The following is a 71120-nucleotide window of genomic DNA, read 5'->3' as shown; positions in this document are numbered from 1 at the left end:
GTCCTGATGCTGCTCTGCCCAGAGCGTTTCCCCTTGGCTTGACAGGCGGGTGCTGATGTCAGTGTGCCCAGAGCTGGCTGTGAGATCCCAGGGGCTGTCTCACCCCACCTTACGGCTCTCTCTGGCCAAGAAGTTACCAGGCCAGCCCCTCAGCTGGTGGAAACCTGCATCTCTATTGCCTTCAATGGCGCTATGCCTATGGGACTGCGGCCCCCAGTTGTGCCTGTATGACTGGGGGTGAGTGAGCAATACCCCCTGCAGGGCAGACATCTCTGTCACAGTGAGCACTCACCCAGCTGGGTGGGCACGACCGTCACAGCGTCTCCTCCCCACATCCTCTCTTGCAGGAGTCCAGCAAACTCCGGGTGCTCTCCATCACCCTCTTTAAACACCTGCTGGAGCTTGTAAGGGGGCCCAGCAGGAGGAAGATGAAGGAGCACGTCCTCCGCAGCCTGGTCCCTCTGCTCCTCCTCCTGCACGATGAGCGTCCCAATGTGTCCCAGGTGAGGCCACGAGCTGGAGCCTGCAGCTGAGATTGTTACAGAGTGACCAGGAATTTGTTGGGGGGGCCAACATGTGACACTCCCCTTTAAAAGGTCTGGCCGGCAGAGGGCAGGTGCTCAGTGCTGTGACAATCACGTGCTCAAAACCACTTGAACGTTGAGTCCAGTAGCGTCATGACCATGGCGCCCCACCCAACTGCTGAGTCTTCCCTGCCTCCTCTGAACCTAACACTCCCCCCCTGCAGCCAGGCTGAGAGAATGGGTGGGCGGAGGGGTCAGCTCACCACTCCTACAGCCACTGGCCTCCGCACATTCCCCTGGCTGTGCTGGTGGGAAGAGCACAACCCTGGCCATGGTCCCTACCAGGAGCAGAGCTACCCAGCCTCCGGATGGTGCCCAAGACCCAATGTGCCCTTGGCCAAGCAGCCCGGACAGCTCTTACTAGCCATGACATGCCCAAGCCCCCCCTCCGCCCCGCCCCAGGTGCCTGTGCACACGCTCGCTCTCATGGCCCCCATCACTTGGGAGCCAAATGCCCCCGGCAGTAATGAATTCACCCTCCTACCCCCCATGAGGTGGGGAACTAAGGCACAGCGTGAGGCCTAGTGCCTCAAAAGTATTGAATGCCCATGGGCATTAGGCACCTAAATCCCTTTGTAGCCCTGGGCCGAAGCAACTTGCCTGAGTTCCTGCAGGAAGAGCTGGGAATTGAGTCAGGTCTCCAGCCATTGCCTTAGCCAAACCTCCGCCCTTCCGCGAGCAGCCGCGGGCCGGGAACCGTTCAGCACACACGGCCTCCAGTAACTATGTTAGTGGCTTCCAGCTGGGCTGTCCCTAGCCATTTGGGTGCCTTATCCAGCCCCCCCACAGTGGGGCTGTGTGGGGTCCCAGGCCTCCCCCTCCTCCCCACCAGGGTCTGGGAGGTAGGAGCTGTGTGGGGCCACTTTTGGGGGGCCCACAGGCCCAGAGTGGCCTGGGGGATTAGCGGAGAGCTGGGAGTAGCCCGCTCTGCTTCCCTCGCCCCGGCTCCAGCCGTGTGGCTCGAAGGAGGGGGTTTGGGGAAAGGGATCCCTCCCACACACACACTCACTGACAGCAGCGGGAAGCGGAGCAGCCTGGCCCCAGCCCGCTCTACTCTGCCAGCTCCCAGCCGTGGCACTCCGCTTCCCACCGCCGGTGAGTGCGGGGGGCAATCCTTTTGGAGGAGAGCGGGCTGGGACCGGGTTGCTCCACTTCCTGCCACTGCCAGTGAGTGTGGGGTCGCTGGGGGAAGAGGCTTGCGGAGAAGAGGTGGAATGGGGGCGGGCTGGGGATGGAGCAGGGGGGAAGGGGAAGAGGCAGGGCGGAGGGAATTGTCTGGGCCCCCCCCAGGGACGGCCCTGCCCTTTGTAGTGGGTGCAGCCTGCGGCGGGGCTGGCTGAGGTATAGGGCGGGTCACTGGGGCTGGGGCTGCTGCATGTGCAGCATGCAGCCGCCTAGTGGCACCATGAAATTTGGGGCAATTTGGAGCCCCAAATTTCATGGTGCCCTACGCAGGCGTGTATGCCGAGGGACGGCCCTGGCTTCCAGCTCCTGTAACCATTGTCCCTCTTGTTTTGCAGGTGTGTTGGGATACCCTCAGGAGTGCGGTGGAATTTCTAAGGTGGAGCCAGCTCAGTGCTCTCGTCCAGAAAAAGGAGCTTTGGCGAGGCTGTGACTGCCTGGTGAGTGAGCCCTCCATTGCCTGGCTCCATTCCCACACCGAGCCCCAGCCCCGGGACCACACCTGGCCCTGGCTGTAGTCCCTCTGCGTGATCCCCCCGGCACAGGAAGGAGGGCTGAAAGCAGGAAACTCCACAGATCTGGAACCTGGCCTGCAGGATGGAAAGGCCTTTAATAACCTTGTGCTCCCTTGTTCTGGCTCCTAGGTGGCGTGCTACAAGGGGAGGGCAGAAACCTTCCTCTGCCAGGCCATGGCCTTTGTGGAAAACCCGCAGGCTCCCATTAGAGAAGCGGCCATCAGGTTTCTAGGTAACCACAGAGCAGAGAGGTCCCTTAAGCAGGGGGCTGGATCCAGTCCCAGGCTCTCCTCAGTCCCTGCCGGCAGCGAGAAGTAACCCCTGGGCTCCTGATTGCCGAATGAAGGCTCAGGGGTGTCAGAAACCCGCAGGAGCAAGCTCACCCCAAACTGCCCTGATCGGCTGATGGGCCCCCTCGAACCCCACTGCTCCCCATGCAGTCCCCATCCCCCCCACCCCCACCCCACCATGGGCTCTTGGTAGTGGAACCTCAAGGCGCTATGCTCTCCTTTGGCAACCAGCCCCACAGCCATCCCTGGGGACTCGCCCTTTCCCCTGGGGACTCAGGAGTGCGTCCTGGACAGCGAGGGGCAGGGGAAAGCCCCACTGCTTGGAGGGTGACAGACGCTTTGATACCCTCGCTGGGGACGCAGGGATGTGACGAGCTGTTTGTGTGTGTAGGGCTCACTGCCCGGCAGCTGGACCAGCAGAGCCAGGAGAATTTGGATGCCATCTGCAAGGGTGAGTGGTATCTGCTTTGAGCACTGAGCACTAGAGGGACGAATGGCCCAGGGCTGCGAGCTGGGTTCAATCTCCAACGCCAGCAATATGATCTTGGGCGAGAGCCACAAAGGGTGGCAAACTGTAGATCCCCAAACCCCTGATCAGCTTCCCCCTCACCCTGTGGTGTCTGCTGGTTGGCATGTGCCCAGGCACTTAGCCCTGACCTCAGAGCTGTGGCCTGGCAAATCCCCAAACTGGGCCTGAGCTGGCTGGCCTTCGCAGACGATTGTCCCCTCCCCGCCCCCGCAACACAGCAAAGTTGGGGTCCTGCCTCCCCCCCTTGCACTCACTAGCCCAGGGTTTGTTGCAGTCACCTCCAAGTGGGGTGCCTGGTGTCAAGCCACTGCTCCAAAGGAGACTGAGGTGACGTCCGGTCATCTACCTCCCTGCTGCGTGCCCGGAACCCTGGGCCAGTGCAGGGCAGGGCAGCGTCTCCTCCACATTTGTTGGGGAGAAGGGGGATGGGGGGGTGACATAGCTCAGGCTCCTCACTCCCAGAGCAGGTTCATAGCTGGGCCCCAACCAGAGCTAGAGAATGGCTGAGCTCCCTCCTCGGCATTTGCTGGAGGGCAGCAGGGCACCGGAAGTTAGGCGTAGCCTAACAATGCCCAAGCCCCCTTTGTGAATCTCCCCCTCTCTGGGCTTGAGTGCCCATCTGTGCACTGGGGGAAAGGGGGACCGTAAATACAGGCAGGGATGAGGCCATCAGATACTGCAGGGACGGGGCAGTCCTAGAAATAGTGAGTGAATGGGTTTCAGAGTAACAGCCGTGTTAGTCTGTATTCGCAAAAAGAAAAGGAGTACTTGTGGCACCTTAGAGACTAACCAATTTATTTGAGCATAAGCTTTCGTGAGCTACAGCTCACTTCATCGGATGCATACTGTGGAAACTGCAGAAGACATTATATACACAGAGACCATGAAATAATACTTCCTCCCACCCCACTCTCCTGCTGGTAATAGCTTATCTAAAGTGATCACTCTCCTTACAATGTGTATGATAATAAAGTTGGGCCATTTCCAGCACAAATCCAGGTTTTCTCACCCTCCGCCCCCCGACACACAAACTCACTCTCCTGCTGGTAATAGCCCATCCAAAGTGACCACTCTCTTTACAATGTGTATGATAATCAAGTTGGGCCATTTCCAGCACAAATCCAGGTTTTCTCACCCCCCACCCCACCTCCAAAAACCACACACACACAAACTCACTCTCCTGCTGGTAATAGCTTATCCAAAGTGACCACTTTCCTTAGAATGTGTATGAAAATCAAGGTGGGCCATTTCCAGCACAAATCCAGGTTTTCTAACCCCCCCCCCCCCCCAAAAAAACCACACACACACAAACTCACTCTCCTGCTGGTAATAGCTTATCCAAAGTGACCACTCTCCCTACAATGTGCATGATAATCAAGGTGGGCCATTTCCAGCACAAATCCAGGTTTTCTCACCCCCCCACCCCCATACATACACAAACTCACTCTCCTGCTGGTAATAGCTCATCCAAACTGACCACTCTCCTTACAATGTGTATGATTATCAAGGTGGGCCATTTCCAGCATTAATCCAAAATTAAGCAGAACGTCTGAGGGTGGGGAAGTAGGAAAAAACAAGGGGAAATAGGCTACCTTGCATAATGACTTAGCCACTCCCAGTCTCTATTTAAGCCTAAATTAATAGTATCCAATTTGCAAATGAATTCCAATTCAGCAGTTTCTCGCTGGACTCTGGATTTGAAGTTTTTTTGTTGTAAGATAGCGACCTTCATGTCTGTAATTGCGTGACCAGAGAGATTGAAGTGTTCTCCGACTGGTTTATGAATGTTATAATTCTTGACATCTGATTTGTGTCCATTTATTCTTTTACGTAGAGACTGTCCAGTTTGACCAATGTACATGGCAGAGGGGCATTGCTGGCACATGATGGCATATATCACATTGGTGGATGTGCAGGTGAATGAGCCTCTGATAGTGTGGCTGATGTTATTAGGCCCTGTGATGGTGTCCCCTGAATAGACATGTGGGCACAGTTGGCAACAGGCTTTGTTGCAAGGATAGGTTCCTGGGTTAGTGGTTCTGTTGTGTGGTATGTGGTTGTTGGTGAGTATTTGCTTCAGGTTGGGGGGCTGTCTGTAGGCAAGGACTGGCCTGTCTCCCAAGATTTGTGAGAGTGTTGGGTCATCCTTCAGGGTAGGTTGTAGATCCTTAATAATGCGTTGGAGGGGTTTTAGTTGTGGGGCTGAAGGTGACGGCTAGTGGCGTTCTGTTATTTTCTTTGTTAGGCCTGTCCTGTAGTAGGTGACTTCTGGGAACTCTTCTGGTTCTATCAATCTGTTTCTTCATTTCCGCAGGTGGGTATTGTAGTTGTAAGAATGCTTGATAGAGATCTTGTAGGTGTTTGTCTCTGTCTGAGGGGTTGGAGCAAATGCGGTTGTATCGCAGAGCTTGGCTGTAGACGATGGATCGTGTGGTGTGGTCAGGGTGAAAGCTGGAGGCATGTAGGTAGGAATAGCGGTGAGTAGGTTTCCGGTATAGGTTGGTGTTTATGTGACCATTGTTTATTAGCACGGTAGTGTCCAGGAAGTGGATCTCTTGTGTGGACTGGACCAGGCTGAGGTTGATGGTGGGATGGAAATTGTTGAAATCATGGTGGAATTCCCCAAGGGCTTCTTTTCCATGGATCCAGATGATGAAGATGTCATCAATATAGCACAAGTAGAGTAGGGGTGTTCGGGGACAAGAGCTGAGGAAGCGTTGTTCTAAATCAGCCATAAAAATGTTGGCATACTGTGGGGCCATGCGGGTACCCATAGCAGTGCCGCTGATCTGAAGGTATACATTGTCCCCAAATGTGAAATAGTTATAGGTAAGGACAAAGTCACAAAGTTCAGCCACCAGGTTAGCCGTGACATTATCGGGGATAGTGTTCTTGACGGCTTGTAGTCCATCTTTGTGTGGAATGTTGGTGTAGAGGGCTTACACATTGTAAGGAGAGTGATCACTTTAGATAAGCTATTACCAGCAGGAGAGTGGGATGGGAGGAGGTATTGTTTCATGGTCTCTGTGTATATAATGTCTTCTGCAGTTTCCACAGTATGCATCCGATGAAGTGAGCTGTAGCTCATGAAAGCTTATGCTCAAATAAATTGGTTAGTCTCTAAGGTGCCACAAGTACTCCTTTTCTTTTTGAGTGAATGGGGTTCATTGTGACTTCTTGCCTGTGTCTGGGGGCTCCCCCAGCTATGAAGGGCAGTGGGGATGTTTAGTGAGGGTTGGTGGTTGTTCCTGCTAGTCCCCTGCCTCCCGCCTCCCAGCCTGCTGCCTTCTTGTCACGGGCTGAGAGGTACAGCGCTGGCTTGCTCTGCCAGGGCTTTCCAGAGCACCATGGCTCTGACCTCCATTTCCTTCCTTTCAATCTTAGTCCTCAAAGGCTTCCAGCAGGACAGCAAGTCCTCTGTCAGTTGCCTGGCTTTGCAGACCATGCTGATCCTCAAGGCCTGCAAGAAACACCGTCCAGCCCGCGCCAGCCTACGGACACTCTTGCACAGGATGAGACTGACGCATACAAGGGAGAACCCAGACATTGAAGTTGCCCAGCTGCCCCAGTAAAAGCCAGCCTCCCTACTCTGGGGGTTTGGTGCACCAGAGCCCGCCTGGAGTAGGGTGGAACACATCATGCCGCACCATGGCTTTCTCCCCATTGGCCGCCTGCCCTGCCCAGCCACGTGAGTAGTTAACCGCTCAATAGCTTTTATCACCATGTACTTTTTGACAGGTTTCCATGCCCCGTGTAGAGTTTACATCCCGCCCTCCATCCCCGTTTCCGGTCGTGTACATTTTTGGCACCATCGGCCCTTTTGAACATTTCTTTTGTATTATTTTTCTGTGTTTGGCCAGGGGAAGGTTGCGTGCTTGTGCTACAGTCAGGCAGGCAGAGCAGCAGAAGGTCCATTTGCCTGGCCCTTGATCAGGGCGGGGCAGCAACCAAGTAGGCTGCCACTCCTGACGGTGGGGTGGCGGGGATAGGGGAACCCAGGTCCTCCCGCTCCACTGCGTCCCCGCCCAGGCCCCTAACAGCGTGCTGTGTTTTGACATATTTAGAGAAAAAGTATGAACGAGTAGAAAGAGAGGCTGTAGGGGGTTCGCGGCTCCCTCCCCATCCGTCTGGGCGGGAGACCACGCCCCTCGCTACGATACTTCTGGGGTACCTTGGTTCAGGGGAAATAGCTCAGTGTTCATGGTTCTGGCCTGCAGTCAGGCCGACCAACGGTAGAGAGTCTGTTTGCCCCGGGCCCTCATTCAGGGCAGGGCTGCTGTCGAGTAGGGGCTCTGGCCTACAGTCAGGCAGGCAGAGCAGCAGAAGGTCCATTTGCCTCGCCCTTGATCAGGGCGGGGCAGCAATCAAGTAGGGGGGCTCTGGCCTACAGTCCGGCAGAGCCGTCGCAGTCTGGGGGAGGTTAGCTCTCTGGTGGGTGAGTCAGCACAACCGTCTGGCGTCCTGATTCAGGCGGGTGCCAGACCAATCAGGCCTCCTGACAACCAAGTGGGGAGGCTGCTACTCCTGACGGTGGGTTGGCGGTGGTAGGGGAACCCAGGCCCTCTCGCTCCACTGCGTCCCAGCCCAGGGCCCTAGTAGCCGTGGAGCGGTCCGCCACTGCGTCAGTGGGGAAAATCCGACAGCAACACACTGGCCGGCTTGTAGTCAATAACACAGCTGAACCCAATTCGGCTGCCCTGGGCTCCTTGCTACACGCCCATTGCGTGTGTACATGGGTTCAGGGGTGGCAGGTTTGTAGAAATTTTGGTGGTGCCCAGAACCCGCCCCTACTTCGCCCCCCACCTGCCCAAGGCTCCGGGAGGGAGTTTGGGTGAGGAAGGACGCCTGGGGTGCAGGCCCTAGGCTTAGGCAGAGTATTGGGGTGCAGGCTGCAGGCTCTGGGAGGGAGTTTGGGGATGGGAGGGGGTGCAGAGGGAGGGGGTGCAGGGCTGAGGGGTTTGGGAGGGGCTCAGGGCAAGAGTCAGGGTGTAGGGGGTGAGGGTTCTGTTTGGGGCTGGGAGGTTTGGGGGGTTAGAGAGGCTCAAGGCTGGGGCAGAGGATTGGAATGTAGGGAGATGAGGGCTCTGTCTAGGGCTGGAGATGAGGGGTTTGTAGTGTTGGAGGGGGCTCAGGGCTGGGGCAGAGGGTTGGGTATGGGGGGATGAGGGCTCTGTCTAGGGCTGGAGATCAGGGGTTTGTGGTGTTGGAAGGGGCACAGGGCTGGGGCAGAGGGTTGGGGTGTGGGGGGATGAGGGCTCTGTCTAGGGCTGGAGATGAGGGGTTTGTAGTGTTGGAGGGGGCTCAGGGCTGGGGCAGAGGGTTGGGGTGTGGGGAGATGAGGGCTCTGTCTAGGGCTGGAGGTGAGGGGTTTGTGGTGTTGGAGGGGGCTCAGGGCTGGGGCAGAGGGTTGGGGTATGGGGGGGATGAGGGCTCTGGCTAGGACTGGGGATAAGATGTTTGGGGTGTTGGAGGGGCTCAGGGCGAGGGTTAAGGGTGTGGTGGAGAGGTGAAAGCTCTGGCTGGGGGTGTGGGCTCTGGGGTGGGGCAGGGCTGGGGATGAGTTTGGGGTGCAGGCAGGCTGCTCTGGGATAGGGGCCAGAGAGGAGGACTCCCCCCAGCCCTTTCCCTGCCGGCAACAGCGAGCTCTGGGGGAGGACAGTGAGTGGCAGCCCCACCAGCTTCTCAGTGTCCCTGGCATCTGGCAGCCCCTCTGGGTCTCTGTCAGGATAGCGCTCTCTGTTCAGTCCGTGCTTCCACAGCAGGGAAGAGACGTGCTGCTCATCTGGCAGCTCTCTCCCATCTGAGCTGGAGGCCCAGCCTTTTATAGTGCCGCTTCCTGCCCCGCCCCTCTGCTGCCATGGGTGTCCCGGTTCTGCCCACCAGGGGGTGTTCGCAGCTCCCTCCCAGGCTGCCAGGGCAGGAGACCACGCCCCCTCATGACAGAGGCCTTAAAGGAGTTTTAAAGGAAAGGAGTTTTAAAAAAAGAAAGATTGCTTAGCCTTAGAAGAAAAAAGGAAAGAAAGGTGATTTTAAATAGAAGGAAGAGGGGAAACTATAGAAAGCAACAAGAGAGAGGAGTGTGTTTTATAGATTAGTAAGAACGTGGTAAAAGGTTATTGTTGTTGGGACTAAAAAATAATAAGAGTAAAAAAATTGAAATCAATTTTAAAAAGCAAAGGCTCATTAAAGAAAAGAGGAAACTCTAAAGGAAGGTTGAGAAGGTCGGGTGAAAGAAATCACAAGGCCGAAAAATGAGCTAGAGATCCTGTGTCAGTGACACAGGGCTGTGTAAAGTACAGAAAACAGAAAGAGAGAGAAAGATCCTTTTTTGTTACTAAGCAGAACACAGAGCTGTGTAAAAGAGAGAAAGATCCTTTTTTTTTGGTTAGTGGGAGAAGGAGAATATAGAAAACAGGAAGAGATCCTTTTTGGTTAGTGAGACAAGGAAAGTATAAAGAAAAGGAGTCCTTATGGCACCTTAGAGACTAACAAATTTATCTGAGCATAAGCTTTCATGAGCATCCAATGCGTTGGTCTCTAAGGTGCCACAAGTCCTCCTTTTCTTTTTGCGAATACAGATTAACACGGCTGCTACTCTGAAACCTGTCATTATACAAGGAAAGTATAGCAAGCTGCAGGGGGGGGAGGGGGAAGGGGAAGAGAACTTACCCTTCATAGAATCATAGAATCATAGAATATCAGGGTTGGAAGGGACCTCAGGAGGTCATCTAGTCCAACCCCCTGCTCAAAGCAGGACCGATCCCTGACTAAATCATCCCAGCAGGGCTTTGTCAAGCCTGACCTTAAAAACTTCTAAGGAAGGAGATTCCACCACCTCCCTAGGTAACACATTCCAGTGTTTCACCACCCTCCTAGCGAAAAAGTTTTTCCTAATATCCAACCTAAATCTCCCCCACTGCAACTTGAGACCATTACTCCTTGTTCTGTCATCTGCTACCACTGAGAACAGTCTAGAGCCATCCTCTTTGGAACCCCCTTTCACGTAGTTGAAAGCAGCTATCAAATCCCCCTCATTCTTCTCTTCCGTAGACTAAACATCCCAAGTTCCCTCAGCCTCTCCTCAAAAGTCATGTGTTCCAGTCCCCTAATCATTTTTGTTGCCCTCCGCTGGACTCTTTCCAATTTTTCCACATCCTTCTTGTAGTGTGGGGCCCAAAACTGAACACAGTACTCCAGATGAGGCCTCACCAGTGTAGAATAGAGGGGAACGATCACGTCCCTCGATCTGCTGGCAATGCTCCTACTTATACATCCCAAAATGCCATTGGCCTTCTTGGCAACAAGGGCACACTGTTGACTCATATCCAGCTTCTCGTCCACTGTCACCCCTAGGTCCTTTTCTGCAGAACTCCTGCCGAGCCATTCGGTCTCTAATCTGTAGCTGTGCATTGGGTTCTTCCATCCTAAGTGCAGGACTCTGCACTTGTCCTTGCTGAACCTCATCAGAGTTCTTTTGGCCCAATCCTCCAATTTGTCTAGGGCCTTCTGTAGCCTATCCCTACCCTCCAGCATATCTACCTCTCCTCCCAGTTTAGTGTCATCTGCAGACTTGCTGAGGGTGCAATCCACACCATCCTCCAGATCATTTATGAAGACATTGAACAAAACCGGCCCCAGGACCGACCCTTGGGGAACTCCACTTGATACCAGCTGCCAACTAGACATGGAGCCACTGAGCACTACCCGTTGAGCCCGACAATCTAGCCAACTTTCTATCCACCTTATAGTCCATTCATCCAGCCCATACTTCTTTAACTTGCTGGCAAGAATACTGTGGGAGACAGTGTCAAAAGCTTTGCTAAAGTCAAGGAACAACACATCCACCGCTTTCCCCTTATCCACAGAGCCAGTTATCTTGTCATAGAGGGCAATTAGATTAGTCAGGCATGACTTGCCCTTGGTGAATCCATGCTGACTGTTCCTGATCACTTTCCTCTCCTCAAAGTGCTTCAGAATTGATTCCTTGAGGACCTGCTCCACGATTTTTCTAGGGACTGAGGTGAGGCTGACCGGCCTGTAGTTCCCAGGATCCTCCTTCTTCCCTTTTTTAAAGATGGGCACTACATTAGCCTTTTTCCAGTCGTCGGGGACTTCCCCCGATTGCCATGAGTTTTCAAAGATAATGGCCAATGGCTCTGCAATCACATCCACCAACTCCTTTAGGACTCTCGGATGCAACGCATCCGGCCCCATGGACTTGTGCTCGTCCAGCTTTGCTAAATAGTCCCGAACCACTTCTTTCTCCACAGAGGGCTGGTCACCTCCTCCCCATGCTGTGTTGCCCAGTGCAGTAGTCTAGGAGCTGACCTTGTTCGTGAAGACAGAGGCAAAAAAAGCATTGAGTACATTAGCTTTTTCCACATCCTCTCTCACTAGGTTGCCTCCCTCATTCAGTAAGGGGCCAACACTTTCCTTGACTTTCTTCTTGTTGCTAACATACCTGAAGAAACCCTTCTTGTTACTCTTAACATCTCTTGCTAGCTGCAACTCCAGGTGTGATTTGGCCTTCCTGATTTCACTCCTGCATGCCCGAGCAATATTTTTGTCTCCTCCCTGGTCATTTGTCCAATCTTCCACTTCTTGTAAGCTTCTTTTTTGTATTTAAGATTAGCAAGGATTTCACTGTGAAGCCAAGCTGGTCGCCTGCCATATTTACTATTCTTTCTACACATCGGGACGGTTTGTCCCTGTAGCCTCAATAAGGATTCTTTAAAATACAGCCAGCGCTCCTGGACTCCTTTCCCCCTCATGTTATTCTTCCAGGGGATCTTGCCCACCAGTTCCCTGAGGGAGTCAAAGTCTGCTTTTCTCAAGTCCAGGGTCCGTATTCTGCTGCTTTCCTTTCTTCCTTGTGTCAGGATCCTGAACTCGACCATCTCATGGTCACTGCCTCCCAGGTTCCCATCCACTTTTGCTTCCCCTACTAATTCTTCCCTTGCGGCTGCCCCCGGGGAAAAGAGGGAGCTCCCAAGGCTCACAGCCCCCAGCATGGTTATCTCTGCCTCTCGGGCGGACCAATCAGAAACTGTTCTACAGCTGCATCATAGAATGCATTTTCCTGAACCAATCCTATCAACCCAAGATTTTTAAACAAGAGCCCTCTCCCTCCCCTCCCCGCCCCTCCCCTCACTACCCACCCCCTTTAACTGCCTCATTCTTATCTAAAAAAACAGGCCCCAAGCACCTTTCCCACTAGACAGATAGATAGATAGATAGATAGATAGATAGATAGATAGATAGATAGATAATCCCATTGGCTTTAAGGCCTTTTAAATTTTATGGGACTTTTCCCACTGGGGCTGACAAACAACAAAAATAATTTTCGGGGTTTTTAGAGAGTGTTCCCTGTTTTAAAATGTCACTGTTCAATTAGGGCTTGTCTACACTGCCACTTACAGCGCTGAAACTTGCCCCGCTCAGGGGTGTGAAAAAACACCCTCCTCAGCTGGAGCCGCGAGGACACTGCCACCTTAAAGCGTTGTCGCGGCAGCGATTTCACGTGGGCAGTGTAGACACCTTCTTAAGAGTTTAAACCAGTTCGTGTTACAAAGGGGCCTCTTTATTTCACTACAGAACAAGGGAGTTCATTTCAAGGGTTACAAATGTGTTAAATAGATTGTGAATGGTAATATTGCTTTCTCTTTACCATTAACGTTCCTGTAAACAGGTGTTGATCTTACTAGTGTTCAGTAAAACTTGGCAGCCCCTTAGGTTTACATTTAGTTTTAATCCTCTGCCTTTCCTGCAAAAGAAATTTAAAAGCAGAAGGGCCTGCTTCAAATAGATCAAATTTGGCCTTTGGTTTACACTTAAAAAATCACTAGAAAAGAAAAATGTGGCGGGGGGGAAGGGGGGCGACCAATACCTTATCTCTCGTTTAAAAAAAAAAAGCTAACTGGTTCACATACGTTGCTTTTTCTCGTGTTTTGTAGAAATCCATACTTTCAAAACATGAGGTTTTTAACTGTACCCTGATTTTTAAAGCTTTCTTTACAATTTCAAGGTAACCAAAAAAAAAAAAAAACAACTTTCTCTTTTTGCATTCTTTGATATATTAAGTCCATTTAAACAGTTAAAAAAGAGCTTGTACCTGGGTCTCAGCACACGGACTGCAAACATTTAGAAACAAAGACAGTCTGATCATGCAACAAAAAATCATACTAAAATCCCTAAGTCAATAAAAACTTAATTTAACTTTAACAAATTACTTTTGTAAACTGCCTGTGGTTTTAACCCCGAGGTGCTTCTTTATTTCACACTCTTAATAAGTTCAAAGGGTGTCTTTTGAAAAGGAATCTGCTGTGGGTTCTTGTTTGTTTTAAATTCATACATGTTCTGGCCATCTTTACAGTGAAACAACTTTGGTCACAGGACATGCGAGCTAAACAGGGGAAGGGAGTTATTTTTAAATCCTGCTTCATGCAGATTTTCTATGACAGGCCTAAAGCAAACTTGTGTGTCCTGGTTTACATTTCAGAAAAACATGAGAAAAGGAGAACGTATGTGTGTGTATGTTGGGAACAGAACAAGCCCCTTATCTCTGTCAGAACTTTTTCACATCAGCTGCTTTTTCTTCTTTTTTGTCTGAATCCAAACCTTAAAAACATGAGGGTTTTAACTGCACCCTGATTTTTAAAGCTTTCTTTACAATTTAAAGGTAAAGCTGTTTTGGTTTGGGTCTCTTTTTGTATTCTTTTATATAGTAAGTTTATTTAAACAGTTAAGAAAAAGATTTTGTAAATGGTAATATAGCCATTCCCATTTCTGTAACCAGGAGGCTTTGAAATCTACATTTCCTTTAATTAACTTTACGGCCCTGGCTTTTGCTTAATGGTAACTAGACATCTTTGGAAAACAAACTGGCTAATTCAAAAATGCCCCTGTTAAACTTATTACTAAAATGCTTTTTGTCTTCTTAGAAACACAAAGTACAAATGAAAAAGCCTTTTTGCTTTTATAAAGCATTACTTTTAATACAGCCTCTAGACCCAAAACAAACACAGAAGCATGTATCTATGTCTCAGCCCTTGGGCTGCAAACATTTAAGAACAAAAGCAGTCTGATAATGCAACAAAAATCTAAAATGTTTAATAAGCTTAATATAACTTTCATCATGTGTTAAAACTGTTACTGCATTTTTAAAAGGTGCATTTTTATTCCATTCCAAAACACAGCCTTGTTTTTTTCCGGTAAACAGGAGGTTTAAAGTCATGGCACTGTTTCCTTAGGTCCTGTCTACGCTGGCAAGTTGCAGCGCGGTAAAGCAGCTTTCTGCGCTGCAACTGGTGAGGTGTACGCACGGCCACGCCACTCAGGGCGCGGAAACAGGGCAGTTGCAGCGCTTTAAAAAAAGCACTGCACAGTTTAAAAAACTTTCTGCGCCGGGGCTACAGGCTGCGGTGCCAGTGTAGACACCGAGGTCGATTACGGCGCTGCGATTGGCCTCCGGGAGGTGTCCCACAATGCCTGCTCTCGCCTCTCTGGTCATCGGTTTGCACTCTACTGCCCGGCCCTCAGGTGACCATCCATCATCCCCACTCCATAAACTCCTTTGCCATTTTGAAAGTCCCCTTCCTGTTTGCTCGGTGATGAGTGCAGCGCATCTTTCCAGGTGGCCAGGCCTGCTCCACGCACCAGGCGATCCCCCTGCTTGGAGCTATGCCGAGCTGCTGGACCTCATCAGCATTTGGGGAGAGGAGGCTGTACAGTCCCAGCTGCACTCCGGACGTAGCAATTATGATACCTACTGTGACGTTATTGACTTGAACTGGGACCATATAGATCATTGTTGCAACCAAGGTCCTGTAGTGGCACCAAATCTTGTATAAAGGGGGGTCCAATAAGGTGTCTAAGGCAAGGTTGTGGTTTGCTGGTTATGATTATGCTCTCTATATGTTTGTGTCATTTTTGTATTTTAAGTTATAAGTATTGACTCGATACTGTCTGTGGTTCAAACTTGTACTATGCTTCTGGGTGACACCCCAGACAAGTTCAAAAGGAGGACTTGTGGCCCTTAAAGACTAACAAATTTATTTGAGCATAAGCTTTCGTGAGCTACAGCTCACTTCATCGGATGCAATGCCTAGCCTGCTTGATAACCGATTAAGGACCATCAGCTACACAATTGACCCATTGAGAGAAGGCAGACAAGCCTTGGGACTCAGCACGGTGTGCAGGGACCTGCCTATGGACAGAACTCGGAGGTTTTTCCAGGCCACGTGATGGACAGCTTGTTTTGGGACAAAGAAAGAAAGACCACATGGCAAGAGAATATAAAAAGCTGCTGCAGCTCCTCCATCTTGTCTTCAGTCCTGCTTCATCCCTCTGGAGGGACTTTGCTACACTGAAGCTTTGAACCAAGAACTGAAAGACGCATCCCAGCTGTGGATGTTCTCCAGAGACTTAATTTGAACCTGCAGTTTATTCTGTCGCTGCCACAAGCCTGAACCAAGAACTTGGCCATGACTGTATGTCATTGATTCCATTTCACCAATTCTAGCTCTCATCTATAGCTTTTTCCTTTTATGAACAAACCTTTAGATTTTAGATTCTAAAGGATTGGCAAGAGCGTGATTTGGGACAAGATCTGATTTGTATATTGACCTGGGTCTGGGGCTTGGTCCTTTGGGATCAAGAGAGCCTTTTTTCTTTTCCTGGGGTATTGGTTTTCATAACCATTTGTCCCCATAACAATTGGTGATACTGGGAAACTGGAGTGTCTAAGGGAATTGCTTGTGTGACTTGTGGTGAGCCAGTGGGGTGAGACCAAAGTCTGCTCTGTTTGGCTGGTTTGGTTTGCCTTAGAGGTGGAAAAGCCCCAGCCTTCGGCTGTAACTGCCCTGCTTGAAGCAGTTTGTCCTGAACTGGCACTCTCAGTTGGGTCCCGCCAGAACCAGCATCATTACACCTGCGGACAGATTTCACGATGCAAGACAGAAAGGGGCAATGACCGGGACACACGGCAGTTTAGGATCAAAGTGAAGGAGCTGCGGAACACCGACCACAGGGCGCGGGAGGCAAACCGCCACTCCGGTGCTGCGCCTATGAGCTGCCGGTTCTCCAAAGAGCTGGACATGATACTCCGCGGCGAGCCCACCTCCATTGCTAACACCACTGTGGATACTTCGGTGGCTCGCATGTCAGTTGAGAGTGGACCGAGCCAGGAGGAGGAAATCTTGCACGAGGATGTGGAGGGGGACCCAGAGGCAGAAGATGACTCGGAGGTCAGAGATGCATGCGGCCAGGAGCTCTTTTCTACCCCGGATGTTGGCGAAGCGCAAAGAGGAGAGGAGGCCCCTGGTAAGTGGATTTGATTTTGGGACTCGCTGAAGTGGGTTGTTGGGGGCAGGAGGGTTGCAGAAAGCAGGCTTGTCTCCCACCGCATGCCACCCTGCCGGAAGCAGAGGGGCGGGACAGGAAGCGGAACTATAAAAGGCCGCCCCTCCAGCTGAGTTGGGAGAAAGCTGCTGGAGGAGCAGGACGTCTCTTCCCTGCTCCCCTAATGGAGAGCGCTATTCTGACAGAGAGCCAGAGGGGCTGCCGGCGCTGCCAGACGCCAGGGACTCCAAGGAGCTGGTGGGGCTGCCACTAGCCGTCTACCCCAGCGAAGAGAACAACAACCCTGGGACCCATGTACACACGGAATGGGTGTGTAGGAAGGAGCCCAGGGCAGCCGAATCGGGTTCAGCTGTATTATTAACTACAAGCCGGCCAGTGTGTTGTGATCAGATTTTCTCCGCTGACCCAGTGGCGGACCACTCCACTGCTGTTTAGGGCCCTCGGTGGGGACGCAGTGGAGCGGGAAGGCCTGGGTTCCCCTACCACCGCCACGCCACCGTCAGGAGTAGCAGCCTCCCCACCTGGTTGTCAGGAGGCCTCATTGGTCTGGCACCCGCCTGAATCAGGACGCCAGACGGTTGTGCTGACTCTCCCACCAGAGAGCTAACCTCCCCTAGACGGCGACGGCTCTGCCGGACTGTAGGCCAGAGCCCCCCTACTTGATTGCTGCCCCGCCCTGATCACGGGCCAGGCAAATGGACCTTCTGCTGCTCTGCCTGCCTGGCTGTAGGCCAGAGCCCCTACTTGACAGCAGCCCTGCCCTGAATGAGGGCCCCAGGCAAACAGACTCTCTACCATTGCTCGGCCTGACTGCAGGCCTGAACCATTAACACTGGGCTAATTTTCCTCTGAACCAAGGTACCCCGGAAGTATCGTAGCCAGGGGCGTGGTCTCTCACCCTGATGGACGGGGAGGGAGCCGCGAACCCCTTACAGCCTTTCTTACTACTTGTTCATACTTTTTCTCTAAATATGTCAAAACACAAGAACGCAACCTTCCCCCGGCCAAACTCAGAAAACAATACAAAAGAAATGTTCAAAAGGGCCGATGGCGCCAAAAGCATACACGACCGGAAACGGGGACGGAGGGCGGGACGTAAACCCTACACAGGGCGCAGAAATCTGTCAGAAAGTACACGGTGATGAAAGCTCTCGAGCAGTTAACTAGTCACGTGCAAACCCCTCTGTACATAGCAATCCCCCCTGTACATAGCAATCCTCTGTTTCATTTTGATGCTTTTTGATGTATTGTTCTGCTTTTATTTGATATATTAAATAACTGTATTTACAGTGATACATTGAGGTATAAACGATCTACACGCCTTGTCCTGTACAGAGCACACAGACGGCTCCCCTGGATCCCACAACCCACACAGGGAGAAAGCTGTCGCAAGCGTCAGCATCTCCAAAATCGTATCAGGGCAAGAAAAGGCACCTGCTATTTCCCACCCTCGTACAGTGTAGACACGGGGTGAGGACGAGACCCAGTGATCCCGGTTAGTCCTGCTCCATCTCTGCCATCTGGGTTTCCATCCACAGCTGTTCACACTCAAAACGCAGGGCGGGGTGAGGTTCGCCCGTCAGCCAGAGAACCTTAATGTAAAGCAGCGCGCTCCTGCCAGTGCCCGTGGCAGATCCCCCATTTGAAGGGTGTGATCATTTCCGCCCTGAGACGGACGAGACCTCATGTCCTGGTGTGAGGGGGCGCTGTGCTCTGTACCCCACGTATCCCCCCTCTCCCTGCCCCCCAGCCTGGTGTCAGGGGATGCTGTGCTCCGGATCCTACATGTTCCCCCAGCTTCCAGGCCCCCTGGCCGGCGTTAGGGGGCGCTGTGCTCTGTACCCTACACCCCCCATCTCTCAGCCCCCCTGCCAGGTGTTAGAGGGCGCTGTGCTCTGTATCATATGCATTTCCCAGCCCTCCTGCCCGGCCTTAGGGGGTGCTGTGCTCTGTACCCTACACATCCCCAGCCCCCAGCCTGGCGTTTGGCAGTTTCTAGTGTCTGTGAACTTACTGCATGTACCGGAGTCTATCAGCGAATGCTGGGTGCCACACGCTGTGGGTATGGACAGGGCCCGATGCTGGAACCTGACCTGAAGGTGGGATTGGCCACTGTCCTGGTGGTTAGGACACAGGCAGGTAGTAGAGGGGCTCCGTGCGGGGACCCGATTCTGCCTTTCTGTCTGGCCGATCCCTTCTAATGAGCCTGAACCTGCCCATCTCCCCAGACTCAGCATAGCACAGGACTTGGGGGGCACCTGCTGGCAAAGTGGCCTCAGTCCCCACCATACAGGCAGGGGTCATTCAGCTGGTGATAGCCCTTCTCTCAAGCCCCCAAGCACCTGTGTGTCATAGCTGCCTGCAGGAGTTCAGGGCCAACAACTGCCTGGGGGAGGGAACAGGGCCTGGCTAGGCAGGGGCTCAAACCAGGGAGTGTCAGTTTGGATCTCCAGCTAGCCGTTGGGGTGCAACACAGGGGGCGGGCGGGGAGATCAACTCCAGCCGGTTCATCATAAACCCTGTCCCTGAGGCCTCAGTAGAAATGGGGATGTTCCCCTGGCAGTATGCAGGTGCGAAGGACTTGAGAGGGTGGTGGCAGACGTGCCCTTTTGATGGTGGTCCCTGAGCATACGGGGAGAGCAGGGGGCAAACGTCTGTTGGCAAATGTTCGTTGGCAAACGTCTGCGACTCACGGGCCCTGGGTGCACACAGCCCTACAGAGGAACGTGTACAGGCCCAGCCCAGCCTGAAGAACACCAGCTCCTGTGTAAGGGAAGTCACCGTTTTTTTCACAAGAGCGGGAAACTGACGTTGGATAAGCCAGGAACTCCTGATGGGCACTTTCGTCCCTCCGGGAGACCAACCCATCTAGCACAGAGAATGGGGGGACATAAAGGCTGAGCTGAAGCTAGATTCATGCTCTCCAGGATGCTGGGGTGCCCTCATGCTTGAGCTGAAGACGGCCTGGGGGTTCCCAGCATTGCCCTCCTGCCGTTTCTCTCTGGGAGCCCTCGCCCTGCACCCTGGCCTGTGTGTTCTCAGGAGGCTGCGTGCTGCCAGGTGCACATCCCCAGTGCGGAGTCCCTGGATTAATGCCAGGGGACGGGGACTGGGACTCTGCTCCTGGCTCATTCCCAGGAAGCTGGGAGTGTGAGTGGTGGAGCTGCCGGCTCTTGGAACCTCCCTTCCCAGCACGGGGTTGTCTCTGGGGGAAGCCCACCCCAGGACCTGGCATTTGTTGGCCTCTTCCCCAGAGCGCTGGAGTCTCAGCCACTCCAGATCGGGGGGAGGGGCCAGCTGTGAATTGGGAGCCAGATCCGGGTTTAGATGTGAATCCGCCTGTGCTGCAGAGCGTTCAGATGTGGGGAGCCAGCTCCCGCCTGCGCCAGATCACAAAGTGCCACTTCAGCCAGCCGCCTGCCAGGCTCTGGCAGCGCCCCGTGTGGAGCTGCAGCTGGGCCCTCCACAGCTGGGTGCTGCTCCTCCTCCCTGCTGGCCAGCCGGCCGTAGCTCCTCAGCACCTGCCCGCTCAGCCCCACCTCAGCGCTCCTGCCTCCCCAAAGTCCTACCTGGCGCTGCGCCTGGCCCCCTGCACCTGGCCTGTCAGTGCCCAGCGGGGCCGGAGCCAAGCGCCCCCTGGAGCCATGTGTCAGGCCCTGAGTCCCTCCTGTGCCGGGCTCCCATCAATCCACAAGCCAGGAACAGGCCCGTGACTCCCGGAGCAAGTATTTCAGTCTCACAGCAGCAGCTCAGTCTGCTCAAGACGACTCCAGGGCCAGGAACTCGCTCCTGCCTGACATTGGCAACAGTCTTAGGCTGCTCCAGCCCTGCTCCTCATCCTGCTCCAGCCCTGCTCTCGCTCCAGCCTCGCTCCACCCATGCCCCGGCCTCCTGAGTCCAGCTTCAACCACGAGGCCTGACCACCTCCAGCACCTTCGCTGACACCATCACTTCCAGAGGGAATGGCACTGAGGTTGCCGGGGGAACAGGCATTCTCCGGTTGCCTGGAGCCATTGTTCCATTCCCCAGGACAGTCCGATGCCAGGACAGTCCCCCTGAGCTCTGGAGAGGACTAGAGGTGCCTTAGGACTCCTGCCGTGCAGCTGCTGGAGAGTCAGCAGGAGAAACTGGGTGAGGAATGGAGCCCCCCAGGGCAGGGGCCATTCAGGAGACCCAGCGTGGGGGGAATCAGGCCTGGGATTCTCTGCAGCGGCTGATCCCACACAGGCCTTGGAGAGAGGAGCTGTGAAACCCCCACAAAGCGCTGCCCCGGCACAGAGCTCTGTAGCACTGGGACCCCGTACGCGTGAGCCGCAATCCAGCAGGGCCTTGGGCCAGCCCCACCCTCTCCCATTGCCCCGCTCTGGGAGGCCAGGGCACAGTTCACAATTTAGCACGGACCAGCTGCAAGGATCCTGGTGGGCCCTGGTATGGTCGGAGCAGCATTTTCAATGTTCGGGAAAAGCGAGATCTGTGCAATAGGCAACGCAGCTCCATCTGGGCACCAGCCAGCTCCTGTGCCCCAGAGAGCTCCCACAGCTCCCACTGAACCAGGGACGAAGGGGGCAGGAGGTTGAACGAGAAGGTGCCATCCTGGAACCCAGGAGACCCATGTTCATTTCCCAGCTCTGCCACAGATGCTCTGTTTGGCTTTGAGCAAGTCCCTTATTCTCTCTCTGCAGCGGTTCCCTGTCTGTACAGTGGGGGTAGCAGCCAGGCCCTGCCCTGCAGGGGGCAGTTAGAATAAATGCAATTGAGGTTGGGCAGTGCTCGGATGCCAGGGGGATGAGGGCCAGGATGGTGCCTAAGACAGACCGAAAGCAAGGGGGAGCTACAGAGCCGGTGGTGAGAGGGCTTTGGCCTTTGACAATCTGCTTTGAGTGCCTGGGGTGCCAGACCCCAGACAGCCACTGGCATTGCCAGACCTCCCTGATCTACGGTGCTGCTGCTCTCCCTGCTTCTAGGAGTCACTGCCTCTCCCTGGGCTGACACCCCCGCAGCAATCATCTCCTGGGGCTGCTATGGTACTGAGCATTAGCAAGGCCTGAGACTCAGTTGGGCGTGTGGTGGGGGGGGCAGGGGGAGGCTGCTATTAAAGCAGCTTCTGCACCGTTGCAGCGGTGGGAGAGGAAGCAAAGACGGGACCGTTTTACACCCCATGGCCAAAGCACCCGGCAGCTTGGGACCGTTGGGTTCTGTCACCAGCCCTGGGAGGGGAGTAGGTGTGATGAAGCGGGACTGTTCTTAATGTTTCCTCTGAATATTGTGGGGGTGCCTCAGTTTCCCCTAGGCAGTTCTTAAGTATCTAGATGGTGGGATAAGGGTGTATGATGATTGCAGAGCCCTAGAGGGCAGGTGTGTGCAGGGGTCTCGACACAGAGAATGGCCAAAACCCTGTTTCCTGGCAACTGATGGCCTGGGCCCTTCCCCCCTGCAAGGTGAGAGCGAAAGGGTTGGAGAACAAAGGAATCCGGTGACCTCCTGGCCCAGGAAAGGGACAAAGCCCAGAGGAGGGCGGGGGCTGGAGATAGTTTCACTTTGGGGCTGGCTGGGGACCTTGAGTGAAGGGCAGACGTGGTTCTCTGGCTCACTGCCGCCCAAAATGGACCCAGCTGAGGGCTCCTGTTCTCTGCACCTACAAGCTCTGTGTTAGATCATGTTCTTGTCGTCTTATAAACCTCTGTTTTACTGGCTGGCTGAGAGTCACGTCTGACTGCGAAGTTGTGGGGCAGGACCCTCTGGCTTCCCCAGGACTCCACCTGGGTGGACTCCCCATGGGAAGCGCACAGAGGGGCAGAGGATGCTGAATGCTTCGAGGTCAGACCCAGGAAGGTGGAAGTTGTGTGAGCTGTGTGTCCTGAAGACCGGCTGCTCACAGAAAGGAGACTTCCCCAGAGTCCTGACTGGCTTCGTCTGGAGCAGTTCCAGAGCTTCGCCAGCGGGCCCCATGACAGTGGGGTCTAGTGGTTAGAACAGGAGCTGGGAGCCAGGACTCCTGGGTTCTATCCCAGCCCTGGAAAAGGGATAGGAAACCCCTACCTGGATATGTCACCATATCACAAAACCCACCACCCCTGGCTCAAATTGACCGCCCCAGTGTGGATGCTGCCTTGGATTTGCATCACCAGGGCGCCATCTCGCTATTATTTTGCACCACTTGCATTTCATAGAATCATAGAATATCAGGGTTGGAAGAGACCTCAGGAAGTCATCTAGTCCAACCCCCTGCTCAAAGCACGACCAACCTGAACTAAATCATCCCAACCAGGGCGTTGTCAAGCCAGGCCTTAAAAACTTCTAAGGATGGAGATTCCACCACCTCCCTAGGTAACCCATTCCAGTGCTTCACCAACTTCCTAGTGAAATAGTGTTTCCTAATATCCAACCTAGATCTCCCGCACTGCAACTTCAGACCATTGCTCCTTGTTCTGTCATCTGCCACCACTGAGAACAGCCAAGCTCCATCCTCTTTGGAGCCCCCCTTCAGGTAGTTGAAGGCTGCTATCAAATCCCCCCTCACTCTTCTCTTCTGCAGACTAAATAACCCCAGTTCTCTCAGCCTCTCCTCGTGCGTCGTGTGCCCCTTTTCATTTTCAATCATTTTCATTGCCCTCTGCTGGACTCTCTTCAATTTGTCCACATCCCTTCTGTAGTGGGGGGATCAAAACTGGACGCAATACTCCAGATGTGGCCTCACCAGTGCCGAATAGAGGGGAATAATCTCTTCCCTCGATCTGCTGGCAACACTCCTACTAATGCCGCCCAATATGCCTTTGGCCTTCTTGGCAACAAGGGCACTCTGCTACTCATCTCCAGCTTCTTGTCCACTGTAATCCCCAGGACCTTTTATGCAGAACTGCCGCTTAGCCAATCGGTCCCCAGCTGTAGCAGTGCCTGGGATTCTTCTGTCCTAAGTGCAGGACTCTGCACTTGTCCTTGTTGAACCTCATCAGATTTCTTTTGGCCCAATCCTCCAATTTGTCTAGGTCACTCTGGACCCTATCCCTACCCTCCAGCGTATCTACCTCTTCCCCCAGCTTAGTGTCATCTGTGAATTTGCTGAAGGTGCAGTTAATCCCATTATCCAGGTCATTGATAAAGATGTTGAACAAAACCGGCCCCAGGACCGACCCCTGGGGCACTCCGCTTGATACTGGCTTCCAACTAGACATCAAGCTGTTGATAACCCATTGAGCCCAACAATCTAGCCAGCTTTCTATCCACCTTATAGTCCATTCATCCAATCCATACTTTTTTAACTTGCCGGCAGTAATACTTTGGGAGACCGTATCAAAAGCTTTGCTAAAGTCAAGATGTATCACAACCACCACTTTCCCCATATCTACAGAGCTAGTTATCTCATCATAGAAGGCATGACTTGCCCTTGGTGAATCCACGTTGACTGTTCCTTATCACCTTCCTCTTCTCCAAGTGGTTCAAAATGGATCCCTTGTGGACCTGCTTCATGATTTTGCTGGGGACTGAAGTGAGGCTGACCAGGCTGTAATTCCCCGGGTTCTCCTTTTTCCCTTTTTCAAAGACAGGCACTATATTTGTCTTTTTCCAATCGTCCGGGACCTCCCCCGATCACCACGAGTTTTCAAAGATAATGGCCAATGGCTCTGCAATCACATCAGCCAAGTCCCTCAGCACCCTTGGATGCATTAGATCTGGACCCATGGGCTTGTGCACGTCCCGCTTTTCTAAATAGTCCTTAACCTGTTCTTTCACCACTGAGGGCTGCTCACCTCCTCCCCATACTGTGTTGCCCAGTGCCGCAGTCTGGGAGCTGACCTTGTCTGTGAAGACTGAGGCAAATAAAGCATTGAGTACTTCACCTCCTTGCACCTCATGTGTCACTAGGCTGCCTCCCACTTTCAGTAAGGGGCCCACACATTCCCTGACCTTCTTCTTGTTGCTAACATACCCGTAGAAACCCTTCTTGTTCCCCTTCACATCCCTTGCTAGCTGCAACTCCAGTTGTGCCTTGGCCTTCCTGATTACACCCCTGCATACCCAAGCAATATCTTTATACTCCTCCCTAGTCATCTGTCCAGATTTCCACTGCTTGTAAGCTTCCTTTTGGAGTTTAAGCACCAGCGCGTGGGGGCAGCCCAAGCAGAAATCCCCTCCCCCCCGACACACATGAGAGAGGTGCTGGGGGCCGTGCTGGGGGCGATGACAGTGGGGTCAGGCATCAGGGCACGTGGCTGTTGGGTGCGTTGCTGGACTCTGGAGAGACCTCCCCTTCTGCCACCAACCCGCCCCACTGGAGCCCAGCACAGCGCCCTCTGCTACCCATGTCTGCCACCATCTCTCCGCTCCACGAAGCTCCCACGACCTGCCTGGGGCAGCGACAGACCCTCTTGCTCCCCAGTTATAACACCTGGCCCTGAGCTAGCCCCTTTCTCCAGCAGATCTCAACGCCCTTCACAAAGGAAATTGGCATCACTATCCCCACTTTATAGATGGGGAAACTGAAGCACACAAGGGGGATGTGACTTAACCAAGGTCACTCCACAGGCCGGCCATGTGTGTATGCAAAAGCCTGAGGACTTTAACTGGACAGGTCTAGTTAAAACATTACAACACCCCCCCACCCCATCAATGGGGATGCCGTTATACCAGTACAAAGGTCTGCTGACTGGTAGAGGCCAAATTACTATCAGACCTCAGGCCAACTGGTGACCCAAACTCCTGAGATGCTTTGGGAATGCTGCTAAACTCTCACAGACAGTGACTGTTTGCCAGTTTGCTAAAATTTGTAGCCTTGCGCTCTGTTATTTGCGTTGCCACACAACTGTGCGAGAAATGTACTAACCACAAACAAATGGAAATGTATAAATAACATAGTGATGGTAAAAGTTTATGCTTAAGCAGCAGATGTGTGATTGTGTGCTGGGAAGTCTATGATATTTACCAGACACAAATTTTGCAGGCGACAGACTGATCCCCGTGATGTCTTTTGCCACGGCTTGCATACTGCTTGGACTACTTATAGGTAACTTAGTTCCAGCTTATCTCTTCCTCTTTCCCAGTGCAAGGCTGTATGCAAGCCGTGGCAAAAGACATCACGGGGATCAGTCTGTCGTTTACGTCAACGGCTGCAAAATTTGGTTCAGCAGACTTGGTAATGGATCTGCCTTTCTGTTTGAGCGCTGTACTAATAACTAATAAATACTGGCTGGGGCTTGGGTTCTTGAGGTCTCTTTAAGTAGGAAGTAAGATCGAGGCTGAATTGGTTATAAATCTGCTTCCCTGGGGGATCCTCCAACCCAAGTTTACCGGCTGGAACCGGACCGGGCACGGTAACAACCTCTGTGTCGGGAGTAAAGACCTAGCGGTGTGTGGAGACTCTGGCTGGGACGGTCTAGGGGCCTACAGGGGAGGGGAAAAGTTTGAAGAAGAGATGTAAGACTAGATCCAGCGAAACGTTAACTCCATCAAGAGTAAAATGCGAGCAAAGAATGGCCGAAATAGTAAAGGAGGGCTTGGATTGTTTTTAAAGCAATGTGCTGTTATGCATGGAGGATCTGGGGCCGCACAGCGTCCGGCCGGCCCGTGGGATCACACGTGTGTGCTGCTTGTCTCTGAGGCTGACCAGAGAGTGGAGGGGAAAGCGTGACCCGGGGCGGCAGCTCAGCATCGGGCGCACGAGGCTTTCAATCAGAAGCTTAAGGAAGTGACAGAAAATACTCAGAAAGGGAAGCCGCAGAATGGGGAAGTCAACGGGCGGCTGGCGAGCGCCGCAAGGAAAGGGGAAGGCGGGCGAGGGGAAGGAGCTGAGGAGATGGTGCAGACGTGGGGTTGTCAGAAACGGGCAGAGGATGGTGGAAGTGCTCATCGGCCAGCACAGGAGCAATTGGCTGCGGAGACACTGGGAGCATCGGGGAAGCCAGCTGAGTGCAAGGAGCACCCGGAGGATGTGATGGAGCAGGAGAAGCCTCATTGTTAATAAGGCAGCCGAGCCGTGTCGGAAGTTAAGAAAATGAACTGCGTGCTGGAAGGAAAAGGTTTGGGGGCACCCCGAGTAAGGAGGGGCGTGGGAGAGATCGGCCCAGGGGCTCTAGAGAGAACTGGGGCAGGAGGCTGCCAGCCGACCGGGCGGGTTTGTGAAGGCCGGGTGCTGGCGTGATGGCAGAATGCTTCTTAAATGTAACGTCAAAACGTGACATTGTGACAGGCCATAGCAGAAATGCCAGGCAGAGGAGAAACCTGTCCAGGCACTAAGTCAATGGGTTCCCCAAGGGAGTCGGACAGCACCTGGTTCCACCCACTTCTGTAGGGGGAGATGGGCCACAGACAGCAGTTTCCTCCCAGACCCTGCACAAAGCAGGTTGGACGAAGTGTGGGTATTTCCGGAGTTCATTGTATTACAAATGCAAATGGGTCTGGGGGGATGGGACGTGATTCCTCTAGGGGAGACGTGACTCCAGCAAACCCTGGGAAGGGTCAGGACCATCACAGGACACTTGTAAAACGACCGACCAGCCAAGGCGGGGATGCAAATTCCCCCCTCTGCCCCCAGCCTTTCGAAGCGATGCCCTGGGGAGCGAGACACTGGCTGCGAATGACCTGTTCCCAGATCCAGGGACCGGCCTGCGGCACTCACAGATCCCCAGGGGTCATGTTCGCAGCAGAAGCTGTGCTGAGCTTGGAAGCACTGGAAAGCCCGTGGGTGGGTTTGACGGGCTGCACCCCGGCCGGAGCCCTGGCTGGAGTCAGGGGAGGGATCCCTGGTAAGCCCATTAGCAGGCGGGTGGGTTCGCTGATTGGTTTAACATGTGTTCTCGGCAGTGCTGTCACCGTAAGCACCGAGGATTGTCCCCCCACCGGGGCTGTAATGTGTTAACTAGCCTGGGACAGTTACACTCCTACAGCATTTGTGTGTGGGGCTGGAGCCGTGGCAATGGGGAGGGGTGGGGGCCAGCAAAGGCCTCTGTGACACCGCCCCATGCCGGCGTTATTGACACGTTTCCCTGCAGCCGGCCTGATGCCCCGCAACGAAAACCTGGCCAGAGATTTTGCTCCGTGAAATGCTTTGAGATGGTGATGTCGGGAGATGGAAACCCAGCTGGGAATTTCCTGCAGGGCAGCGGCTCCCAGCACTGTTCTCCTGCCCCACATCTGGGCCCGCTACAGCCCTCACTCGACCCCCAGCTATGTCCAGGTGGGGCCCTTGGTGCCTTCCATAAGGGGAGTTACACACAGCGTCACCTAATGGCCAAAGAGTGCAATACAGGTTAGGGCCCCTCCATTCCAGTCCTTTTCCTCAGTGAGTCTTTAGCTCCATGGCAGAGGATTGAGCTTCTAGCTCTGATGGTCCCAGGTTCAAACCCGGGCCGGGCCAGCGACGACCCTGGGGGAGCTGCCAAGAGCGATGGGGAGGGGAGGGTGCGGCCGACATGCCTGTGCAGGTCTCACACTGCGCTCTGCCTGCAGCTTCCTGATTGGCCAAGACGACAGAGTCTACAAGGGCAGAGGTTGGAGCACCATGGGGGCCCATGCCAAGAACTGGAACAATAAGTCACTGGGAATCAGCTTCCTGGGCAGCTTGTCCAGTACGTGGTTCCCATCTGTACAGATTTCCCTGCTAGGCCCCCAGGGGAACTAGGAAGTTCACAGCTGCTCTTGGTTCCACCGCGGTGGGGCACTGGGCTGGGGCACAGGGTCAGGAAAGGGAGGGGGAGGGGGAGCGTGGCGAAGCAAATGTGTGTGTGGAGGCGGGGAGATGCATTACCAAATGCAGTGGGGTGGGGGAGAAAGACACTGACATGGCCAATCAAGAACGGGGCTAGAGGATGTTTATTTACTCAGGCCACATTCACATCCCCTGAGCAGCAGAGAGGGGCCAGGGGCGTGTGTGAAATTAACAGGGGGCTGCTGGTGTCCTGCAGAAACAGCCCCTGACAACACCACCCTGACCGATGCCAAGAGCCTGATTCAATGTGCTGTCTCCAGGGGCTTCCTGAGTGAAAGCTACACCCTGAAGGGGCATCGCGACGTGACTGAAGTCAACCCAATGCCCCGGGGACGCCCTCTATGAGGCCATAAGCCAGTGGCCTGAGTTTGAAGCCTGAGTCCCTGCAGCCTCGGGGCAGCCCCTGCGCCCATCGCTGACCCCGCCCGCGGCTTCTGCCTGCTTGAGCTACACCTCCGCCCCCCAGCAGGGGGCGGCCTCTCACTTCTCACCCACCTGCTGCCTCCTGAGGCCTGGAGAGCAGGGCTCTGAGAGTTGGGGTTACGCTTGTGTCTCCCCTGGGCTCTGCTGCCTCCCCCACCCCCGGGGGCTCAGATTTCTAATGGCGCCTGGGAGCCACCTGCCTCCCCCAGGCTACTTCCTTCGGCAGACGCCAGGCCTAGCCCCTCGCTCCCACCCGCAACGGGCATGTCAGCTTAGCCTGGGTCCACACACAGCCACGCCCAGGGTCTTACAGCGTCCAGGGAGGTGGGGCCAAGCCTCAGCCGAGCTCTGTGGCGACGGCCCTGCCAATCCCTGGGCAGCTCAGGAAACATCGCCTCCATTCCCGTGTGAAACGTCTGAGCAATTATCAATTCCAGAGTCAAATCCGCCTCTGCCCCCAGCCCCCCCGAGCTCTGCAGCGAAGATTTCATCTGGAATCCCCCAGAAACCGGTCGCTAGTTAACCCCCCACAAAGGGAACCCAAGTGTCCCTGAGCCCTGACACTCGGCTCTGCCTGGCCCCCGCAGGGTCTGCCTCTCAAAGCTTTCAGCGCTCGCCCCTTTCGCCCCGACAGTCCGTTCCCACGAGCCTCTCTCACCGAGGGGGGCAAAGTGTTTGGACGGGGAAGGACCCGTCGGGTGGGTCGCAGAGTCCCACAAAGGGGTTTTTAGTTCAAGTGCAATTTGCCTTTACCTCAGCGCCCCGCGGCTTAGTGCTTGCTTTGCTTGGGAGCTACTGAGCAGTGACAATAAACCAGCTTCCAGCACATGAAAAGTTGAAGCGCCGGGAATCATTTCATCTCCTGTTAAACCATAACCACCCTGCCGCTGGGCTGGGCTGGGCGAGCTCAGAGGGTGTGATTATGGTCTGTCAGATTAGCACTAAGAGGCCTCCTTGGGCTAGGTGCTATATACACAGAACATGAGACAGACAGTCCCTGCCCTAAAGAGCTCACAGTCTAATTAGACAAAGGATGGGAGGGGAAACTGAGGCACAGGGAGGGGAAAAGGGTTTTACCCAAACTCACAGGGCCAGTTAGTGGCAGAGCGTGGAACAGATCCCATGGGTGCAGTCAAGTGCTCTGCCCACTAGGATGTGCTGCCTCTCAATCCAGAGGGAGGAGGTGGAGCGAAACCAAGGGGGTGCTGGTTCCGCATGGGTCACACACAGGCAGGCCCGGCAGCCCTGAGCTGAAGGAAGGGGAGGGGAGCTGGGGTTTGCGCCTGCTGATGGGAGCTGGGGCTGCGGCTGGAGACTGGCAGGAGGGGCCGGAGCGGAGGGAACAGCCATGCCAGGAGCAGTGTCCCAGCCCCACAGTGCCCAGGGCTGCCCAGCATGTGGGAAGGGGGCAGCAGCACTGACAGGGCAGCTCTTTGTTTCGAGAGTCGCTGTGGAGCAGCCCCCGAGCGAGGCTGGGAGCCCAGCACCCCAGGGCTGGACGGGCCCCGTAAACAGGAGCAACCCCTGGTGGGCTGGCAGTTGGAGGCCGCGCTGCAGAGAGTGCAGGTCTGGCCTCCCCGCAGCCCCCGGTGTCCTGCCCCTGGCACAGTCCAGGTTCAGCCCAGTTATTTCTGCTTCTGAGCCGTGGACCCTGGGGGACGCGACCAGCTGGGATCCAGGCTCCCTGTTGGGAAAAGGCTAGTCCAGGCCCTGGCGGCTGGAGCTCTGGGGGGCGTGTAAAGCCCAGGAAGGGGCACAAGGGGCTCAAGCAAGAGGTTTCACTCCTGGGCCGGCCACAGCCCCGCTGCAGCCCTGGAATAGACTCAGCACAATCTCCCTTCCCATCCTCCCAGCATTGTAACACCTCCCCAAGACCCTGCGGGGCTGCCACAGCCCGGGCCCCCCAAGCCATCTTGCCTGGTCCCTAGGGTGTTTTGGCTGCTGGCCCCATGGAGCTCGGCCCAGGAGGGGCGAAGGATCCTGTGAGGCCCAGAGAGGGGTTGGTTCCCTCGCCAGGGGAGGCTCTGGGTAGCCACAGCCACAGGTACTCGGCCAGGAAGGCAGCCAGGATCTTGCAGAGGTTCTCCACAGTCGGGGGGTGCAGATTCTGCTCCGTGTCCTCCATCATGTGCCAGACCCACGGGAAAGGGGTGGCGATGAGGTGCAGCACCGGCACTCCTGCGGCCAGATACATGGATAGTCAGCAGGGATCCAACCCAGGATCTGCCTCACTGCAAGCCCAGCCTCTACTGCTGGAGCTACAAGAGTAATTCCACTATTGTCAGCAGTAGTAGACTATTATCCCCATGTGGCCCAGCCACTAGCGGGCGACGGGCGACATTCTAAATGCGCACACTGTCTCAGTAGATGGAGCCAGGCCCTCAGGCACGACCTGACCTTACATCTAGGAGCCGTGTGCTCCCCTGACCTAGCAACGAGCAGCTGGCCCAGGTGCATTATGGGAACCAGATTGGCCAGAGACATCAAGCGAGTCAGGGCCAAGTGGCTAGATAGCAATGATATGTTTATAAAGTCTTTCACCCCCAAGGATCTCAGAGCCTAAGTTCAAAATGCAGCCACCTCTGGGGTGAAGTGTGCCAGGCAGGCAAACATCATCTATAAAGCATTATAACTTTATATATAAATAACACCTAGCTCTTGCATAGCCCTTGTCCTCAGGGGATCCCAAAGCACTTTACAAAGGGAGTCAGAATGATTCCCCCCACTTCACAGATGAGGAAACTGAGGAAGACAGCAGCAAAGTCACCCAGCAGGGCAGTGGTAAAGCCAGGACCTGAACCCAGGTCTCAGTCCCTTGCTCCACTCATGAGGCCAGGCTTGTGTGGGAGCCTGGGGGAGTCTCACTACACTTTGTCTGCACACATTCCTCCCTGGCTCCCCCGGGGAGGCCTCTCCAGCTGTCCATCCCACACTGCTCTGCACCTGGATGAACGGTAGCATGGGGCAGGACAGGTACCTTTGCGAAGGAAGGGGACGTGGTCCTCTTCGACAGGCCCATAGGCAGGCTCCCGCTGGAAGTACGTCTGCTCCCAGGGGTGGGACTGCAGCAGGCCCAGCCGGTGCGACACAGAGAAGAGAGTGAGGAATGGACTGGTTCCTGGGACCTGCCAGGCTGGGGCACGGCAGAATGAGCCCCACAGGGGGCTACACCTGGCCGCTCACAACAGAGCTCCCTGAGGACTTGGAGACGCTGCCAGGGAGGGAGGGGAGATTTCAAACCTGACAAGTCGTGTTTGAGGGAAATAAAGTATTGGTGAAAGATGCCAAGTCAACAGCCCCGGGGACTGAATCCCCAACTCCCAGCTCTGTCTCACAGCTGAGGATAGAGCCCAGGAGTCCTGGTTCCCAGCCCCCCTGCTCTAACCACTAGACCCCACTCCCCTCCCAGAGCTGGGCCTAGAACCCAGGCACCTTTATTCATTGTCAGACAGACGCAGGACCATCAGGACTGGCGGGCGGGGGAGGAGGTAGCTGTCCCGCTACAGGTGTCTGGGGGGGCAAGCCCCCTCCCACCCCTGGAAGAAAGGAAGGTTTGGTACCGATGCCGATGAGCCGGTCGAACCAGGAGGCGGTGAAGGGGAAGTGGTTCTGGATGGTCGGGTGGCGGGCCCCCAGCAGGTCCAGCAAGACAAACAGGCTCTGCAAGGAGGCAACGAGGAGTTAAATCTATAGGGGCCCAGTCACCCCAGGAGGATCTGAGGGAGGGATTGGTACAAGATCCAGTGCAGACAGATTGAGCCCCCCGCCTACCCTGGACAGGCACCCTCACCATCTCCCTCCAGCCTGAAAGATCCCCCATGCAGAACTCCTCAGAGGGGCAGGCGGGCGGCTCTCACCATAGCCTGGAGCTGGCTGGTGCCCGGCTGGTGCTGAGCCTTGGCCATGGACAGCCCCGTACAGGGAATCCCTCTCCCTCCACTCCCGGAAGGCCTCCTCTCCATCCAGGAACAGCAGCTGCAGCATCACCTCAGAGCCCTGGGGAGAGACACGGGGATCACTCAACACCTGGCACTGCTGGACAGGTGAGGGGACTGCACCCAGGACAGCAGCAGAGCTAGGGATAGAACCCAGGAGTCCCGGCTCCCATCCCTCCCGGTTTTGCACACTGGACTCCATTCCTTTCCCCAAGACAAGAGTAGAACCCCCAACCTGGGAAGCTCTCACCTGCTCCTTGGCCTTCAGCAGCTCCACGTCCAAGGCCGTGGCCAGTTCCAGCAGGATGGCACAGGGCACGGCCGAGTCGGTGGCCCCCAGGAAGGTGCGGCCCTGTCTTTCCCAAGCTGCCACCCCACCGGGCTTGAAACATCACCAGCTCCATCCAGCCCAGGGACCACATGGACAGGTACTGGGGCTGGGATGGGGATTCTGTGGAATCTCAGATTAAAGGAGCACCTTTAGATTTGGGATGGAGGGGCTAGCTGCAGAGCAGGGAGGTCTTTCCTAAATTCCCCAGGCTTACCCTGATCTGAGGCTGTACAGAGGAGGCTCCCAGCCAGCAGCTGCCTTATCAGAACTGTGTTCATTAGATAGATAGATAGATAGATAGATAGATAGATAGATAGATAGATAGATTCAGGGTAATGTATCAGAATCTGGCCCTCACCCCATTGCACTCAGCGGGTTTCTTTCGTTTTACCCTGGGGAAGAAGAGATCAGAACCCAAGACCGCCAGTTCCAAGAACTCCACAGACCTGTGTTGTCACTGGATTTATTACCAAGGGGACATTAGACAAGGGGAGGCACCAGAATACCCCTCTGTGGGACAGAATGACAGACTGAGGGGCAGGGTTTGTGTCCTGTGTCTTTGTGCATGCAGAGCTCTGCGCAAAACCCACCATCTCTGTGAGCCCCAGGGCGGATGATGGCCCTGGGAGGAGCTGTGACCACCCTCTGAAAGAGTTGGTGCCAGGGCATAAGGGTTGCTCTGTACAAAGGAGGAGATTAAACTCCTCTGCAATACATATGTAACCCTTCTTCCAGTTCCAGCTCTGGCTTCAATATATAGGGGTTCCTCTCAAAATTATAACACAACACTGGCTTGAGCTCCCACCCAGAAATCTGGGAAAACTAAACACCAGCCCTGGGTGTTTCTAAGAAGCAATACTTCCTGTCTTGCAAGCACTGAGTCTGTGTGCGACAAAAGAAATATTTTATTAAGGGGAGAAGGAAGAATGGCATTAATTTGAGAAAACATGACAACAATGACTCAAACGTATGCAAACAACAGGTAAATCCCTGGGCCCAGGTGGAGCAGTGGCTTTGCCTCAGTTTCCCCCTTTCTGAAAGACCAGTGGACAAATGTCCCGTTAACACACCACTCCCCTTTCTGTCCAGGACACCGCACTCTTAGTTTGCTGTCCACCATAAGTGAAGTCCTAGGGTCTAGGGGTGCCGTTAGGTGCATTCAGCTCCAGCCTTAGGGGAGGAATGCAGGAAAATCAAATGATGCCTCTGCCCACTCCGGTCACTGCCCACTCTGCCACTGCACACTGCTGTCACCTTCTGAAGTTTCTGCACTGCTCCAGCCCCAAGTGTTCTCAGCTCTTAGGTTATGGCTACATTGCAAAAAATACCAGCAGCCACAAATCTCAAAGCCCAGGTCTACAGACTGGGGCTCTCATTATGGTACTAAAAATAGCCATGTAGTTGTTCCTACTGGGACTGGAGCCCAGGTTTCGGAGCCTGAGGAGGAATGTCTACACAGCCATTGTTAGGGCCGAAGCGCAAGCCTGAGTCTGTAGACAAACCTCAGTGATTTCACTGGGTAGTGCAGAGCTCCTGCTGCCGTTTCTGCACTGTCTGGACAGCAATTCTGTCCAACAATAACGAAGGCTCAGCCCTTAATCTAGCTTCTCGCAGACCAAATAATCACTGAGCAAAACCAAAATCCCCGTTGATCACTATCAAGTGTTTCTCCAAACACCAGAGGAAAAGAATCACAATTTTCCAAAACCCTAGAAGGAGGGATCACACCACCGAATTAGGTTCATCTTAAGGTGACCACATCTCTTCGGGAATATTACATACAGTGCTGCTGGCCTCTAGTCACACTGTGTATTGTGGGCCTAGCATAGTCATGGATTAGAAACACAGACATGTGCGCACAGTGACTGATTCTGCACTGCACAGAGAAAAACCGTAACCCCTATATAACTGCAAATTCAACATAAGCAACTGCTTAGGTGTAACCCTTCTGCCGGGGGGAGTCAGCAGCAACCAGGGCTGGGTTCCTTTTGACAACACAACACAGAACCAGCTCAAGTCTCCACCCAGTAATCTGAAAAAAATTACACCCCCCACTTGGTACCTCTAAGAGCCAGTCCGTCTCCTCTCACAAGCACTAAGTACATGTATAGAAGAGAAAACTTTTAATAAAAGGGGAAAGGAACCTGGCATTACTTGGGAAAACACCACAAGCATGATTTGAAAACATCTGACCATGAATAAAACACCCACCCCAGAGTACATTGGCAGCATCCGTTTCCTCAGTCTCTCACCTTGCAGTGTGACAGTCCGACAAACAAATGTCCCTTTGACACGCCAGTCCTCTCTCCCTCCACCGCACCCCACTCACAGTTGTCCTTGGTCAGTGAAAACCCAGTGTTTGGAGGTGTGTTTGCGTGAGTTAACCTCCCACCCCGGGGTGTAGGGGGGCAGCACTGAGCAGTGATTCAGCAGCCGTCGCTGTGCCGCTGTTCACTCTGCATCGCTGTCTGCCTTTGTTCACTCCACAGCCGGCCACTCCACCATCATTGACTGCACCGCCAGCCACCCCCCAGTGTTCCCTCTGCCACTCTCCGGCGCTCTGCCATCAGTCACCCTGCCACGGCCCTCTCCACTGCAACCTCTGGGATGTTTTGAAGTTCCACCACTTAACTCAGCTCTAGCAATTCCAATTCTCAGTGATTCCAGCAGTTCGCGAGGCAACCTCGTTCACCAGAGACACTGTCCCACAACGGACCTAAGGCTTCATATTTAGACTGGGCTATCAGTGATGTCAGCTCGAGTGATCCAAACCAAGAGACTCTCAACTGGGCCTTAAGAAGCTCTGTCGTTAAACAGTGCAGAGTCAAATGGCACGTAGAGCCAGATGGGCACAAATACCCCCTCACATCTCCGCTGGCCTTTGGCACCCCTACTTCCTGCTTATTGAATGCAGTTAACTTGAGAGTGACTCCCTCATTCATGGCACACCAAGGCCAGTTCTGCTCCCTTTGATTCACAAAAGGATAACCACACTTTATTACCTCTGCCTCCGCAATAACAAAGTGATTTGCAATCCAACACCAGACAAAAGGGATCATTTGGGCAAAGCAGCCCCATCATGTTGCTCACCTAGGCAGAGTGGGTGTGTCTATTCAAACATGGTCAGTTCCTGATGTCTTCTCCCCAGCTCATCACTAGGTGTTGGGAAAGCTCATTCAGAGCCTGCTTACATAAGAACCTATAACTGCAATTTCACATAAACAGATTGAACACTCTGCACAATGCGTTCAAATGCATCACACATCCAATGAGGCTAACAACATTTCCTTATCCCTGTATCCAAGGGGATGCCTAGCTAGACATGAGATAATATGATGGGTGACTTGTCCAATGAAGGGGGAGCAATAGCTGTTGATTTGGCAGAGGCAGGGGGGAACCCTTCCCCCAGGGGGAGCTGCAGAGCTTCCCAGGAGGATGCTCCTTCTCTGGGGACACACACAGAAGTCAGGCCTCAGTGACTACAGCATCGGCACTGCACCCCCCCTGGAGATTACAGTGGCCATAAATCTTGAGCTGTGGGGGGAGAGTCCCAATTGCTGAGTCATTGTTTCCACCTTGTCACTTCCCCTGGGTGCCCATTTCACCCCCTGCCCCAACAGACTCTCATTGTACTCACACAGGTAGAAACTACTCCAGTGGGCTTGAAACATCACCGACTCCAGCCAGCCCGGGGACCACACACACAGGTAAAGTTGGGCCTCAATGGGACTTTGTGGAATCACAGACTAAGGGGGTACCTTATAGATCTGGGGAGGGGAGAGGGAGGATCCCTGCCCCTGGGAGTGCCGCAGAGCAGGGAGGCCTTTCATAGGGGGATGCTTTCCTTGGCTGCTCCTGATCTGGGGATGCATAGAGGAGTCGGGACTTAGGGGCTGCCCAGCCACCTCCTACCTTGTCAGAGTTGCATTCATTAATAGATCAATAGGTAGGTAGGTAGGTAGGTAGAGAGATAGATAGATATGGGGCAATGGATCAGAACCCATCTCTGACCCCACTGCAGTCACGAGGTAACTCCAGATTTATACTGGCAGAACTGAGATCAGAATCCAGCCCAGATACTTCCAAGAACTCCACAGACCTGTGCTGTTGCTGGGTTTATAATGCAGGGAACATTAGGCAAGGGGAGGCAGCTGAATGCCCTAGGGCTGGGCACAGAGAGATCAAATGACAGACAGACAGACTGAGGAGCAAGGGTATATGTCTCCCCCATAGAAGTCCTGTGTCTTTGTGCATGCAGAGTTCTGTCCCAAACCCTCCATCTCTGTGAGCCCCAGGGAGGTAATGGCCATGGGGTGCACCGTGACCATCCAGCGTGAGTGTAGGTACCAGGGCTGAGGGTTGTTCTGTACAAAGGAGGAGACCACGCCACACTGCATCACATGGAAAGTCCTGCAGACATGACTGCGTTTCCCATCCGCAGTGTTATACAGGATGACAACAGGAGCCACACCTGACATTATGGCAGCACATCACAAGCCTTCATCTGGTCAGATCCCAGTGACCCCGTGGAGCTGGTGGTGAGAGGTGAGGGGCCTGGTTTGGAGTCCCCGCTCTCAGCCCTGTACCCAGCCCAGCCTTCACAGAGTCTATGCCCCAAGGAGATGCTCACAGCCAGGATCTGCCTGGGGCCTTACAGAGGGGATGCCCAGTGTGGGATCAGGAAATCAGTGGATTTGTCATGCAGCCAGGGGAAGCTGCAGCAGCAGCTGTTGATGTAAGGCAGAGGGAAGGGGGAACCCTGCCCCCAGGGCAAGCTGCAGAACAGTGTGGCCTTTCCCAGGGGGATGCTCCCTATCAGAGTATGCCCAGAGAAGTCAGGGCCAGCAGCTGCAGAACCAGTCCCTTCCCCAGCTGATAAAATCCACTAACCCCCTGGAGGTTAAAGTGACCATAAAGGCTGAGTCGAGGGAGGAGGGGCCCAATTGCTGAGTCGCTTTTTTTACCTCTTAGCTCCCCCTGATTGCCCATTTCACCCCTGCCCTGACAGGCTCTCATTCTAAACCTACAGGTGAAAACAACCTCACTGGGCTTGAAACATCACCGTATCCCATCAGCCCAGGGACCACACGGACAGGTACCTGAGTGGGGAAATCATGCCTCAGGAATCTACTAGAATGCTTTGAAGGGGTCCACAAGCATGTGGACAAGGGTGATCCAGTGGGTATAGTGTAATTAGATTTTGAGAAAGCCTTTCACAAGTTCCCTCACCAAAGGCTTTTAAGCAAAGTAAGTTCTCATAGGATAAGAGGGAATGTCCTCTCCTGGATCAGTAACTGGTTAAGAGATAGGAAACAAAGGGTAGGAATAAATGGTCAATTATCAGAATGGAGAGAGTAAATAGTGGTGTCTCCCAGGGATGTGTACTGGGACCAATATTATTCAATATATTCATAAATGATTTGGGAAAAGGGGTAAACAGTGAGGTGGCAAAATTTGAAGATGACACAAAACGACTCAAGATAGTTAAGTCCCAAGCGGATCATTAAGAGTCACAAAGGGATCTCACAAAACTGGGTGTGTGGGCAACAAAATGGCAGATGAAATTCCATGTTGATAAATGCAAAGTAATGCTCATTGGAAAACATAATCCAAACTATACATATAAAATGGTGGGGTCTAAATTAACTGTTATCATTCAGGAAAGAGATCGTAGAGTCATTGTGGATAGTTCTTTGAAAATATCCACTCAATGTGCAGCAGCAGTCAAAAATGTGAACAGAATTTAGGGAATCATTAAGAAAGGGATAGATAATAAGACAGAAAATATCATACTGCCCCTCTATAAATCCATGGTATGCCCACATCTTGAATACTGTGTGCAGATGTCGTTGCCCCATATCAAAAAAGATATGCTGGAATTGGAAAAGGTACAGAAAAGGGCAACAAAAATGATTGGGGGGCATGGAACAGTTCCATAAGAGGGAAGATTAATAAGACAGGGACTTTTCAGCTTGGAAAAGAGACAACTAACCGGGAGGGGGGGTGGGGGGGGATGGTAGAGGTCTGTAAAATCATGACTGGTGTGGAGAAAGTAAATAAGGCAGTGTTATTTACTCCTTCTCAAGAACCAGGGGTCACCAAATGAAATTACTAGGCAGCGGGTTTAAAACAAACAAAAGAAAGTACTTCTTCACACAACACACAGTCAACCTGTGGAACCCTTTGCCAGACGATGTTGTGAAGGCCAAGACTATAACAGGGTTCCAAAAAAACCCCTAGATAAATTGATGGAGGATAGGCCCATCCATGGCTATTAGCCAAGATGGGCAGGAATGGTGTCCCTAGCCTCTGTTTGCCAGAAGCTGGGAATGGGTGACATGGGATGGGTCACTTGTTGATTACCTGTTCTGTTCATTCCTTCTGGGGCACCTGGCATTGGCCACTGTCTGAAGACAGGTTACTGGGCTAGATGGACCTTTGGTCTTACATAGTATGGCCACTCTTATGTTCTTATGGGAAAGGGACTCTGTGGAATCACAGATTAAAGGGGCAACTCTAGATCTGAGGGAGGCAGAGGCGGGATCCCTGACCCCAGGGTTAGCTGCAGAGCAGAGAGGTCTTTCAGGTCTGTTCCTGTTCTGGGGGCGCACAGAGGAGTTGGGGCTCAGAGGCTGCCCAGCTGGCCTCTTCCATCTATCCTTTATTAAATAGCTAGATGGGTAGCTAGATCCAGGGGTAATGGATCAGAATCCGGCCCTCAACCCATTGCTGTCAGAGGGTGACTCTGGATTAACCCTGGAGGAGCTGAGTTCAGAATCCAGCCCTGATACTTCCAAGAACTCCACAGACCTGTGCTGTCCTTTCACAGCCCTCACGAGGCGCCTGGATTTCACCTGGGGCAACATCCTCCGTCTGGGTCTGGTCTCCGGGGTTCTGCTGGCCCTGGTGCTGATCATGGCCGAGGCTGGTTACTGCTGGAAGGAGACTCCAGGTGACATGACCCCCCTCTCTTATCCCTCCCTGGGGGAAGAGCCCTATCTGCTTGGAGGGCTCCACAGGGCAGAAAAGCCACTCTCCCTTCCCCCAGGAAATCCCTGCTTCAGGGAATCTCACATTTATTCCATGGTGCTCCCAACTCAACAGCTGGACCCTTGGGAGCAAACTCTTGACCCCCCGGCACCGAGCACACCAGCCCCTGTGTCACCAGCTAAGGGAGCACCTGCCAGGGCCCCAGGGGGTGGGGAAGCAGGGCCGTAGCAGAGCCCCGTGCAAGGAAGGTGCTGCCTATGTTTGTGGGAAGCCCAGGGTGGGGTGTGGGGGGCTGGGCGCTGTATAGGGCCCCTTCAATAAATAACCCCTTCCCTGCCAGATTCCCTGCTCCTCCTGCTCCCTGCTGGGGATATGACCTGAGAAGATGAGGGAAGGCCGTTAGTGCTTCCTTAGCCAGAGCATTTGCTTCCCGACCTCAGGGGATGAGCCAGATCCCTGAGTATGCCCCGGAGCCAATGTCAGACTAGGGGGGTGGAGCAGAGCGAGATTCCCTGATCATAAGAATGGCCATACTGGGTCTGTTCAGCCCAGTGTCCTGTCTGCTGGGGGGAGCGTGGGGCAGGGGATCTGGGTGCAGGGAGAAGGGGACAGGAGACACCTCGGGGACATGTTAATGCTGGGGCCATTTCTCCCCAGACTCAGGAATCGCTCTGATACCAGAAAAAAGAAAAGGAGGACTTGTGGCACCTTAGAGACTAACAAATTTATTTAAGCATAAGCATCCGATGAAGTGAGCTGTAGCTCACGAAAGCTTATGCTCAAATAAATTTGTTAGTCTCTAAGGTGCCACAAGTCCTCCTTTTCTTTTTGCGGATACCGACTGACATGGCTGCTACTCTGAAATCTGATACCAGAAGGGATCTGCTGGCCTGAGCCCGGCACCGTCCAGCCCAACATGTGGCTCTCCGTGCACATGCAGCCAATCTGTCACCTCCAGGGAAAACAGCCACCTCGGCCAATGTGTGAGCACGACCCAGCACCCACTTGGGAATGGGATGGGGCAAAGAAGAGCAGGAGACAGCCCTTCCTGGATGGGCACCGACACTGCAGAATCCCAGCTCCTGAGATAGAGTGACCGGCCCCCTGTGCATGGAGACATGAGGTCTGGCCCCTGGCACTGAAATAAAGTCATTTACTGCTCCCCCAACCCCGGGGTGTCTGTCCTGGTCTCTCTCTGGAGCTTCAGTTCTCTGTTGCCTCAGTCCCTGCAGTAGGGTCCCCCACTCTATACATCACCCGGCTCCCTCCCCCAGCTCTCACCCCCTCCCCAGTAGCTGATCCCATCTCTGTAGGATGGACTCTACTGACCTGGATCCCATCTGCCCCCTCGGACCTTCTCCCCAGCTCTCCTGGGCCCTGCTGGGTCACCAGGAGGATTTTTCTCCACCCCCCCTCCATCACCCCTCCTCACCCTGGGGGGGGGAGTGTCTCCCAGCACCCCAGTCTCTGAAGAGCCCCCAGAATCCTCCCAGAATTTCCAGAGCATTCTCTGCCCTATATATCCCCTGGGTGGCTCCTGCCCCTACCTATGGAGCTGCCCCTCAGGCCATCGGGGGCAGAATTGTTCTTCCCAACCCTGCTGAGCCATGGCAGCATGAGCTGGTGTGTGTGGGGGGTGATGCTCTGTACCTCGGGGGAACATCCTACACCCCCATGTTCATCCTTGTAAAATGACTGTGTGGTATCCAATCCAAACTTTGTCATGTCGGCTGTCTTTGGATGGAGAATCCAGTACGTCCTTTGGTCCATTGTTCCAGTGTTAATTACTCTCTCTCTTAACAAATTGTTGCTGTATTTTCAGTCTGAATTTGTTTGGCTTCAACTTCCAGCCAATGCATCTTGTTATACCTTTAAAAAGTGTTGCATTCTAATAGTTGATGTTTAACATCCTCGCTAGGTGCAACTGGAATAGAAAGTATTTCACTATTACTGTAGGATATGGGTACGTCATTCCACTTCTTCCCAAATACAGAACAGAAATATTTGTAATACTTCTCCTTTTTCTGCATCATGATTTACAGTTGCACCATCCTCATCTCCAACTGCACTAAAACTGATTGCTAGGATATTTTGTTTTCCATATGTTTCAAGAACTCCTTATTGTCCTTATCCTAAAATGCCATAGATTTTTCATTGATATTGTTAGATTTTTCTTATCAAGTGTCTACAATTCCTAACTCCTCAGTCGCACCTATTGAGATGAAGTTCCCCATTTCCTAGTTGTTTAATATTATTATTTGTTATTTCTGCTTTCACTTCCACTGGTAACCAGGATGGGGGTTTAGCTGAAGAAGCCACTTTCACAATTTGCTGAATTTTGTGTTTTGGGGGCATCTGATACATCTTAAACCACGCCCCAGCATTGGTCACATTTAGGGTTGCCAACTTTCTATTTGCAGACAACTGGACCTCCCTTCCCTGCCTCTTTCCCAAAGTCCCTGTCCCTTTCCCACCGCTTTTCACAAGACCCTGCCCCTGCCCCATCCTTTCCCTCAAGCCCCTACCCCTGTTCGCTCCTCTCCTCCCCATCCCCCCCTCGCTGCTCTCTCTCCTCCCCCTTCCTTGTAGCTGGCTCCTCTCCTCTCCACTTCCCTTCTCTACTCCCACTGGGATCCCTCTGTCACAGAGCTGCAGCCTGACATGAAGTCTCCTGCCTGCCCAGATGCAAGTAGGAGGCGGCCCCAGCTGAGCGCTCACTTCAGCTCACTTCATCGGATGTGTGAACTGTAGCTCACGATCGCTTATGCTCAAATGAATTGGCTAGTCGCTAAGGTGCCACAAGTCCTCCTTTTCTTTTTGTGAATACAGACTAACACGGCTGTTACTCTGAAACCTGAGGGGAGCTGAGATCAGAATCTAGCCCTGTTGCCTTTGCAGGCGATGAGTGACTCTGGCTTGACCCCGGGCAACCTGATCAGGGTGCAGGATATTGTTTCCATTTTGGAGTGAAGGTTCAGGTCTCAGCTCCTCTTTTCCCTGACTCAGCTCCCCATTATTAAGACAAACGTTCCCCCAGCCCTCCGGCCCCTTTGGTACTCAGCACCCAGCCTCTCACGCTGCCTGAACAGCCAACTCACCCTTGTCTCCGATCCTGCCCCACTGACACAAGTGCTGGCCTCAGACCCTCGCCCAAGCTGGCACTCATGGAGAAAAAGGGCAGTGAGCTCACGCCACATGATGGGACAGCGAGGGACCCCTCAGTGCTGCTCCAAATACCCCAGTCCCCAGCTCCATGGAGCCTGATGCCCCAGAAGCTCAAATGAGGAACTGAGCAGGGGGCGGCAGGCACAGGGAGCCTGTGATGCTCAGTGAGAGCAAACCAAGGTCCCTGCCACTCCCAACAAACCACATCCCCATCAACTGCTGCCCACGTCTCTGTGCTGCACAGGGGACACCCAGGGGAACTGGGGGGATGAGCTGTGTTAATTCCACCAACCTGACCAGACCAGAATCTGGGTGCAAGCTGTTACCCCCAACTCTGCTGGATCTGGGACTGTAGGGGTCTGGTGGTCAGAGCATGTGTTACACTGCCAGACCAGGGATGGTTTTAAAAATGGAATTTTATTAAACTTAATGTCCAACTCCCCAAACAAACGCAGGCTGCAACCCGCTGGGTCCCCCTGGAGAACGACAGAAACCCTCCTGGGGGTGCAGCTTGCATCCCCACTGTTCCTCTTTAGCCTCGCCAGCAGATCTCCAAACCCTTAAAGGGACAGGGCACAGCCTTAGAGATACACGATGCAGGTATGTAGAACTCTGACATTCCCATATCAGTGCTACACTCCTCCTGTGGAAATATAATATCCCCCAAATATTCCCATTAACAAAATATAAAACATTCCGTCCAGCCATTTGGCTTATTAGCAGACACCTATGACTTCCACAAGCTCGTGCTTTCAGTCTCAGATGAGCTTTTGTCTTGCTCCTTTTTCATCAGATCTGGAAACTTTTGCATCTCTCTTTGGTTTAATTCACATTAAGCAGGAAATGTCTGTGTCAAGGGTTGTTCCATTGCCCAACCAAATAGCCAGTTCTGAACAGTTTAAATCCCCAGAGATCCTCAAATCTTATGAAATACCAGCTCCCACATGGTAAGTGGTATAACCATGTAAGACAAAGTCATTAGACATAAAAAACATCTACTCAAGAAACATAAAACTAACTATGTAGCGCTATCGACCCCTTTTCTAGAGCAATATCCAAGCCAGAAGCCAATGTCTCTTCATTTACATTAATCTTGGAGAGAATGCAGGATAAGATACAGGAATAGGTACTAGGTACAGCATGTAAACACAAGGATAAACCCATGGTGCACTCACCAGTAGCTGGAATTAGACACTGATGAGTAGGTTCATAGGTCAGTGTCTGGGGGGCTCTTCCCTCTCTAGTCAGAGGACCTCAGGTGACAATGGGTTGTTCTCAAGATCTGTCCTCTTGTGCACTGATGGTTTCAGGGTCCATGGTCACATTTTGCCATTCATGTCTTTCATTGGCTGATGTGAATGTCACATCAGACGAGTCATCTGTCTTCAAGTTTACAAGATCAACAACACCTCCATTTCCCAGCTGTGGAAGGAATGTTTCTGCCTCTGAATTCAGAGTCACCATGCCATGGGTACCATGTTGTTTGTCTTCGCTCTCACTCTCAGAATCACTGGAGTCCAAATTCTGTCCTTATAGAGGCTTGGTCTACACTACAGCCTACTTCAGTATCACTTACATCACTCAGGGGTGTGATTAATCCACACCCTCTGAGTGACATAGTTATACCGACCTTAACCCCCTGTGTAGACAGTGCTCTCCCGCCCACATAGCTACTGCCTCTCGCAGGGGTGGACTTATTATGCTGACAGGAGAGCGCTCTCCCATCAGCATAGAGCATCTTCACCAGATGCGCTACAGTGGAGCAGCTGCATCGATGCATCTGTGCCGCTGTAGCGCTTCTAGCAGAGACTCGCCCTTAAATTTCCAGTTTTGCTTATTTACCTTGATCTCTGTGTCTTCTGCAGTGGTGCTGTGCAGCACAGTGTCATATCCAAGGGCAAGAAAACCCAGAGAAGCCAAAACTTGTGGTGACAAACTCTATCACCTCCTTCTCCACCCTCTGCCTTTACTCTGTGAACTCTCCCCTTTCCTTTCATGTTCTAACATGAATTGTATCTTCCCAACAGGATGTTAGTTTGCCTGGTCCCCTTCCTGACAAGTACTCCTGTCCCCTGGCCAGAGGGCAGCACCATACACTTTCTGGCCATAATGATTCTTACCACGAATAGCAGAGTTTTGAGAACATATTGAGGCCAGTTCATAAACGTCTTTCAATGGCTGTTTCTGTCTCTCAGCATATTCTTTATGGTTCCTAGGTGCAGATTCAGAGTTCATAGGTAGAGCAAATGCAATGACAATAGACAAATGTGATTATCTTCAAGATAATAAATAGAAGGGTGGGAACTCGTAGCATCATTTTGTGTACAGTTATAGGCATCGATGGTCTTATGGTCTTATTAAGGGAGTCCTTCCAGTCTGATTTTTGTTCTTCTGGCAAGGTTATCAATGTAGCCAGCAGAATTTGATTCAGCCTTTCTACTTGCCCATTGCCCTGTGGGTGGTATGGGGTTATGGAAGAAGTTTAAATCTTACTGTAGTACTCTACCCTTTGAGAGTACTATTTTCAAACTCTGCTCCTTATTGATGATGGATTCTTTTGGGGAAATCAAATCTTAAAACAAACTAATTGAAGATCTTGTCTGTCACTGTCTTTCCTGAGTTTTTGGTGGTAGTTTTTGGTGACTTTGACAAACCAAGTAAAGTGATCCACCGAGGCTCAGATGTATTCATATCTTTCTTTGCTTCTTCCTAGATGGAAGAAGCCTATGGTTACAAGTACAAATGCTTCTGTTGTAACTAAGGAAGTAAGGTGCCACCAGACTCCTTGTTGTTTTTGTGGATACAGACTAACACGGCTACCTCCTGGTACTTGTGGTAACTATGGTAGTTAGATGAAATCTGGTACGCTGGTGAGGTTTCTTTTGCTTGGTGCACATACAAACTCTAGTGACACAATGTTCGATGTACAACATCCTCCTGTGTTCTCTTGGTTATTTGGTTTGTGCCCCAAAAACTTATACTGAAGCATTTTAGCAATAGCTGGACCTTTCTTCTGAGTTGCCAAAATGTCTTCTCCTGGAATAAGTTTTATGGTGGATGTAATGCCCATGAAGAAGACTTCTACTGTCAAAGGATTGGTAGTAATAACTACTAACCTGGACACCTTGCCATCAGTTTGTATATCCAAGGAGTTTGACTGCTTTAACAACACCTGTGTTCGTCTCTTCTGTGCAACCTGTCACTATCAAGGGGAATTCCTGGTAAAGCATTAGATTTCCCTAGATGATATTTAACTACAGTAGAACCTCAGAGTTACGAACACCTTGGGAAAGGAGGTTGTTCGTAACTCTGAAATGTTCGTAATGCTGAACAAAATGTTATGGTTGTTCTTTCAAAAGTTTACAACTGAGCATTGACTTAATAGAGCTTTGAAACTTTACTATGCAGAAGAAAAATCCTGCTTTCCCTTTATTTTTTTTAGCAGTTTATGTTTAATATACTACTGTACTGTATTTGTTTTTTCTCTCTCTGTTGCTGCTGCCTGATTGTGTACTTCAGGTTCCAAATAAGGTGCATGGTTGGCTGGTCAGTTCATAACTCTGATGTTCATAACTCAGGTTTTCTACTGTATGAAGTTAAAGTCAGCTAAGTCTGCAACCCACAGGTGCACTATGGGGTTCAGCCTGGCAGTGGTGGAGATGTAGGTTAGCACATTATTATCTCTGTTAACTGTGAAGGATTGTGCATCGTAGATTTAGTCTACTAAATAAATAAATGGTCAGTTTTCAGAGTGGAGAGAGGTAAATAGCAAGGTCCCCAGGGATCTGTACTGGGACCGGTGCTGTTCAACATATTCATCAATGATCTGGGAAAGGGGGTACCCAATTTTGGCAGGCTCAGCTTAGTTTTTCACTCCAGCTAGCTCCTGAAGCTCAATCCTGGGCAAACTGCCCTGATTACAGTTTCCATTATCTCTGTCTCAGTGGTCCCCTTGGGAACACCATTTGCAATTTGATAAGCCAAACTGCTTTGGTTTAGCCTGTCCTTTTGCAGGGAGTTCCTAAACTGTCCTGTTATTTTAAAGTCTTTCTTTAACACTGGTTTTCTTTTCTGGGATGGGATTGACGGATCTTTTGCTCCTCTTTTGCTGTACCAATGGCTTGTAAAATCTTCTCTCTTAATGCCAGCAATGTAAGACAATCCCTGATTTTCCAGCAGGTTTGGCTCTTCACTATTGAAATGAATTCTTATATATTTGGGTAAGGTCAAAGAGCTTTTGGCTGCAGTTTCATAGAATCATAGAATCATAGAATATCAGGGTTGGAAGGGACCCCAGAAGGTCATCTAGTCCAACCCCCTGCTCGAAGCAGGACCAATTTCACTGTGATGTGTCCCAGAAATGCCCAGGGAGTCACAGACTTCTCTTAAATGCTCATCCTTTAGCTGGTATCAGAGTCCTCCTACCTCCACGACTGGTCTTTTAACTCTCTCCCAGCCATAGCGCTTCCAACCAATGAAATCTTCCCTGGCAGCTTTCTCTGGAGCAGTCTGCAGCAGTTTGGTGGGTTCATCTCTTGGAGAGGTCAGATCATTGCAATTCAGCCTCTCCTGTCTGGGCTCACCAAATCTTACACTCCCGGAGCAGGGGCGGTTTGAATAGTGGAGTCTTATTAAACTTAGTATCCACAAAACAAACAAGAGCTTCAAGCCTTTTCTGGTTCCCTTGGGAGTGCTACACTGCAGCTGAATTGAGCCGAGGCGAACGTATGGCTCCTCTCAGAGAGTGCACTAAAGACACGAAGTGATGGGGCTTGTTTCTCTTCTGGGGAGCTGCATTCACTCAGCTGGGGGGGGAGGGGGGAGGGATAGCTCAGTAGTTTGAGCATTGGTCTGCTAAACCCAGGATTGTGAGTTCAATCCTTGAGGGAGCCATTTAGGGATCTGGGGCAAAAACTGGGGATTGGCCCTGCTTTGAGCAGGGGGTTGGACGAGATGACCTCCTGAGGTCCCTTCCAACCCTGATATTCTATGATGCTAGAACAGGCCAGCAGGGGAGCATCTCCTCTTGTGCGGGGAGTCATCTCAGGAGAAGCACAAGGAACAGAACAGCCTTTGGACTGTACACATCTGTCCTAGACTACACAACACCTCTTCTCTCCTCCTCGCTTCATCTTCAGGGAGCAGTATTTTACTGCACGCCGTCTGCTCTGACCCCTTTTGTTGATACACAAAAAGTGTTCATGGGAACATTGCTGTTGCCAGCACTGCCAGGGCACTAGCGCGTGTGCACACTTCATCGCCTTTGCCAGCGCTGGGCGTTTCCACAGCAACAGGCTGCATCGGCAAGAGGTGTGTGGCTCCGGGGTCATCATCCCAGCATCCCTCATGCCGCCATCAGGCACGTTGTCTTGTGTGGGCTTTTTGCAGTGCATTGTGGGATACGAGCACCCCTCTCAGGGAATGTTAGCGTTTGGGGTGCGGGACAGATCTGGCAATGTCCTGGCACATCCTGGGCGAACCTACCTGAATTAAGGGTAAGTCACTTTGGAGTCCATTGTATTAAAAATGCAAAGTTTCTGTATTCTTGGGGGTTGTACAAAATTTCTCTAGGGGGCAGGCGTGGCCAGTGTAAACCTCCAGAAGCATTATGAGCTTCAAAGGACTATTTCAAAGAACTCGCCAGACAAACAAAATTACATGGGGCTCTGGGGAAATACCTGGGGGAGGCAAATGCACGTTACTAGGCATGGCAGGGTGTAGAGGATTCGTGCATGAGTCCCCACTGACAAAAAAAACAACCACTTTGTTGGGAGCTGTTCTTTGTTTGGTCACTGTAAGAGTTGCTTTGGCAGGAAGGGGCAGAAGAGGAATGGAGGAAGGACCCAATAGCCATCACAGCCAAAAGATGGAGTAAAAACAAAGGACAGATTTGTACCCACACGTTCAGAACACACGAGATTACCAGTCCATTGCTTTAATGACTTGGCTAACTCATCATGCGAAAGGACCCCATTGCCACCAGCTGTCCTTTGATCAGCCAAAGTCAGGAATACAAGACATAGCCGTTAAAGCCTGCGGTGGTGCAGAGATATCTAGTAAGAGTCCCTGTGATAAATGAAGGTGGGGGGAGCTCCCTTTTATGGACAGCCAGCCAGTTAGCTATCAAGTCCCTCTTGGTGGCTGTTCTCTGCTTGCTTTACCTATAAAGGCTTAAAAAGTCCCCCAGGGAAAGGAAAGGGAGTGGGCACCTGACCAAAAGAGCCAATGGGAAGGCTAGAACTTTTTAAAATGGGGAAAAAACGTCTGATGTTGTTCTCCAGGAAAGAGGGGGACGGGGAGCAGTTATGCTATGAGAAGCTTTAAGCCAGATATGATCATAGAGCATCAGATCATTCCTAGAACAACTTATTTGGAACCCCCAGATGTGTAAGTAGATCAGGAATGTTTAGAAAGACACAATTAGGTTTATTTCTGTTTATTTCTTATGGCTAGTGGACTCCTCTGTGCTAACCCCAGGTGCTTTTGTTTGCTTGTAACCTTTAAGCTGAACCCCCAAGAAAGCTATTTTGGGTGCTTAATTTTTGGAATTGCTCTTTTAAAATCTAGCAAAAGCCTAAGTTCCAGATGTATTTTCTTTCTTTTTGTTTCTAATAAAATTTACCTTTTTTAAGAACAGGATTGAGTTTTTGGTGTCCTGAGAGGTTTGTGCATGTTGTTTAATTAGCTGGGGGCAACAACTAATTTCCTTTGTTTTCTTTCTCAACTCTTCTGTGGAGTGGGTGGGGGTGAAAGGGCTTGAGGGTACCCCAGAGGAAGGAATTCACAAGTGCGCCTTTCTGGGCTCTCAAAGGGGTTCTGCACTTGGGTGGTGGCAGCATCTATCCATCCAAGGTCAGAGAGAAGCTGTAACCTTGGGAGTTCAATACAAGCCTGGAGTGGCCAGTATTAATTTTTTGAATCCTAGCGGGCCCCCACCTTGTGCCAGAGTGGGGAATCAGCCTTGACAGTCCCAGTCTTTCAAGCAGGATTCAAGTTCTGGTTAGTACAAGCAGGAACTTTGGCAGGAAGGACCAGAAGAGCAATGGAGGAATAACCCGGCCATGGCCAAGATAAGAAGCAAAGGCCAATGACCACAAGGGGGGTTCGAATGCAGCCATACAGAGCACAACGGATTATCAGTCCATCGCCTTAACCAGTCAGCCAGGCCATCAGTTAAAAGGGCTCTGGTGTCACCAGCTGATCTGCTGAAGACAGTGCTGAAGCCTGTAATCATGCTAGTGTTGGGGAAGCCTCCTGCAAGATTCCCATTCTCGAGAGGTGGCTGTGAGTCCTGGTGGGTGAAAGACATGCTATGGCAATTGCTCCCTAGCTGCTGCCACCAGAACAAGGAGGAAAGGCCAAAGATAAATGTGGTGTTTGAAATCACATGGGCAGATCACAATGGAAGTGCTGGGACATCAGTTGGGGGGGGGGTGTGGCTGAGTCACATGACTGACCCCATAACATGTGCTGTGTTTGTTTCTGGAGGATGCCCCCAGGTGGCTCCTGCAGGTCCCAGCCCTGGGTTATAAATAGGCTTCATAGAACTCAATTTTTAATGTTTTTCTTTATAATTTTGACAATGTCAATGTTGATTTTTAAGGGTTTTTAAATTTTTGTTATCAGTTTAAACGTCCACTATTGGTTAAAATCATGGGTTTTCAGCAACGTTTTTATATTTATTGATTTATATTTCACAGGGAATTTATATTTATATTTCACAGGGAGGGAATTAAAGGGGGGGTCAGACAATAATTATTTAATGGCAGTAGATGTTGAGATGCAAAAAGTTAAAGCTTTCTAACCATTAAGACACAAATTGGCATAATCACATGTCAAAATATACAGTAAATATCCCAAAATCAACCTCTAACAATGTCTCGAGCAGCATTTCTCTTACTTTGCTTATCTGCAAATGTATGATTATTATCGATGGAAATATTTTCCTGTGGGTTTGTGTGCATGCAGGGAACTTGATGTTTACTGATATTTACCAATAACAATCTCATCCATCCAGGCCTAGTTCTAAACAGAGCCCTGTGCTGTGCGTGAGATGAGCATGGCTGTGGTTGCAGGCTGTGGTCCCTGTTCCCAGCATAGGAGTGTCTCCTTCCCCAACCCCAACCCCAACCCCATCCCCTCAGCCCTGGCAGTATTTATAGACACACAGCCCCAGGGATGGCAGGCAAACAGCACCCTTTGGGACAGGCCCACAGCTCTCTCCTGCTGGATCCGGCTCCCTCTCCCCAGGCCAGGCCCTACAGGAATGAAAATTAAACCCTTATGAAGTGAATGTGTCACTGCTCACACACGGGGCCGGACTCTGTCCTGGGGACAGGAGCATGATCCCAGAATGACACTGCTGCAAGCCGTGGGGTTCCTCTGTATTTACACACACACAGAGAGCTGTGTGACTGAAGAGCATGGACTGGGGTGTGTGCGGGAGGGTCATTTTACATAGTCGCCTCGCAGTCTCTCCAGGACATGGGCACAGAGAGCGGGAGCTGCCATAGCAATGTTCCCTCTCATTTTTTCCATCCATGTGCAGAATAAATTTTGTTATGTGCACCGAGGTATGTGCCTATGGGTGCCATCAGTAGAAACAAAAAAACTAGATAGAATATATATTTTTAAAAAGTTACCATAGGGATAATTACTCCAGCCAGGACAGGTTAGGCCTTTTAGAACTCACTACTCAAAGAATTAAATTTAAGGGGAAGAGAAATGAAAAATATGAAATGCACAAACCAGTCAAAACACTAAAATCACATACTTTGAAAGAATAAAATTACAGAGAATATATGTGCATTACAGGAAGTACGAAGAAGTAACAACAACAATAATACGAGTATGTGTTGGGAGGTGAGTGTGAAAGAGACAGTGTGTGTGTGTGTGTGAGAGAGAGAGAGAGACAATGTGAGCTGGCTGCTTGCGAAATCTCAGAAACAGTGCACTGTCCCTTTAAGAAAGGGCCATTTCCAGCATTATGCCCACCTTGATTATCATGCACATTGTAGGGAGAGTGGTCACTTTGGATAAGCTATTACCAGCAGGAGATTGAGTTTGTGTGTGTGGTTTTTGGAGGGGGGTGAGGGGGTGAGAGAACCTGGATTTGTGCAGGAAATGGCCCACCTTGATTATCATACACATTGTGAAGAGAGTGGTCACTTTGGATGGGCTATTACCAGCAGGAGAGTGAGTTTGTGTGGGGGTGGGGGGCGGAGGGTGAGAAAACCTGGATTTGTGCTGGAAATGGCCCAACTTGATGATCACTTTAGATAAGCTATTACCAGCAGGACAGTGGGGTGGGAGGGGGTATTGTTTCATGATCTCTGTGTGTATATAATGTCTACTGCAGTTTCCACGGTATGCATCCGATGAAGTGAGCTGTAGCTCACGAAAGCTCATGCTCAAATAAATTGGTTAGTCTCTAAGGTGCCACAAGTACTCCTTTTCTTTTTGAGTGATTTAAAACGGCCCTGGCAATATTCAGTGCTGGGTCCGTGCTCAGGCCAGGGCCTGAGATCGCACAGACATTGCAGCTGTTAAAATATGTGGATTTTGCCTGAAGGGTTGAAAGTGTTTTAAATCCCCTGATATAGAAAACAGTAAGCAGGGAAAAGTAACAGTGTTTGGCAGTGCTAGGGATGTACTGGAGACCAGGGGTGTGTGATGAGGGTGGTGGGCTGGCATAGGCCTCTCTGGGGTCTAGGGCAGCGATGGCAGTCTAACAGCCCACCTGGAACATGCCTCTCAGGACTAATTAAGCAAACAATTCTCTGCCTGTCTCATCTCAGCCTTCTCCTAAAACCCAACCAGGCCCGTTGTGTCCATACTCACAGAGAAGCCATAGGCCCAGCGGCAGGATCATGGGGAGAAGCCGTGATAACCCCACAGGCTGGCAATGCCATAGCGGCATCTGCCTCTCGGGGATCCAGGCGCCATCTCTCACGCTCTGCTTCATAGTGTCTCAGTGAGAGAAATGCCGTGGCTCTCTGATCTGGCCTCTCCGCTGCTGATCTGCAGGGACCAGAGAAGCTGCAGGTGCTCTCTGATCTGCCACGTGCTCCCCAAGGTTCAGAGAGAAAAGCCACAGCCCCTGTGAGAGACGGGGCCGTGTCTGCTACCGGCTTCGCAATGGCCAGGGACCTCACTCCCTGGTGAGAGGGGGAGGTTGTTTGCACAGCTCCTCTCTCATGGGCTGGGCAGTTTCTCTGTTGTTCCCAAATGCTGAAGATTGAGGGGTTGATACCCGATCAGAGCAGCCCCCCTGAGCCCAACTCTCTACCTTTGGGGTTTGATAATGGATCAGACCAGCCCATCTGAACCCAACTCTCCAGCTTTGGGGTTTGATACTGGACTAGACCAGCCCCTCTGAGCCCAACTCCCAGGCGAGCCAAGAGAGAATTACAGAGCAATGGTGGCTTGCAACAAATGATGCAACATGCAGCAACAAAGTTTCTGTTTAAAGCAGAATATTAAACTTTGCCTAAAATCCACAGGACAAGTCAAATCCACCTGAAAAGTGGAAGCCTGGGTGAGTGGCTGAGGCAGAGTGTGTGAAGGAAATCTGAGGCCCTTTGAGAAAGAGGTTCTCCAGATAAAGCCCCTAAAAATGGAGCTGTTTCCACAATAACAACATTATTTTAGGGTTAGGTGTTGAAAAGGCCCCAAAGGAGTCAGGCACCCCTCACTCATGGGCTTTCATGGCAGTCAGCACCTCAGACACTCAAGCCCCTTTGGAAATTCCTCCCTGCATATCCTGCTGTCACAAATGGCAGCCATCTTTACTAAGGGCAGCTTCCCTTTCACATCCCAAGGGTGTAGCAACATGGCAGCTATCTGTCTAGAGGGAAGCCTGTGACTTTAATGCCATTATAGAAAAAGCCTGAAGCTGCCTGGGGGAAGATGGTTGCCATGAGACTATAGGCTTGAAATGTGAAAGGGAGGTTGCCCCTAGTAAAGATGGCTCTGATTTCCCATTGTTCCCAATAAGTCTGAAGTTACAGGCTGCCTTCAGGGAAAATGGCTACTATGCCATTAAATACCATGGATGTGAACGGGAGGTTGCCCCTAGTAAAGATGGCTGCCATTTTCCATTGTTTCTGCTAGGATTGAAGATGTAGGCTGCCCTCTGGGTAATGGTTATCATTTCCATAAAGCCTTGGGAGGCTGCCCATGGCCTTGATGACCAATTTCCTCCTTGTTTTCAAATGGAAGTGAAGCCATAAGCTGCCCTCAGAGAAGATGGCCACCCATGTCCCTGATGTGGCAGAGAGGTTGCCCTTTTTGTGGCCTGCAGCATTGAAGACTGTGGCTTCATTTCCCTTAGAAACAATGGGAAATGGTGGCCATCTTTACTTGGGGCACCCTCCCTGTCATACCCGAAGGTATCACTGACATGGCAGTGCTGCTTCCCATTGTTTCCAATGGAAGCGGTGGCCATCCTCATAATGATGGCCTCCATTTCCCCTCCTGCATGAGTACCATCTGCTCCTGCCCTCCCCCCCGAGAATTCATCCCATTCCCCAGTTTGTTCCATTTCCCCAGCAGGGCTCTCCAGGGCTCTTCATAAAGAAGCAACCGCCCCCCTTCCCTCCCGCCACCAGACAATCCCCTTGTCCCTTTTCTAGCCATGTGGGGGTGACACTGCGCCCTCTCCCCACACTGCCCCCGTGCCCTGGGAGAGGACCGTGTTGAGCGTTGTGCCGCCATCTAATTGCCAGGATGCTGAATCCAGAGCACCCCATGTCCCATCCCTCTCTGTATGCTTAGTTGCCCATGGGCAGATCACAATGGGGGTGCTGGGACATCACTTGGGGGTGTGACTGAGTCACATGACTGACCCCATAACATATGCTGTGTCTGTTTCTGGATGACGTCCCCTGGTGGCTCCCGCAGGTCCCAGCCCAGGGTTATAAATAGCCTTCTCAGAATTCAATTTTTATTATAATTTTGAAACATAATGTCGATATTGATTTTGAAGGTTTGTTTTTAACATTTGTTATCAATTTAAATGTTCACTATTGGTTAAAATCATGGGGTTTCGGCAACGTTTGTATATTTATTGATTTATATTTCACAGTGGAGGAAATTACAATGAGGGGTCAGACAATTATTATTTAATGACAGTAGACGTTGAGATTCAAAAGTTAAAGCTTTATAACCATTAAAACATAAATTGTCATATATACACAGTATATATCCTTAAATCAGCCTCTAATAATGTCTCACACAGCCTTTCTCTTACTTCGCTTAATTGCATATTTCTATTATGATCGATGGAAATATTTTCTCGTGGGTTTGTGTGCGTCCTGGGAAATTGATGTTTGCTGACATTTACCAATAAGAAGCAAATCCGTCCAATCCTAGTTCTAAACAGAGCCCCCCTGCCTGTGAGGTGAGCAGAGAGACGGGCCTGTGGTTACTGGCTGTGGTCCTGTTCTCAGCGCAGGAGTCTCTCCCCCGCCCCCTGCGACCCTGTCCCCACAGCCCGGTAGTATTTATAGACACAGTCTCAGAGCGATGCTGCTCTCAGGACACAATGATCCCCCATCACTTGTCTGCCATGCTCATTTCTATCTCAGGGATGATTGCAGTGCTGCATTCGCAGCATGGCTGAGGGGCTGGAAGAATAACCCCCAGTCCAGCCCCTGGTAGAGCAGGTGACAGTGCGTATTGTTCAAGGTCTGGCCTGACAGAGTAAAACACCAAACCGCAGCTTATTTTCTGCAACCACTTGGAATGATTTCATATTTAGACAACAAATATTTCAGCCTCTTTACAGCATAAACTTGTAGCGCACGCCTGTAATGCAGAGCAGAGTGGGACTTGGAGCTGTATGGAACAGGGCTTGTACTTCAGTGTCTGCCCCTATGCTACAACAACCAAGGATAGAAATCACAGCCTCTGGGGAACAGTGTGTGTGTGGGGGGGGGGGGGGGGGGGGGAACAATGTGTGTGTGTGTCTGGGGAACAGTGTGTGTGTGTGTGTGTGTGTGCGGGGGCGGGGGTGTTCAAAGAGTTCAGCCATTGTGAAAATTCCAGCTATCACTGGGAGCTCCCAGCCCTCCCGTCTGTGCGTGCCATACCGGAGCAGGGCCCACAGCATCCCTGGCCCCAAGCCTGGCCCAGCAGGAGTGAAAATTAAACCCTTATTAAGCAAATATGTCTCTGCTCAAACACAGGGGCTGGATCCTGGCCTGGTGACATGCACGTGACCCCAGAGTAAAGCTGCTGCTGGCCATGAGGTTTTCTGGATTTACACACACACACACTGGTGTGACTGAAGGCCAGGGCAGTGTGAGGAGATGGGCCATGCTCACCACTGCTGCCCCAGGATACAGGCACAGAGAGCAGGAGCTGGCCTAGCCACCGGCCAGGGAAGAGGGGGAAATGGGTGGGTCTGGAGTTAAGCTAACTTTCATATCCCATGTAAGGGGAACCTATGGGGGCTGCTTGGTGTCACACATTTATCAGGGACCTCCCCTCCCCCCCCCCCCCCCCAAGTCTGATCAATGAGTTACTCCCCCTGAGCCTCATGGACAGGTTTCTGCAGAAAGGCATAAACCACAGACCTCTCTGAAATCCCAGACGACCCTCCAACCTGCCCAGGACAGGGGAGACATCGAGAGCCCTCAGTCACCTCTTCCTCCATGCCATTCCACCTAAAGCCCTCCGGATCGTACCGAATGATAGCTCTTTTCCTCTGGATGCAGGTGACGATCGGGGCAGAAGTCAGCAGGAGCAGGACCAGGGCAGAGCAGAGGATCCAGACCCAGAGCGGGATAGCAGGCCCTGGGACAGGGGAAGGAGCAGGGTGAGCGGTCTGAAGGTGGAGGTGAACTTGCAACATGAGTCCTGCTCACAGCCTGTCTGGAGGGGCCTCTGCCAAGTGCTGGCCCTTCTGCACAGGGGACATTGCACCTGGCCATGATACGTCCCTAACGAGCCTCGGGGAGCCTGTGAATGCCCAAGCCCAGCTGTTTAGAGACCTCACACCTGGCTCCTAACCCCGCAGGGATCTCGCTCTGCCCTGGTTCTTTGCTGCCCTGTACCCAGCACCAAGGCAGGGGCAGCTGGGGTCGGCCCCTCACCTGTGCCATGGAGCCCTTTCCAAGGGGCAGCACTGACACCATGGTCTGGGGTTACCATGTTTCAAGTTCCCAAATACAGGACACTACTGGGGGAAGGGGGAGCTGAAGGGGGAGGGAAGGTACAAAGATTCCTTCTGCTTTGAATGGGGAGGGGGCAGAGCCCTGCAGTGGGCTTGGCATTGAATCATAGAATCATAGAATCATAGAATATAAGGGTTGGAAGGGACCCCAGAAGGTCATCTAGTCCAACCCCCTGCTCGAAGCAGGACCAATTCCCAGTTAAATCATCCCAGCCAGGGCTTTGTCAAGCCTGACCTTAAAAACCTCTAAGGAAGGAGATTCTACCACCTCCCTAGGTAACGCATTCCAGTGTTTCACCACCCTCTTAGTGAAAAAGTTTTTCCTAATATCCAATCTAAACCTCCCCCACTGCAGCTTGAGACCATTACTCCTCGTTCTGTCATCTGATACCATTGAGAACAGTCTAGAGCCATCCTCTTTGGAACCCCCTTTCAGGTAGTTGAAAGCAGCTATCAAATCCCCCCTCATTCTTCTCTTCTGCAGGCTAAACAATCCCAGCTCCCTCAGCCTCTCCTCATAACTCATGTGTTCCAGACCCCTAATCATTTTTGTTGCCCTTCGCTGGACTCTCTCCAATTTATCCACATCCTTCTTGAAGTGTGGGGCCCAAAACTGGACACAGTACTCCAGATGAGGCCTCACCAATGTCGAATAGAGGGGAACGATCACGTCCCTCGATCTGCTCGCTATGCCCCTACTTATACATCCCAAAATGCCATTGGCCTTCTTGGCAACAAGGGCACACTGCTGACTCATATCCAGCTTCTCGTCCACTCTCACCCCTAGGTCCTTTTCCGCAGAACTGCTGCCTAGCCATTCGGTCCCTAGTCTGTAGCTGTGCATTGGGTTCTTCCGTCCTAAGTGCAAGACCCTGCACTTATCCTTATTGAACCTCATCAGATTTCTTTTGGCCCAATCCTCCAATTTGTCTAGGTCCTTCTGTATCCTATCCCTCCCCTCCAGCGTATCTACCACTCCTCCCAGTTTAGTATCATCCGCAAATTTGCTGAGAGTGCAATCCACACCATCCTCCAGATCATTTATGAAGATATTGAACAAAACCGGCCCCAGGACCGACCCTTGGGGCACTCCACTTGATACCGGCTGCCAACTAGACATGGAGCCATTGATAACTACCTGTTGAGCCCGACAATCTAGCCAGCTTTCTACCCACCTTGTAGTGCATTCATCCAGCCCATACTTCCTTAACTTGCTGACAAGAATACTGTGGGAGACCGTGTCAAAAGCTTTGCTAAAGTCAAGAAACAATACATCCACTGCTTTCCCTTCATCCACAGAACCAGTAATCTCATCATAGAAGGCGATTAGATTAGTTAGGCATGACCTTCCCTTGGTGAATCCATGCTGGCTGTTCCTGATCACTTTCCTCTCATGCAAGTGCTTCAGGATTGATTCTTTGAGGACCTGCTCCATGATTTTTCCAGGGACTGAAGTGAGGCTGACTGGCTTGTAGTTCCCAGGATCCTCCTTCTTCCCTTTTTTAAAGATTGGCACTACATTAGCCTTTTTCCAGTCATCCGGGACTTCCCCGGTTCGCCACGAGTTTTCAAAGATAATGGCCAATGGCTCTGCAATCACAGCCGCCAGTTCCTTCAGCACTCTCGGATGCAACTCGTCCGGCCCCATGGACTTGTGCACGTCCAGCTTTTCTAAATAGTCCCTAACCACCTCTATCTCCACAGAGGGCTGTCCATCTCTTCCCCATTTTGTGATGCCCAGCGTAGCAGTCTGGGAGCTAACCTTGTTAGTGAAAACAGAGGCAAAAAAAGCATTGAGTACATTAGCTTTTTCCACATCCTCTGTCACTAGTTTGCCTCCCTCATTCAGTAAGGGGCCCACACATTCCTTGGCTTTCTTCTTGTTGCCAACATACCTGAAGAAACCCTTCTTGTTACTCTTGACATCTCTGGCTAGCTGCAGCTCCAGGTGCGATTTGGCCCTCCTGATAACATTCCTACATGCCTGAGCAATATTTTTATACTCTTCCCTGGTCATATGTCCAACCTTCCACTTCTTGTAAGCTTCTTTTTTATGTTTAAGATCCGCTAAGATTTCACCATTAAGCCAAGCTGGTCGCCTGCCATATTTACTATTCTTTCGACTCATCGGGATGGTTTGTCCCTGTAACCTCAACAGGGATTCCTTGAAATACAGCCAGCTCTCCTGGACTCCTTTCCCCTTCAAGTTAGTCCCCCAGGGGATCCTGGCCATCCGTTCCCTGAGGGAGTCGAAGTCTGCTTTCCTGAAGTCCAGGGTCCGTATCGTGCTGCTTACCTTTCTTCCCTGTGTCAGGATCCTGAACTCAACCAACTCATGGTCACTGCCTCCCAGATTCCCATCCACTTTTGCTTCCCCCACTAATTCTACCCGGTTTGTGAGCAGCAGGTCAAGAAAAGCGCCCCCCCTAGTTGGCTCCTCTAGCACTTGCGCCAGGAAATTGTCCCCTACGCTTTCCAAAAACTTCCTGGATTGTCTATGCACCGCTGTATTGCTCTCCCAGCAGATATCAGGAAAATTAAAGTCACCCATGAGAATCAGGGCATGCGATCCAGTAGCTTCCGTGAGCTGCCGGAAGAAAGCCTCATCTACCTCATCCCCCTGGTCCGGTGGTCTATAGCAGACTCCCACCACTACATCACTCTTGTTGCACACACTTCTAAACTTAATCCAGAGACACTCAGGTTTTTCTGCAGTTTCGTACCGGAGCTCTGAGCAGTCATACTGCTCCCTTACATACAGTGCTACTCCCCCACCTTTTCTGCCCTGCCTGTCCTTCCTGAACAGTTTATATCCATCCATGACAGTACTCCAGTCATGTGAGTTATCCCACCAAGTCTCTGTTATTCCGATCACGTCATAGTTCTTTGACATCACCAGGACCTCCAGTTCTCCCTGCTTGTTTCCAAGGCTTTGTGCATTTGTATATAAGCACTTGAGATAACCTGTTGATCGCCCCTCATTCCCAGTATGAGGCAGGAGCCCTCCCCTCACAGACATTCCTGCCTGTGCTTCCTCCCGGTATCCCGCTTTCCCACTTACCTCAGGACTTTGGTCTCCTTCCCCCGGTGAACCTAGTTTAAAGCCCTCCTCACTAGGTTAGCCAGCCTGCTCGCGAAGATGCTCTTCCCTCTCTTCGTTAAGTGGAGCCCGTCTCTGCCTAGCACTCCTCCTTCTTGGAACACCATCCCATGGTCGAAGAATCCAAAGCCTTCTCTCCGACACCACCTGCGTAGCCATTCGTTGACTTCCACGATTCGACGCTCCCTACCTAGGCCTTTTCCTTCCATGGGGAGGATGGACGAGAACACCACTTGCGCCTCCAACTCCTTTATCCTTCTTCCTAGAGCCACGTAGTCCGCAGTGATCCGCTCAAGGTCATTCTTGGCAGTATCATTGGTGCCCACGTGGAGAAGCAGGAAGGGGTAGCGATCCGAGGGCTTGATGAGTCTCGGCAGTCTCTCCGTCACATCGCAAATCTTAGCCCCCGGCAAGCAGCAGACTTCTCGGTTTTCCCGGTCAGGGCGGCAGATAGATGACTCAGTCCCCCGGAGGAGAGAGTCCCCAACCACCACCACCCGCCTTCTCCTCTTGGGAGTGGTGGTCGTGGAACTCCCAACCTCAGGACAGCGCATCTCATGCCTTCCAACCAGCGGAGTCTCCTTCTGCTTTCTCGCCCCAGACATATCATCTGGTCCACTCTCCGCAACGGTACCTGTGGAGAGAACATGAAAGCGGTTAGTTACCTGTGTCTGTGTTACTGGAACCCGGACATTCCGCTTACCTCTTCTGGAGGTCACATGTTGCCGAGCTTCTTCATTGGCCTCTTGGCTCCTCTGTGCAACCTGCTCTATATCTGTAGAGCTTTGTGCCCCTAGAAGCCTATCCTGAGTTTTGTCCAGAAAATCCTCAGTTTCCCGTATGCAACGCAGGGTAGTTATCTGTTGCTCCAGACCTTCAATCTTCTCTTCCAATATGGAGACCAGCTTGCACTTTGTACAGACAAAGTCGCTTCTCTCCTGTGGAAGAAAGACAAACATGGCACATCCAGTGCAGGTCACAACAGCTGAACCCCCCCCCTTCCATATCACCTTCCTACTATGAGCTTCCTCAGAGCAGTTTGCAAGACGTAAGCCTCACTGGGCTCACTCCAGGCGAACTCCCAGGCAAACTCCTGCTGTGAGCTGCTCTGCTGTCCCCGCTGCTCAGCTGGTTCGCGAAGCTCTGGCTATTTTTAAACAGCCAGGCTTCCCTGACACAAACAAACGGACACCCTAATGCCCGTCCCCTGCAGGCTAGCAGCCAATCAGACACTCACTCAGGCTCTCACACTGCCCTCCCAGCAAACACACGCTCGGATACTTCCTCAGCAAGCAAACACACACACACTCGGATACTTACCAGTCCCAGGCAAACTCCTGCTGTGAGCTGCTCTGCTGTCCTCCGCTGCTCAGCTGGTTCTCCGCCCCTCAGCTGGTTCGCGAAGCTCTGGCTATTTTTAAACAGCCAGGCATTGCCTTCAGAGCAGCGCAAAAACAAGGGAGGACCAAAAAAGAGGTCATGTCCAGGGAAACCCGGACGTATGGGAACCCTACCAGGATCTGCTGCTGACCGGTGCGGGGCAGGATCGCAGCCCGGCAGCCACTGACTCCCTGGCCAGATGTTTGTGCCTGATGCTGCCTCACAAAGCCAGAGCCCACACGGACCCTGCCTCCTCCCCAGACCCCTGCCCCATGGACACACGTCCGTCCAGGCCATCGCTAGGGGCTCTGTGATAGGAGAACTGACTAGTTCGTTTATCTCCTGGCTCCGCTGCCCGCGGAATCCGAACCCCTGTCTCTGCCCCTGCCAGGCTCTGCACAGCCGTGGCCTCCATCGCCATGGGGTAAGAGTCCGGCTCCCTCCACACCGCCAGCCACAGCATGGGGACATGGCAGCCCCCAGCCTCCTGGGGAGCAGACGGTGGCATGTGGGGCTGCCTGGACATTTTACATTCCCCACACAGAGGTGAGCCCCTGAGGCCTCCTGCCCCCCCCCCCACCAGGCACATGCGGTGCGGTAAAGTCTCCCCTCTGAGATTGGCATGTGCTCCCCCCTCGTCCCAGCCCAGCCCTCCCGCTTTCCTACAGGGAAATCCCACAGCAGGGAGCAAAACCATTTACCTTGGAGCAATGTCCCCTCTCCAGAGCCCTCACCATCTGTGGGGCAGATACACAGCGATTACACATCACTTCAAATGCCAAAAGCCTCATACCAATGAGGAGTAGAACAGCAGCCTCAAGAAGGTTTTTTTTCCAACTTTTTGATTCACTGAAAATTTTGAAAAAAATTGTTTTCAAGTGAGTCCGAAACAATTCCCCCCCACCCAATTTTTTGAAATAGCCAGTGAGCCAAAAATTAGTCATGCTGCTCTGTTCCGTACTTTAATTTATGAAGGTTTTAGTAAAGTAGACCATGATGACAATAAAACTGCTGAATATCTGTAACAGTTTGTCCATTTTCACATGCTGCCCTTCAGAGAAGATCACGATCTTTTGTCTTTTAATTAGTGGGAAAAACCTGCTCTTCCTCACCATGATGAGAGGATGGTCCTTCTTCACTAAAAACATGTAACCATTGCCCCAGGGACAGAGTTCTCACCTGGGAAATGTTGGGGAAGGAGAGGGAAGTTTTACATCTTAACTCTAGATATCACAGTGTGTCCCCAGCCCGTCCCGGCTCCCTGACCCTCCACACCAAGCCCACCATTAGTGCTTTGCATTACCATCCACATGCAGGTCCCAGGGGTCACTGGGGAGAGAATTGTTCTCCTGGTTGTTGTCATCCTTGAGCTGGTAGAGGCAGGAAAAGGCCCCTGCACTCTCCTTGGACACTGTGTAGGGTGAGTCGTAGACTACTGTGTTTCCTCCCTTGGGCTGGACAGAAATCTCCTTCCCGTCTTTGCAGAAGACAATGCGGGTCATGGGGGCGTCCAAAGGGACTAAACATGACAGCATGGCTGTGTCCCCTTGGCGAGCAGACAGCCTGTCGAGGAACAGCCGCGGGGCGGGGAGAGTGCCTGGGGAGCAAACACATCAGTGTTAAACACCTGGGGCCAGATCCCCCGCTGGTGTCAATCAGCAAAGGTCCATTCACTCCATTGGAGCGGGGCCAATTTACACCTGCTGGGGACCTGACTCACTCACTCCAGTGGAACGTGTCTGAACCCGAACCCTCCAATCCCTGCTGTGCTCCCAGGACCAGTCACTCACCGGGAGAGCTGCAGATTTCCTGGCTTGTGACAAGGGAGCCTGTGAAATAAACACAAAGGGTCTCAGTGCAGGAGGGGAGGTGGAACAGGGAATTATAGTGACTGGAGCTGGAAATACAGTCACATCATCTAAAGGAAAGTGGCAGGTTTCAGAGTAACAGCCGTGTTAGTCTGTATTCGCAAAAAGAAAAGGAGTACTTGTGGCACCTTAGAGACTAACCAATTTATTTGAGCACAAGCTTTTGTGAGCTACAGTTCACTTCATCAGATGCATACTGTGGAAAATACAGAAAATGTTTTTATACACACAGACCATGAAAAAGACACCCACTTTTTCATGGTCTGTGTGTATAAAAACATCTTCTGTATTTTTCACAGTATGCATCCGATGAAGTGAGCTGTAGCTCACGAAAGCTTATGCTCAAATAAATTGGTTAGTCTCTAAGGTGCCACAAGTACTCCTTAAAGGAAAGTGAGCGTCTCCAGGCAAATCTAGCTCCAGCTAGTAGAGAGAAATTCAGTCCCAGACTAACAATGGGCCACGTTCTGCCCCTGTGTTTATCCCCTAGCCAGAGACAGAATGAATTTGCTGTAAAACTCCCTGGAGCCAATTTCCTCTCAGCACAGTGGGGGATTTTCACAAGCACAAAGTGCAGCTTGGTGTCCAGCTCCCAGTGTGAATCGGCCTGAGGATCCCAGCTAGCGATCTGCCCCTCTTGGAGCAATGGAGCCAGAGGAATTTACACCAGCCGGGGATCTGATCCACAGTCTATAACTTGTTATTTGCCCAGGGAGAAGTCCGGGATTAGCTGGTGCGTTTCAGTCTCAGTGAGGATAAGGAATGGCTTCCTGTACCAGAATGTAGAGCTCGCTGGACCCCAGACCCATGGCTGAAGGCTGGTGTGAGCATGCCAGAGACTCGCTGGAGATGGGTTAGGCCAACAGCTGACCCTGACCCCGTGCCGTGTTATGGGCCAGATCCTGCACGATTAGGGTCACTGAGAGCTCTCTCGTTCATTGCAGTGGGAGCAGGGTCAGGGCTGACATGTCCATGGCCCTGATCCTGCAGGCGGATGATCCATCCCTTCCACTCGTATGGGCATCCCTTGACTTGAATAGACTCTGGGCAGGCATCAGGGCCTATACCAGCAAAGCAATGTGCAGGATCAGGCCCATGAGCACATACACGCTGGGGAAACACAGCTAGGCGAGTCAGTGGGAGGCTGAACACAGGTTTGTCTCCTGATCATCAGATCTTTAGCTCAGCATATTTTGCATTCACTATAAATATCAGCAAAGAGCCATGAGCAATTCACAGAACCCCCCCCGTGCAGCAGGCAGAGCTGGTATCCCCTTTGTACCAAACGGCTAAGTGACTGGCCCAGGGTCACCCAGGAAGTTTGTGGCAGAGCAGGGAATTCATCCCTCGCCTCTAAAGTCCCAACCATGGACCAGCCTTCTGGTACTGGTAATGATCACAGTGATTAATGATTAACTGCTATTTTCATAGAATAGTAGAATCAGAGAATATTTTAATTAATTTCAGCTGGGCTTTTCAGATCCCAGGGAAATCCCATCGTTACCCCCTAAAATCTAATCACATTTCGCCGCGTATGCGGCATTTCTGCTGTTTGCGCCCATGTGCGAGGTGAACATGTAGCATTTTCCCTTCCTGGACGTCATCTCCAGTTTAGGTTTCATCAAACGAAATGTCTGTCATCTTGAGCCAGTGATTTCATGCATGCCAAGATTTTCACCTGAATCCGAGTGTGCAAAACAGCATCCCAGTGTGAAAATGGGCATCCCCTTTGGTGTCCAGCCCAGCCAGCTCGCACGAGCTAGTACCTTTTGTGTGTGCAGCGAGTGGGATGGTGCAAATCCGTTGTGCCACAGACATCTGCACCCCCATGTGACATGCTGTGGGTGTGAAGGTGGCAAACACACCCACACGCTGGCAACCTTGGGGTGTGAGTGCAGGGTGGTGTATGTGGGCTCAGGGCTAGGGTGCAGCCCTTGGAAAACGACAGAGCATTTCGGGGTGACGCAACGACCTCGTTGCTGAGGTTCAGAGCTGGAATCTAACCAGCGATTTCCATCGTCCTTAACCCTGAGTCAGGTGGTGGTAATTAAACATGCAGTTGCTATTATTAAATCTCTTGGAAGCTTCGGTGCGAGGTGGCAAGCTCTGATCCCATCCCGGGCAGTGTTGGCACTTTCAGATCCACACAGCACGTTACCAGAGGGCTCAGAACCTCACAGGATTGGAGCCTAATTAAGCAAACGATCCTCTGCCCCGTGATCTCACCCTTCCAGCTAAACCCGGCCAGTGCTGGCCATACTCACAGAGAAGCCAGAGACCCAGCGTCGGGATGCTCAGGGGACAAGGTGATAACAGCATGGTCTGGCGATGCAGCAGGGAAGGCCTGTCTCTCTGCTCCTCAGAGTCTCAGTGAGCCGTGTCTCTCTCATCTGACCTCTCCCCTTCTGATCTCCAAGAAGCAGAGAGCAGAGAAGCGGCAGGCGCTCTCTAGTCTGGATCTTGGCCCTAAGATTAACGTATGAAAAGCCACAGACTCTCTGCTAAGGTGGGGCTGTGTCTGCTATGCGCCTGGCTGCGGCCAGGGGGACACTTGCTCCCTTGTGCGGGTGGAAGCTGCTCTCCCAGCTCTTCTCTCACAGGTGCTGGGCAGGCTCTCTGCTGTCCCCAAGCTCTGAGTGTTGGGGATTTGGGGACTGGGTCAGACCAGCCCTTCTGAGCCCAGCTCCCAGCCTTTGGGGTCTGATGCTGGATCAGATCAGCCCCTCTGAGCTGAACTCCCAGCATTTCAATTTTCATACAGACTGGATTTCTTCTGTATCAGACCCCACAGCCTCAGAGAACCCCAAAGACTGGGAGCTGCATTCAGAAGGGCTGGTTTGATTCAGGATCAGATCCCTTCAGTAATCACTGGGCCTATCAATTTATCCTACTATGGGCCCAACTTTGGGAAAGAGGATAAACGTTTATGTAGTGCCACAAGACAGGTTGATGGGAAAAGCTGAAAAGGGGACACAGGAAGATTGAATTAAGCCAAATAAAAAGGCCTAGTGATATAATTCAAGGACTGTATTAAGAGCATGCTTGATAAACAGGAGATGTGTGGGATGGGAAATTAATTAATCAAAATTGGTGTGTCAGAAATCAGGCCTGTTGGATAAGAATATGAGAACGGTCATACTGGGTGAGGCCAATGGTCCATCTAGCCCAGTATCGTGTCTTCTGACAGTGGCCAATGCCAGGTCCTTCAAAGGGAATGAACAGAAGAGGCAATCAACGATCGATCCATCCCTTGTCATCCACTCCCAGCTTCTGGCAAGAAGCGGCTAGGGACCCCCAGTGCATGGGATTGTATTCCAAACTATCTTGGCCAATAGCCATTGATAGACCTATCCTCCAGGAATGTATCTGTGTTTTTGGTTTTTTTTTTTTAACCCTGTTATAGTTTTGGCCTTTACAGCATCCCCTGGCAACAAGTTCCAAAGATTGACTGTGCGCTTAATGAAGAAATACTTCCTTTTGTTTGTTTTAAACTTGCTGCCTATTAATTTCATTGGGTGATTCTTGTTTCTTGTGTTATGTAAAGGAATAAAGAACACTTCCTTATTCACATTCTCCACATCATTCATAATTTTATAGACCTCTATCACGTCCCATCTTACTCTTCTCTTTTCCGAGATGAAAAGTCCCACTCTTTTTAATCTCCCTGCATATGGAAGCTGTTCCATACCCTTATTCAATTTTGTTGCCCTTCTCTGCACCTTTTCCAATTCTAATATATCTTTTTCGAGGTGGGGCAACCGGAACTGCATGCAGTGTTCAAGATGTGGTCGTATCATGGATTTATATAGTGGCATTGTGATATTTTCTATCCCTTTCCTAATGGCTCCTAACATTCCCTTAGCTTTTTTGACTGCTGCTGCACATTGAGCAGCTGTTTTAGAGAACTACCCACAATGACTCCAAGACCTCTTTCTTGAGTGGTCACAGCTAATATAGACCCCATCATTTTGCATGTAGAATTGTGATTGTGTTTTCCAATGTGCATTACTTACAGAGGCGACATCCAACAACTGTGGCTCATGGGGGAGCACAAATGAAATGTTCTGGGGGAGTCATGTGCCCCCCCCCCCCGCATTTCTCAGCACACCGCTGGTGGGGATGCCTAGCAAGGAGGAGGCCGCACTCCCCCTGGCAGTGGCACTCTCCCTGTGTCCATGCAGAGCGGGGAAGGGAGGAAGCAGCAAGGTGGCTGGCTGCTGACTGAGCCCCTCCCCTCCACATGGGGCTGCTTCATCTTCCCTGCTGCTGGAGTCCCACACCTTGCCTCGGCCTCTGCCCCCTGGCTCAGCGCATGGTCTGCAAAGCAGGCAGCATCGCTGGGACTCCAGCAGCGGGGAAGGAGAAGCAGCAGCTGTGAAGGGGGGGAGAACAAGGCCTAATTGGTGAACAAAATAGCGAGGGGGTGGGCTATGCTGCCCACCACACACTTTTGTGATCTTTTGAAGACAGGGGTGGCAGGGGAGAATCAAGCTGTCTGTAGGCCACAACGCTGTCTGACGGAAGAACTGGAAGAAGCAAGCTTCACTGCTACAGCCGCTTACACAGGGTGCCCGAAGTGGCGTGTTACTTTCGGGGACTATATGGGCCTAAAGCGTTAACATGCTGATGTGACTCGGTCACTGTTTAATATTGGAGCGTGACCGAGCCATGTCAACTCCTTGAGCCCTTTGGGCCCCTTTGCTGGAGCCCAACGCCCAGGCCATAGGCTGTGATATTGGATCACGTTAGCTCCTCTGGGCTGAGCTCTTGGGCTGTGGAATTTGAAACTGGAGAGGTGACTGTTTCCAGACCAAACTGCATCTCAGGGGCCAGCCGTTTGGGGCCAGTCCCTGCAATGAACCCCACTCAGGTGCCTCCCTGGGAGCAGAGCACTGTGGAAACCCTGGCCCTGTGTCTATGGGTCAGCTCGAATAATGGCAGCGAGAATGGTTTGATCATTGGGGAATGAGCATTTTTCCATTTTCCTCCCACTCCAAAGCAGATCAGCTGTTTTTGCTCAAACTTTTATCTCTGGGCAGCGACCAAGCCTGGTAATTTTCACCCACACCGCTGAATTCTGAGTGAAGCTACAACCCCCTGAAAACAAGATTTACAACAAAGCTGTGTAGGAAGCTACTCCTGACGCGAGTTCTGACTGCACCGCATCGCACCTGATTGTGCAGTGTGGGAAAGTCACTGCCACCTCGTCCGTAACCAGGGCAGCTGGGGTTATAATACACTGTCAGGGCTGTAGCAGATATGCCCCTAGATTGCAGCAAAGCAAGTCTAATGGGGATTCATCTCTGGAGAGGCAGAACCTGACCCAGATGGATGTCTATGGGGAGAGTGAGGGGGGAGAGTGGAGAGAGAGCAGGACATTTTGATGCCTTTAATAGAACATACACATGCAGCAGATGCTACCCCTTACAAATGCATCTAACCTACTGCCATGTGACGGCAGAGGGGTGCGACTGAGCTGGCATTGTATCAAAGACAGGGACTCTCAGAGTTATGGCACCTGCTTTAGCTGGAAGGTGGGTTCTTTGCTTGGATTGGGGGAGTGGGGGCTCATGTTTTGTAAATAAATAGAAATTTGGGGCTGGGTGTTAACAGGGGAGATGCTGAGAAATTTTTACTGTAGGATCAAAATATGGAATCTAAAACCAGAGTTATTTTCATGATGCTGTTTTGGCAGCAGTCACCAGGTAGTGACACTACATAGTCTGACAAGTTCTTTTGCATGCAAGCTGTCCGCAGTCATTGAGGACGTGCTATATTGTTGTCAGCTTTATGATGCACATTACTTTGGGGTGAGCTGTGGCAAGTGGCAGGAGAGTTTGCCCTTTGCCTTTTTCTTTCTACATATTTGATTCTTGGAGCGGAGCTGGTCCCTGGAAACCAGGCACTGGTGTTGAACTGAGATCCCTGAAAGAAGGGTTTGTCTGTGTGCCATTTATGGCCATCTCTGTTCCAGGGCTGGTGCATAACTAAACAAGCTGCACTAAGGCTCCATACAAAGTCGATATCTCTGAATTCTCCTCCAGTAAGAAACTGGTATGCATGGCCCTGAGACCTGCCATCACTTTCCAAAGGGCCACACTACAATGAAGCCTCAGAGGCCAGGTGGGAATACAGTGCCCCCAATATGAAGCAATCACAGTTGGGTCACACTTGGGTCAAATCCTGAGCCTATTGAAGTCAAGGGCAAAACTCCTGTTGATTTTAGTGGGGCCAAGATTTACCCCCTAGCTTTGGAGCTAGATTGCGTGCTGACTAATAGCAATGCTCTCACCAGAACCCCTCCCAATGGTGTTTAGTAGTTATAGCGTTTTGTCAGCTGCAGATTGATGGACACCAGGGGGCGCTGGGGTCAATTTAGAGGTCTCCTCTGAACTGACAGGACTTGGAGTTCAGGTTTTGCTTTAAAAAACAGGCCCTTTGACTGTGGATTTTTGGGTCCCAGTCATTGTGTTAAGCATTGAAAGACACACACAGGGGACACTGCACTTTACACACATTGATTGCCAGGGCAAAACCACACACCAGCAGTAACAGCTGCGCTGCCAAGTGTGTTTCATTCCAAGACTGAGGATCTCCAGTGGAGGAGGCCTGAGAATGTGAAGCCAGAATCCGAGGGGCACCGGCAGAGCTGTGGGTGGGTGGCTGGGAGCCCAGCTCTGGGACAGCAGGGCACTGACTGTCAGGGTTGAGAAGAGAAAATATAACATGAGAAGAAATCGCAGGAAGAAAGAGCAAAGCCACAAGCCACCTATAAATAAGCCCAGCCTGAGCTGTGGTCAGGAAGCGAGTTTGTGCGACTCTGGAGACACGTGCTGCTGGTGCAATGCACAAACACAGAGACCCGGCCGCAGGCCACCCCTGGGCTGTGGTCACTGTATTACCAGAGGCATCTCCAGTGCAGAAGCTGCTCCCCCAGCCCCTGTGGGCCCGGCTTCGCTAGCAGCTCGTAGCCCTTTGTACCACGGCACTGAGGAGTATTTTTAACAACACAGACCCGGAGTGAGGCTGCTCCTGTGACACAGAGTCCCCTCCCCTGGGTTGGCCCTTACACATGCAGTCATGGGCCTGCTCAGGGCCCAGCAGGTTGAGTGGGGCCCCCACAATCGACCCCACCCACTGCAAACCTCTCATATCAAGTGCTGGTGCAAAGAGCAGCTAGAGGAAGCCACCGGTAGCTCCCACAGCAAGTGTGGTTGGTCACTGAGCACCCAGGCACTACGCCAGCGCTCCTGAGAGCCACTTATCTGTTAACTGGCTATTGACGTAGACACAAGGCTAGAGCACGGCTGTGACACTGGATATGGCCCAAACCAGCAGCCAGTGATGGCAACCTCTCCCCTCCCCCATATGCGGGCTCAGCTGTGCTGATAGGTGCATAAGCAGGGGGGGTTGAGACAAGTTAGTCGGGTCTCCTGGTGTCTGGGACAACACCGAATCATAGATTCCAAGGCCAGAGGGGACCTTTGTGATCCTCTGATCTGACTCCATGTGTAGCACAGGCCAGAGAACTGCCCCAAAGTAATTCCTAGAGCAGATCTCATACAAAAACATCCTATCTTGATTTAAAAATG

At 51.9% G+C, this 71120-nt stretch overlaps 1 protein-coding gene and 1 pseudogene across 1 annotated transcript in view; one reads left to right on the top strand and one right to left on the bottom strand.

The window, feature by feature from the left end:
• Positions 1-6845, top strand: part of LOC142069918 (maestro heat-like repeat-containing protein family member 2A) — a 21891-nt gene extending 15046 nt beyond the window's left edge. The window contains exons 9-13 of the mRNA XM_075122678.1: positions 348-503; positions 2105-2206; positions 2411-2513; positions 2963-3022; positions 6485-6845. Of these exons, the coding sequence (XP_074978779.1) occupies positions 348-503; positions 2105-2206; positions 2411-2513; positions 2963-3022; positions 6485-6672 (609 nt within the window). The 3' untranslated portion in view covers positions 6673-6845. The remainder of the gene's footprint in view (positions 1-347; positions 504-2104; positions 2207-2410; positions 2514-2962; positions 3023-6484) is intronic.
• Positions 6846-30376: 23531 nt separating this feature from the next.
• On the bottom strand, positions 30377-63162 carry LOC125629923 (glutaminyl-peptide cyclotransferase-like protein; annotated as a pseudogene).
• Positions 63163-71120: the final 7958 nt, after the last annotated feature.

Source organism: Caretta caretta, chromosome 23, assembly GCF_965140235.1.
Source record: "Caretta caretta isolate rCarCar2 chromosome 23, rCarCar1.hap1, whole genome shotgun sequence".
NCBI classification, from domain to species: domain Eukaryota; kingdom Metazoa; phylum Chordata; order Testudines; family Cheloniidae; genus Caretta; species Caretta caretta.
Note: the sequence above shows the minus strand (reverse complement) of the source record. Positions and strands in the feature narration are given on the sequence as shown.